This window comes from Gadus chalcogrammus, chromosome 4 (genome assembly GCF_026213295.1).
Source record: "Gadus chalcogrammus isolate NIFS_2021 chromosome 4, NIFS_Gcha_1.0, whole genome shotgun sequence".
Taxonomy (NCBI): Eukaryota; Metazoa; Chordata; class Actinopteri; order Gadiformes; family Gadidae; genus Gadus; species Gadus chalcogrammus.
The window spans coordinates 34,036,530-34,094,029 of record NC_079415.1 but is presented as its reverse complement, the minus strand read 5'-3'; the positions used below and the strand labels follow the sequence as shown (position 1 = coordinate 34,094,029).

The window sequence follows — 57,500 nt, the reverse complement described above, 5'->3', positions numbered from 1 at the left end:
GTCTGATGCTAACGGGGGCCACAGTCCTTCAACGTAAGAGCGCAGGCTCGGCTCCTTCAAGGTAAGAGCGTGGCCTAACAAATAAACAGGGTGAGTGATCAGGGCCCCGCTACGCTCCAGCGAGCTGATTGGCTCCGTCGATTGCAGCTTGTAATTGTGCTGGCCTCAGCCCCCCTCTGGGCAGATATTAGATGTTAGTGTTTTAACCTCCGCTGTGCAGGCCGGGTTACCCCCCCCCCCCCCCCCCCCCCCCCCCAGATGTTGGACCAGCAGCTTGCACCGCGTTCCTGTGATCAGGGGGGCAGGACCGGAGAGGTGGAGACTTCCGGACATCTGACATTGACTCTGGTGAGGACTGTCTCCGATTCAGACCGGCCTGTTAGTGGTGGTGTCAGACTGGTGAAGACTCTCCTCCACTTCCACCGTCTCTGCCTCCTCCTCTCCCCCTCCACAACCTCCTCCGCCTCCACCTCCCCTTTCTCCAACTCTTCTGCACCCTCACCTTCCCCTCCTCCTCCTCCTCCTCCTCCTACTCCTCCTCTCCCCTCCAACATGTCCTCCTCTTTCCACCTCCATCTCTTTTCCACCTTCTCCACCATCTCGAGCTCCCTGCCACATCCTACCTTCTTCCTCTTTTCACTTCTTCCTCCTTCCTTCCTCCACCTCCACCTCCTCCTCCTCCTCCTTCCAGTCTTTCATACCTCCTCCTCCTCCTCTTCCTCTTCCTCCTCCTCCTTCCAGTCCTTCATACCTCCTCCTCCTCTCCTCCTCCTCCTCCTCCTCCTCTCCTCCTCCTCCTCCACCTCCACCTCCTCCTCCTCCTCCTCCACCTCCACCTCCTCCACCTCCTCCACCTCCTCCCCCTCCTCCTCCTCCTCCACCTCCTCCTCCTCACCTCCTCCTCCTCCTCCTCCTCCTCCTCCACCTCCTCCTCCTCCTCCTCCCCTCCTCCTCCTCCTCCACCTCCTCCTCCTCCTCCCCCTCCTCCTCCTCCCACTCCTGTAGAAGCGGCCGTATAATGATTGTTATCCTCCTCTGATTTCCAGATACAAGCGGGGCGTATCAGAATCAGCTAGGTCACAGTCTTTCTGCTGGGAGGAATGTGTGTGTGTGTGTGTGTGTGTGTGTGTGTGTGTGTGTGTGTGTGTGTGTGTGTGTGTGTGTGTGTGTGTGTGTGTGTGTGTGTGTGTGTGTGTGTGTGTGTGTGTGTGTGTACGTGCGTGCGTGCGTGCGTGCGTGCGTGTGTGTGTACCATCAATCAGACAATCAATGGGTATTATTAGCCCAGCAATCAGTCAATCATTTCTGCTATTAGAAATTGAAGAGGGCCCTGCTCACATCTGACTTGAAAGATTCAACATTTACTATAACTATTTGTCGGTTTGCGCAAACAAAGACGTGAACATGAGCACAAAACACGGCAAAAGCATTCATTTAGGTGTTATGCATCTAATTTTCATCATTTAATGTTGTGGTTGGTGGTTCTCTGTACCCACAGCAAAGATTTAAGAAAAAAAACAAAAAGTTGCATAACATTTCCACGAAAGAATAACGTTGAAGCAAATTCTAATTTCCACGCAGCAATGCCTCAGCTATCGACATCAAGTCATCTAACGCTAAAATCACTTCATAAATTGTGTTTGAACTGTTCCTCAGTGAAGCTCGGTGAGTCGATCCTGTCTGTCACCAGTGCTCCTCTCAATGCCTTGATATATGTTCCAACCGCCGTCCGGCACGATTCAGACGGGCTACGACATCGTCACGTGATGCGTGGGGGCGTGGCGGACGTAGTCATCGCACATGGGACGTTTGTCCAATCACGGGCAGCGATCCATCGTGCCACGAGTTGGACCCCTTTGACTTTGATTCCAGCCTGCAGACAATCAAAGCTTGGTGTGTTGCTCCGATTGAGTCGGGAACCTGCCATTTTGTCAGTGCGCCACGCAGCAATTCTGGGTTTGTTTGACATACATCGGGCCTTTACATGCCAAGACCCCCCTACATGCCAAGTACCGTCACATGCGATTCGCCCTAGCCGCCCTGTTTGGAGTTCAACCCCGCGACCCTGCGGGGCTGTGACTCAGCAGCAGTCGCGCTCGACACCGCGTTTGTGAACACGCCAACGCTCAGGTGATCAGAAGCCAGGTGACGTTACCTCAAACGGGCGGTCGGAGAACAAAAACAACAGAAAAGCCCTCTTCAGATCCTCAGCTGTGAGCAGAAAAAGGCCGTAGCGCGCTGCCAACAAAACCCAATCCCTGCTCGGGGGATGAAAAGATGCCGGCGCTGCCAAATCCCGCTCCGCAACAAAGCGCGATTAATCTTCAGCAACGCGCCGAGAGAGATTCCGTCCAGCGGCCAAATGGAAACAATGTGAAACCGTTTTTCTTCAGATCGGGAGATTAACGCGGCGGGGATGGGAATTTCCCCCTCACATTTTTCCAAGAATTCCGTTGTGTCCCGCTTTTCGAAAATATGCTCATGGTTGCGTGAAATGTGTGTTTCATTTCTGACCGCGGAGCCTACAGTGGGGAGGGGGGGGGGGGGGGGGGGGTGCAGGGTTCGATCGGTTTTGGGAGTCCTTGAGGTGATGGAGATTCTCCATCAACGGTACATGAGTAGACAAAGATGGCCGCCGCTCAACTGACCATGAAAGCCCCCGACGTTCAGACTGGGCCAGAACACTCACAGGCCTGTCAACTCCTGGCCCGGGTTCACACCAGACGTACTTGCCCTTGTGTGTCTGTGCATTGTTGAATGTGTGTGCGTTTGTTGTTTTTGTGTGTGTGTGTGTGTGTGTGTGGTGTGTGTTTGCACATTCCTGTGTGTGTGTGTGTATTGCTGAGTTTTTTTGTGTGTGTGCGTGTGTGTGTCTGTGTGTGTGTGTGTTCATAACTGTTTGTGTGCTTGTCTGTGCATTGCAGTGTGTGCGTATAGCTATGTGTGTGTGTGTGTGTGTGTGTGTGTGTGTGTGTGTGTGTGTGTTTGCATTGCAGTGTGTGATTATTACTCAAAGAGTGTGAGTGTGAGTGTGAGTGAGTGAGTGTGTGTGTGTGTGCGTGCGTGCGTGCGTGCGTGCGTGCGTGCGTGCGTGCGTGCGTGCGTGCGCACGCAGACAGCAGAGCACCCGGAGGAAGGTGGGGGTTCCCAGGGGATTCGTCTCTCTTTGCTGAGACTATTATGGGATGCGGGGTCGACCGGGGCGGCGAGGGGATGGGGGGGTGGTGGGGTTGAGGGGATGGGGGGGGGGGGGGGGGTTGACCAGACCAGACCAGGAAGTTTTTCTAGGGTTGGTTCTCAGACATTTCCAGGAGTCTCAGGTTTCTCTGGTCTGGGGGTCCCGGGGGGTAACCCATCCTCTTCCTCCCCCTAGATGCCTACTGGCAGCCCCCCCCCCCCACCCTAATGGGTTCCTTCCTTCTCCCAGCACACACACACATACACACATACACACACACGCACACACACACAGATGTATGCATGTACACACACACACACACACATGTATGTACACACACACACACGCGCGCGTGTATACGTATGCACACACACACACACACACATACACAAGATGTACGCACACACACACAAATAACACACATACAGAGATATACACACACACACACACACACACGGACACAGGTGCGGACACAAGCACCTACACACATACACTTATTCACACACACACGCACACACACACAGACACACACACTCACCTGGAAGAGGCCGGTGTGCGGGGTCTGTGGCCCCCCATAGGAAGTGGGGCGGGGTGAGGGGGGTGAGGGGGGTGACGGGGGGGGGGGGGGGGGGTGTGAGGGGAGTCCCCTTCCTACCAGAGATGGAGAGGAGCGACCCGTGGACGAAACTCAATCTGGGAGCGGGGGGGGCGGGGGGGGGGAGAGGGGGGGGGGGCCTAAGTGTTTCCACCTGAGGGGGGGAAACGGGGGGGGGGGGGGGAACAGGGGGCTGGAGGGGGGTCATGAGAGAAGCTCAAGAAACTCACCCACCTGACACACACACCCTTCACCCCTTCACCCGTGAGCAGCAACGTCAACACGCTCACACACACGGCCGTTATCATCTGGGATAGGGGAACACTTCACCACGTCCACGTGACTCTTATTGTCCGTATCGTCTTACTCTCTGATGGATAGGTTTCGTGTATAGCATTTCGTTAGCCTCATAGCATAATTGCCTGCGTCATATTTTAGACAAATTGTGATGTCCAACTTAACTCTACTCTCCTTTCGCTGCTGATTCGCTGCGCATCATTGGCTACATCCTAAGCCAATCAGAGTGCTTTTAACCTTCCATGCTCCCTATCTGCATAAGTTATCTATTTGTCTTCTGCATTTTTGACGCCAGATATGAGCTTTAAAATATGACTTTGGCAATTATGCAATGAGGCTAACGATTTGTAGTTTTGATTATCAGTAAATCATGTTTTATCACGTCGTGTTTTATGTTTGAATCCCAAGTTCTATACTTTCTACGGTGGCATGACAGTGATGACACTCTCATTTCCCTTGCGGCGTGAATCGAGTACATCTCCAATCCTCTGAATCGTATCTCATCCTATGTGAGAATAGAGTTCTCTGTCTGGGTCTGCATGCACAGGGAAACATGGAACATATACACGACCCTGGACAGCTTGAACACCGAAGAGAGGGTCAAGACAGAGATCAACTCCCACTGTGCAAACCGGCCTCGTTCTGTCCTATCAGCGTTTCGCCCTCCAGGTTTTCTCTGGACGTTGTCTGAGAACGACGCCCTTCGTTCTGCAGAGCTTGCGTCTCACCGTGTCGCCTCTCGATGCCTCCGACGCCTCTCCCCTGCCGTCCTTGTCTTGTTCTTAATTCCCAAAGTCACAGAACTGGCGAGAGAGCAGATGGTTGAGCTCGCTGTCTCAACGAGAAGCCGCTCTGTGTCCCCAAGTCACTCTTAATCTCTTGTCCTTGTTTTTGGTTATTTACACACACACACACACACACACATACGTGCAGACACATGCACGCGCGCATGCACGCAATCTCACACGCACGCTCATGCACTCACTAACACACACACTCACACCAACCAACACTCGCACATACACGCACAAACCAACGCACACACACACACAGAGACAAACACACACACACACACACGACTCTCCGTTACACGCACAAACACACATGAATGCATGCAGGCATACATACACACACAAACGCTCGTGCAAGCACACACACACACAAACACACACACACACACACACACACACACACACACACACACACACACACACACACACACACACACACACACACACACACACACACACACACAGGACACCCTTCCCACTCTGACGGGCGTTAAATCCACAGGCCAGCGAGTGGTTCTGGTCGGTCCCTTCATTTCACGCGCTGCCAGAAGAGCTTTGTAATTAGCCTGATATTGATGGAACCTGATTCCAGGCAGGTAAGGCTCTGGCTCATTGTCAGGTTTTTTTTTTAAACCCTCTTCTCAGCGAAATGTCTCTATCCATTACGGCCGATAAATTAATTTCCACTCAGGGCCTGTAATCTGTGAGTCGGATCAGAGCCGAGGGAGCTATCGCTGTCGGCGGAGATAGCACCGCGCGGCTAAACGATTCCCCCCGCCGAGCTCTGGCGCACCCCGCTGATACGGCGTCTTCAGTCAATGTGCTAATCTTTAGAACCGTATGAAAGGTTCCACATGCTAATCTCGAGCATAGTTTAAACTATATACGATGCTAGAGATAAGCATGCAGAACCCTATATAGGGTTCTGCATGCTAATCTAGAGAACAGTACATTGGGTTCTTCTTGCAAATCTTTAGCATAGTATATGGGGTTCCACATGCTAATCTTTAGTATAGTACAGGTTTCCACTCTTAGTTCTAGGTATAGGATTAAAGGTTCTCCAGGCTAATCTTTAGAATAGTAGCTGGGGTTCCCCTCTTAATTCTGGGCATAGTATATGGGGTTCCACATGCGTATCTTGAGAACAGTAGGCTATAGGTTCCACTTCCTAATCTATATCATAGTATATGGGGTTCCACATGCAAAAATAGGGCTCCAGGATTATTCTTGTGCCTAGAACATGCACCTTTGTCTCGAATACATAGTGGTATAATGATGGCTGGATCAGCGACCACTCCTGGCTGGGAGAAGTTTGACTCTCTTTCTCTGTAAACTGTGTGTGTGTGTGTGTGTGTGTGTGTGTGTGTGTGTGTGTGTGTGTGTGTGTGTGTGTGTGTGTGTGTGTGTGTGTGTGTGTGTGTGTGTGTGTGTGTGGGCCTGTTTTGTGTTCAAATTATACATTTTCTAACCAGTCAGAATGCTTTATATTCAGATCGAACATATTCTGACTGTAGCCTGCATATTCTGACTGTCTGACAGCCTGGTTTATATTCAGACTGTACACATTCAGACTGTATTGGTTTCAGATTGAACACATGCTTTGCATCAGAAGCCCTTCGCTCTGTCCTACTCTCTCCCTCTGAAAGCAGACGACGCCTCTTCCAGCCGAAGCTCCGAGCTCCGAGACCGAACCCAGCTGACGGGAGAGCCGGCTGTGTGCTGTTGATCCCGTTCAGCTGTTTGTCTCCCTCGGAACAACACAGAACCATCGCAGCGCACAACACACTGGAATACCGGAGCAGCGCTAAACAGATCCAGAAGCACCTCGAACCGCGTCGATCGGGGCAGACAGGCATACCGGTACGTTCCGGATTGTCTTTTGTCCCCCCTTCTCTTGCGGTGAGCTGCGAGCCGGTCGGCATAGAGCCGCGTCAAAACAGGGACGTGCGGAGAGGAGAGGCCGTCTGTGTTGTGTGCGATTCCGTTCCCCAGCTGAGGTGACGCTAAACGGTCCCGATGGCCCGTCTCCGGGGAAAACCGTTCAAAGCCAGGAACCGGGAAGCTAGCGTGCGGCTAACACGCCACAACACACAAACCCTGAGTTTGTAGCGTAATGTGTAACACAAACATCCGCTTATTCCGACATCTGTAGCACAACAACACTAAGTTTAAATCATTATGTGTCACACAAACATCTGTTTGTGTGGAAGTCTGTCGCACAACAACCCGAAGATTATAGCGTAATATGTGCGTAATAAATATAACACAAACATCCGTTTATTTCGACATCTGTTGCAACAACATTAAGTTATATGTTATGCTATGTTATTATAATGTATAACACAACCCTCAGTTTAATTCAATATTGAAACCATAAAGACATCATTTTAAATCAAAAATGTTAGTAGCCTACATTAACTGGTTTACATCTAAATGTAAAATAATTTATTCATTTAAAAAGACCAGGGTTAAAACGTCAGTTTACACTCTCTCTCTCTCTCTCTCTCTCTCTCTCTCTCTCTCTCTCTCTCTCTCTCTCTCTCTCTCTCTCTCTCTCTCTCTCTCTCTCTCTAAGAATTAAGAATATATTTGTTGGTGTAAAGATACAACAACTTGAAAACAACCTATTAGCTCCACAAACACAGTGCTACTGCTATCGCTAATGCTATCCCTTCGAAAAGAGCGGGCTTCCCCCCGCCATCAGCACGTGTCCAGCAGGGGGCGGTGTACGCCGGAGCGGTAAGGGGGGGGGGTGCTCCCCAACATATCACTGAAGGCTCAGCCCGTTAGCTTACACACGCGCCGCGAAGCCGCGGTGGAAGAGAAGGGCCTCTGAGTGCGGGCGTTAGCGGTCGGGGGGGGGGGGGCGGGGGGTCGGTCGGGGGGACATAATGGATTCCTCAGCGCGTCGAGTGCTTGGTGGGCATGACTGCCATGTTTGGGGCGCGGCAGGCTTATCCTTAGTCGCCGCCGCAGTTAAGGATATTAGGGAATCCTGGCGTAAGGCGGCGTGGAAATGATGAGTGTGGCAAAGCCGGGCGCTCTGAAACGTTATAAGCCCTCCCCCCCCCCCCCCACCCCCCCGGACACACACACACACACACACACACACACACACACACACACACACACACCACACACACACACACACACACACACACACACACACACACACACACACACACACACACACACACACACAAATCCCTCCCCCATGCTTGGTCGTGCCGCCCCTCACCCTGGGATTCAGAACCCGGGGGGGGGGGGGAGAGGGGGAGGGGGAGAGGGGGGAGGCAGGGGGGAGGAGTTGGCTGAGTGCCAAGGTGTGATGCTCCTCCGCAGGTTTTTAGCTAGACAATTAAAAGAGTGTCACTCAAGATGGAGGCACACACACATGCACGCACACACACACACACGCACGCACGCACGCACACACACACTCGCGTACGTACACACGGGGAGCTGTCGGTGGGTCTGGGTGGGAGCCAGCTGGCCGGCTTAGCGTGAAGCGTCGATGGCACACGCCACGCATGACAACAAACACACCTGTAACTGCTCTCCACACACACACACACACACACACACACACACACACACACACACACACACACACACACACACACACACACACACACACACACACACACACACAACCAGCGAGACTCCCCGGGGCCCATTGCACAGTAAGAGGCGAGAGGCGCGTTTCACATTAAGAGCGGGTCAAATTTGTTTTGTCTAAAAACCAACACAGTCAAAATGACGATTTCACAATAATAGTTGAGATTTATTTCACAATAGGAGCCTTTGGGGTCACGTTATTGTTCTCTAAAGCAAACCTGTCCACATCCAGTCAAATGGAATGTATCACAATAATAGTAAGAGACGTATTTCACATTAAGAGCCTTTGGGGTCCCCCTCTTGTAGTCTTAAGTAAACCTGTCCACTTCCAGTCAAAAGGACTATTTTCACAATAATAGTCAACAGCTGCATTTCCCTTATGGGGTCCAGTTTTACTGTTGTCTAAACACAGCCATCCTACTCTCAGCCAAACGGCCCCATACCACAACCAGACAACAGGATGCGCAGAGAGCAGCCATCTCACCCATCATTAATACCAAACTAAAATAACAGGGAAGCAGGACAAGGTTTGTCTCCTGGCTGAAGTATTCTGGGATGTATTCCCGGCGTCCGCAGTCTAACCTGTGTGATTGAATGACGTGGGGAATGATTAACGAGGCCTTGCAGAGCTCGGGCAGGAGAAATGTTTCGTTCTTCGCTGTGTGATTGTGGTGTGTGTGTGTGTGTGTTGGTGTGTACGCACATGTGTGTGTGTGTGTGTGTGTGTGTGTGTGTGTGTGTGTTTGTGCGTGTGCGTTTGTCTGTCTATGTATGTGTGTGTGTGTGTGTGACTGTTTTTTTGGGGGGGGGTGGGGGGGGGCTATGATGGCTCACCAGGGGGGAACAGTAGCCGTGCCCGCACATTGCCTGACGTGCTCCCCTCCCCTCTCCCCCTCCCCCCCCCCCCCCCCCCCCCCCTCCACCCCCCCCCCCTCCCCCCCCCCCTCATCAATCACCCTTCGCTCCATCCTGCTCCGACCCCTCAAAGTAGTCCAAGCCCTTTTCTTGCGATGGTCCTGGCCAAAAGTCCTGCTAGCAAAGTAAACAAACAAAGATGTTAATATCATCCAATACCGTGTTTTTTTCAAATGTAGAGGAGGATAGGAGGATTTAAGGATCTCAGGGGGAACTTGTGTTGAACAAGTGTAAAACAATGCAACTGTAATAAAATGGGTCGATCGTAAGACCATCTTAATAACGTGAAATGAAATCGGAAAGCTACAAGTTTGGTGAATCTCTCCCTGCCCATTTGACACACCTGCATTATTCATATTCATTCAAATTCATTTTTTTTCCTTGTTTCGACTCTGTTTCGTTGTTATGTTGCTCCTGTTCCATGTGTGTCCTCAGCCATCACCTCCAGGCCTCCCAGTATCCCTCCTGGGGTCCTCCGTAGATCCTAGAGGGTTGGGATCCAACCCAACTGAGCACGAGAGAACGTCGGCGCAGCTATTATGTTCTCTAAAAAGTTGAACATTTGGAAGCGTGGACCTCCTGTGAGTGTTGCGATCTAATCCCTTGAAGGGTGGACCTCCCGCGTACCTTCTCTACGTTTGCACCGAGGGTCGAGAGCTAAAGCCTGCTTAATCCTTAGCGACTGCACAAACTAATGCACTTCAATGCAACTTTCACAGAAACCTTTATTCAAATCGGAAGAGGCAAACGCAAGCTCAAAACGGCGTCACAGTGAAATGTCGAAGGCACAAAAAATACACGCCTTAAAAATATTTCCATTTCATGTGGAAGATCAGCTTCGGTTTGGCCCTAGGAAAGCCGTCTGAGACCCTAAGACCTAAGGCCGGTGCCATGCCGGTGTAGCATTTGACCCAGCGGTAGAAGCTACGTCGACACATCTAGCCACATTACACATCTAGTGTACACACAGTACACTAGATGCGTCCACACAGTACACTAGATGTGTCCACACAGTACACTAGATGTGTCCAGACAGTACACTAGATGCGTCCACACAGTACACTAGATGTGTCCACACAGTACACTAGACGCCGATGCCGAGGATGAAGCTTCGGTCCTCCGCCGGAAGAAAGCATCTGAGAGGCCCCCCGCTCGATCGGACCCTGCACCCACAACGCCACACAGCACCTCACACACAACACGGCCCACAACAAAGACACACATAATTTAAGGCAATACAACCCCACGCAACGCAACACACAGAACACAACAAGCCTGCCCATGCACACCACAACACACACAGCAAAGCAACAAACACGCAACACAACACGCACGCAACGCATAAAACCCATAGCAAATACAAACATCATATAAGACAGTACAACACCGCTCAACGCAACACGCAGACCACAACGGCATACGAAAACAACACAACACGCAAAAAAACATACGCAACATTACAACACAACACATCGTGTTACCGTCTTGCCAACACAACAGTGGCTGGTTAACAATCGGCAGAGGAGGGGGGAGGAGGAGAGGAGGGGAGGAGGGGGAGAGGGGAGGAGGGGAGGAGAGGAGATGAGAGGAGCAGGTGGGGAAGGAGGACAGGGGAGAGTGAATGAGGAGAGGAGAGGAATGCAGTGAATAGGAGAGGAAGGGAGAGAGTACAACAGACAGGCAGCTAAGCGAGTGAAGGGAGAGTGAATTATTTTTTTACAAACGCATACATATCAGGCAGCGGAGACGAGGCCCGAGAGAATAACGTCGGAGAAAAGTGAAGGAGGAGAAAGGAACAGAGAGGAAGGGACCAGAGAGCAGAGAGGGGAGGTTAGGCTAACTCAGAGCGATTAAAACTAAAAATGCATGTGGAGCATGAGACAGGCAACCTGCACTCTGAGATACATAAAGAGAGGGCTAGGGTCAGGAGCTGTTAGATATTGATTTCCACCATGCTGATTCTACTTAACTCCTCACCCCTCTGTTTCAAAGCTAACGCAGGCGGGCCAAGTCTCAACCACAAAGGCTGTTTGATAACTGCTGTTGCAACATCTTTTGTAGAAGAGGGGATGTAGCTCACAATGACAGCCGCTGTTAAAACATCTCTTTCTAGAAGAGCTGCTGTTAAAACATCTCTTTCTGGAAGAAGAGCTTATGTTAAAACATCTCTTTCTAGAAAAGGAGGAAGGTAGCTCAACATGTTTTAGCTACTGCTAAAACATCTTTTTCTATAAGAGCTGCTGTTAAAACATCTCTCTCTAGAAGAGCTGCTTTTAAAACATCTCTCTCTAGAAGAGGGAATGCTAGCTCACCATGATCGCTGCTGTTCAAACATCTGTTAAAACATCTGCCAGGACATGATGGACGCTTGCCATGGCCAATAATTAGGTTCAGATCCTACGATGGCTGGGTCGGATCTTTCCTCCCTCATCCTACAATAGACTAGCCATTGAAGATGATATGATGACAAACCATTATTATCATAGCAAAAATATTTACAATAATGCGTTCCTTTGAGTTACAATGAAACGTTAGCTACGATTATTTGTGACTGATTAATCGTTAATGATGCTGGCTAGGAAACCTTTCCTATGCTTTTTGTTCATAGTTAGCTTTGATTTATTTTCCTAGTTTCTTTCCAGTCCCCAGAAAAATGTGAGTTATGGATAATGAAAAGAATGGCCAAAGTGAAACAAAACATTGAAACAGTTTGGGACTTTTACTTGTAAGACACAACTCATGCTAAACCAAACCAGCTAATCATTGTTGTCTTTTTAAGCTCATGTTCACCTAGATCAGGTACATAGTACAAAACGCAGTGAGCTGAGCACAAACGGCACCATTTGGCAGGACATGGTGTCTTTTCGGTTTGAGCTTTAACTATCAGCCAACGAGTTAACGTTACGTGAAGTTACGTCACACAAAGTAACGTCACACGAAGTGAAGTTAGACAAAGTACACTACATTTTTGGGCGGCATTCCTGAATCCTCTGACGCCATCCTTCCAAGTCAGAAGTCGGGAAATCCCCCAGCTTTCTTGTGGCATTTCTCGGAGGCACGCCCCCCTTTTGTCTTCCTCTCTCGGAATTCTGAGAGTAGACCGAGAGCAGTGATGACGCTCTCAACAAAAATGGCTGCAAGTGAAGAGATTTATTTTCTTTGTATTCGTACCACGTTGGTCATTTTAATGTCGATTTTAAATGCTCTTTCACACTTGATTATGTTGCCACTTTATTCCAGTCACCAGTTTATGCATTGCACGGTCTTGCTGTGCGTGCAATTCAATGTAAAGTTGTGATGTTTGGTTTTGGGCTTGTTTGCTAAAGAGGCTAATGTAGCTAACAATTAACAACGACTAGACAATTTCATGACAGAATCACAAAGACGACGGAAGGCTGGCGTCCGAGGATTCAGGAACACACCATCAGCTGAAACTTACTGATGAAATATTATTGTGAGATTTTAGTTTTTTTGTAAGTATGTTTGATGCACTCTTTGATGCAAGTATTTATTTTTACTTGTATACTTTTCGTCAAATAAAATAATACTATAGGCAAACTAATAAAGCAATAATAATAATTAATTTAATACGCGTAAGGAAACTCAACTCTGTGACAGCTGCTTACCACTTCCGGGGTATTTGACCCAGCGCTGATCTGCCAAGATGGCGGCGTCCTGTGCGCGCACCGTGGGATCTCTCCTCGGGAAATGTGGGACTTGCGCCTCTAATATCAACACGATCACGTCCCAATTGAGCCGACAGGTAAACCCAGACTTTGCAGTCAGTTCGAACCAGTGTTAGTGTAATGTCAGCCTGTAAGACAGTGTTACGACGTGTAGAAGCTCGTCGGAGTGTGTGTTGATGCCCTTGAGCCGAGCACCGTCTCCCCCCCAACCGAGGGGCTGTTATGTGTTCTAGGTTTTAATTCTACATTGATCCACTGCACTGCATCAACAGTGTATGGCTGGCATGCTATGTTGCAGTGCTTTGCCTTGAATCGTGCGAAAAGCCTCTTATCGTTGATGATATTTTGGTAGGACTTGCTAATGCACATTAGCGGACTGATAATAGTACGTTAAGCAAAACGAACGGGACAGTCGTGAATTCTTCATGAAAAATGCCCAATTGGCATTGTGTATGTACAAGTTATTCATCAGTAATCAATGCAATATTAATCGAGTATGCATCATTGAGGTTGGCAATAGATCAATTATTACGCATTGGTTCTATCCAGTAAAGACATTGTTCTCCACAGATATGTTCCAGCTCGGCTCTGCACCGGAAGAACCTGGCTGCGGCCGGACCGGAGAAGTTCACGGTGGAGTTCATTCAGAAGCAGGTGGAGGAGTTCAACATCGGCAAACGGCACCTGGCCAACATGATGGGGGAGGACTCCGAAAACTTCACACAAGAGGACATAGATGTAAGTGTGTGTGTGTGTGTGTGTTTATAAACATGAACACATGCAAGTCTATAGTTTGCCTACATATAATAAGGGATGTTATGATGCTGTATGGAGTATAGAGAAACCAAACCTGCTTTGTAAACAGCTCGGCATGATACGTTGTCTGCTCCTGAAGTCTCTTTGGATCAAAGCGTCTGATAAATGATTAAATGGTATACAGCATAAGGATTTAGTCAGAATGTATAATCTGCCCAACCAATTTTTCGGCTTTTCCATTGGTCCGCTGCTGATCTCTATTATGGCTGGAAGAGTGGAAGTTACTCTTGGTTGGAGCGTTTATCCGACGTCTGTGTGTGTGTGTGTGACGTGTGTGTGTGTGGGCGGGCTCAGGCCGGTCCTAGCTAACACGCTGCCTCCGGGAAGATATCCGTCGCGGTGTCGCCCAAACGGACACAGACGCGCCTCGAATGACCCCTCGCACGCATCGAATCCACGCCACAGTTTGTTGGCGCCGCCGTAGCTGGGGCGGTCTGCGTTTGATTTCCCAGCCTCCCCCGGGTGCGTTCCCCAGAGCTCCCCCGGCCTAATGAAGAGAGCTGTCCAGCCGCGGACTGTGAAAGCTAATGTGGCGGCGCGCATCCCGTTCCACAGATGCATGGAAATGCAGGCTGACTGCGGTGGGACGTAGCGTAGCCCCCTCACGATCGTCACGCCCCCCCAATCCCCGTCCCCGTCCCCGTCCCAGCTGTGGCCGTCGAGAACAACACCAGCCAACCGAAACGGCTGGCTGAACGCCAAATGTTTACATCATCAGCATCATCAATCTATGATTAAGAGACACGTTTTATACCAAGTGTACGACGCAAACGGGCTTCAGACAACCGGATTTAGAACCCCCCTCAGTGGTCGGGCTGTGGTCACTAGTTATAAAGTAGCAGGTTGTTTATTGACTCAGTTGTATCGGTGGCTTGGAGGGTAAAGATGCAAGTATTAGGTTTGTAAGCGTCTCCCCGCCGTCTCTCTTTCCTTTTTATGCCCAGATTGCCCCCTCACTCTGTCATTCTTCTCTCTTTGTCATTGTCCCTCCTTCATCTCTCACTCTGTCTGTCTCTCTCTCTCCTATCCCACCTGCTTTCCTTTCTTCTCTTCGCTCTGTCCCTCTTGTCTCTCTCTCTCAGGCTCTCCTGTATCTCTTTGTACCTTATTTCTCTCCACCTGTCTTCCTCTTCACATCCTGACGCGTCCGCACGGCGACACGGCAGCCCTCCTTCTGTCGCCGTGACAACCTTAAAGGCAACAGCCCGCGGCTGTCGCTCGGTGTGCGTGGGTGTGCGTGGGTGTGCGTGTGTGCGTGTGTGTGTGTGTGTGCGTGTGTGTGTGCGTGTACACACACCATCTGTAGTGCCGCTAATGATCCTGAGACGAGTGTAGTCCGAGGGTGAACTCTGGGTGAACTGGTGGCTGTCAGCTCCAAGTCTTCCCCTGTCTCCGAATCTTCTGTTCACTGTACCCCCCCCCCCCCCGCCGTTCCTCCGCCCCCCCCCCCGCCTCCACCCCTCTCCTCTCACCTTGCTCCTACCCGGCCATCCCCCCCCCTCCCTCCCCTTCAGCTGAACTCTGGAGAGCAGCTGGGGGCCAGAAGCACCGGCCTGGCTCCTGTCAGCTTCACTACGCTGTGGTCTGGACGCCCACCGCGACCGCCACCCCGCCACTCACTCTCTCCTCCTCCTCTCCTCCTCCTTCTCTCTCTCCTCCTTCTCTCTCTCCTCCTTCTCTCTCCTCCTCCTCTCTCCTCCTTCTCTCTCTCCACTTCCTCTCTCCTCCTCTCTCCTTCTCTCTGTCCATCTCCTCTCTCCTCCTTCTCTCTCTCCTTCTCCTTTCTCATCCTTCTCTCCTCCTCCTCTTCTCCTCATTCTCTCTCCATCTCCTCTCTCTCCTTCTCTCTCTCTCTCCTTCTCTCTCTCTCTCTCCTTCTCTCTCTCTCTCTCTCTCTCTCTCTCTCTCTGCTCTGCTCTCTCTCCTCTCTCTCTCTCTCTCTCTCTCTCTCTCCTTCTCTCTCTCTCTCTCTCTCTTCTCCTCTCTCTCTCTCTCTTATTTAACCACAGTATCTAACATTTCCATTCCCCCACAGAGGAGTATCGCCTACCTCTTCCCCTCGGGCCTGTTTGAGAAGAGGGCACGACCCCTGATGAAGGTGAGTCAAGATGGCTGCCACACTCACCTTAAACCCCCTTATTGTCGTAATTATTATTATTATGTTGCTGTTATTATTGTATCGGCCCAGTGTCACATCGTAGATTTCCTTGATAGTTTTAAAATTAAATAGTATACCTATATTTTCTTTAAACATAAAATGACTGCTCCGTTTCCATGGTTTTGATACGGAGATATATAAATACAGTACGTTTTGAAGCTTTAACCAGCGCCATGTGAGGATATAACTTCAAATACTTGATTTACTATAATACCATAGAGGTTGGTAGCTGAAACTAGAGAAGGAGATGCTTACCAGACATCCACCAGATAAAAAAATATATACTTCAGTTAATTTATTATATTTACTCAAATCCTGGTCTCTCTTTGGTTTCTCCATGTGTATTAATTCTGGTGTTTAATATCCTGTTTCCCTCCAGCATCCAGAAGAGATCTTCCCCAGACAAAGAGGTATGCGATACATTTTTTCACATGCACCCCTATCACACATCCCTAAATCACATTGCTGCATTAATTATCCGGTAAACATAGCCGTTTCTGATAGCATTTTGTTGAACCAAGGTTTATGTTTCACTCACGCCTGTCTCAAAGGGGCTCTAGATTCACTTCGGACACTGTCACTGCTTGGTTCTTTATCTCCCTCTTCCCGCCCCCTCCACCCACAGCCGTCCAATGGGGAGAGGACGGACGCCCCTTCCACTTCCTGTTCTACACAGGCAAACAGTCGTACTATTCGCTGATGCACGTGAGTAGCCCGTGTACGCAATTATACCGCCGTGACTGCAGTACATAAGAAAGGCCAGCAGAGGGCAGTGTGGGGCAGGTCTTCCCAATGTCAATCACTCTTTCTTTCCATTTCTTTCATTTCAAAGGTCAAACCTAATGGATATGGAAAATAAACAATTAAATAATCAAAAAAATATGTGAATAATCAAAATGTAGCACAGATCAACCACTTAATACCTAGCTTCTGTCCTCCACCAGCTACCCTCCACCCTCTAACTGCTTACATGCTAACCGTTACCAAGTTAACTTCTAGTGTGTGTGTGTGTGTGTGTGTGTGTGTGTGTGTGTGTGTGTGTGTGTGTGTGTGTGTGTGTGTGTGTGTGGTGTGTGTGTGTGTGTGTGTGTGTGTGTGTGTGTGTGTGTGTGTGTGTGTGTGCGCGCGCGTGTGTGCGTTGTAGGAGATCTACGCTAAGATCCAGAGCCTGGAGAGGCAGCAGGACCGGCTGAGAGCCAAAGGACTGCTCTCCTCCGACACCAAGCCCCTGTGAGACCCCCACACACGCCTCCTGTCACACACACACACCTCTCCCCCAACTCAGTGGTTCATGTTAATGTGTGTGTGTGTGTGTGTCAGCTCCCTGGGCAGTAGCAGGTGGATCATCAAGGAGGAGCTGGAGGGGATCGTGATGGAGACCGTGACGGATCACGACGTAAGACCCTCTGCTCGTGATGTGTGTGTGTGTGTGTGTGTGTGCGTCTTATTGACGTGTGTCTGTCTATATGTGTGTGTGTGTCTAACTGCTGTGTGTGTGTGTGTCTCTTACTGGTGTGTATGTGTGTGTGTGTCTAACTGCTGTGTGTGTGTGTCTATATGTGTGTGTGTCTCTTACTGGTGTGTGTGTGTATGTGTGTGTGTGTGTGTTTCCAGTACCAGCGGTTCCTCCAGCTCATGGAGCGTCTTGCGGGGCTGCCCCAGGCGGGGGCGAGGGGGGGGAGGGGGTCTGGGTGCTGCGCTTCCGGCAGCAGCTGGAGGCCCAGGCCAGCAGGCAGGCGGTGGCCGCGCTGCAGGCCGACGCCCAGGGGCGGGCCTTCAGCACGGCAGAGGGTACGCCCACACGGCTAGACACGCACGCAGGCATCAACACGCACACGCAGGCATCAACACACACACGCAGGCATCAACACACACACACAGGCAGGCATCAACACGCACACGCAGTCACCCTAAAATGCACACGCCACGATGAACGTTACAATCACCCCACAGTGCCATGCATTGACACATTGTGTGTGTGTGTGTGTGTTGTGTGTGTGTTGTGTGTGTGTGTGTGCAGGCCGGAGGAAGACCTCCAACAGTTCGGTGGTCCTGAGAGACGGGGGGTCGGGCCGTGCGACCGTCAACGGGTCGGAGCTGCTGTCCTACTTCCCAGTGTTCCAGGACAGGTGGAGACCACACACACACACACACACACACACACACACACACACACACACACACACACACACACACACACACACACACACACACACACACACACACACACACACACACACACACACACACACACACACACACAGTTCAGTGAGGCCGACCGTACAACTCAACATCAAAAATGGCTGCGCCCGTAAAGGGATTTATTTTTCTCTGTATTTGTAACACGCCGGTCGTTTTACACTACTACTCTACTCCGTTCACCAATTTATACATTCCGCGGTCTTGCTATGCTACAAAACATTGTAAAACTCTGTTGTTTGTTTTTTGAGCTGATTTGCTTAAGAGGCTAATGTAGCTAACAACAAACAACGACGAGCCAACGACATGACCCGTTCACAAAGACAAACCGGAACGCCATAAGTGCTACGAGGCAGGAAATGACGTCACAACGTCGTGACGTCCCGATGTACGAGGCATCTGGAATGCGCCGTCCGTCGAATCCACGCGGAAAGGGTCGTGACCTCTCGTGCGATGGGGTGTTCCTTCTGTCCCCGGGGGGGTCTCCTAGGGAACAGGTGATGTTCCCGCTGCAGTTCGCGGGGGTCCTGGGACGCCTGGACGTGGAGGCGGAGGTGAGCGGCGGGGGCCGGGCCAGCCAGGCCGGGGCGGTGCGCCTCGCCATCTCCCGGGCGCTGCTGGGCTTCCTGTCCGAGAGGGAGGTGGAGAACATGAGACAAGGTGTGTGTGTGTGTGTGTGTGTGTGTGTGTGTGTGTGTGTGTGTGTGTGTGTGTGTGTGTGTGTGTGTGTGTGTGTGTGTGTGTGTGTGTGTGTGTGTGTGTGTGGTGTTTCATAAGGACCCCTGTGCTGTCTGTCTCCCTCTCATCACGTGTCTGTCTGTCTGGGTCAGGGTGAATGAGTGAAATAACTTCTAAAAATCTAAATTCTCTCTCTCTCTCTCTCAGCTGGGCTGTTGACCCCTGACCCCAGGGTGAGGGAGAGGGACAAGCCCGGCCAAGAAGGCGCCCGTAGGAAGTTCACCTGGAAGAAACGCTAATTTACATAATTGGCGGGAAAACGGAGGACAACAATGGCGGACGGGACGTGTGAGCAGAACTCGGGGAAGACGTGTGAAAAATAAATTAGCCGTGGCGTCCCTCGGCCACTAGAGGGCGGGCGAGGCCACGGCGCGAACGAACCCGGTGGTTTACTGTGGATTTATCAATAAATTAAGTTGTTTTTCATACTAGAGGTGCTACGTGTTTTTTATTTGGATGGAAATGAAACGGGTGGGAGATCTACATGTGTTGCCTGTAGAATACAAGCTACAAGTCTTCATTATTGAGAGCTAGTACACAGTATTGTTAATACAATTAAAGTATCCTGACTACTTTATTTGTATCTAAGTGAAACTAAGGGTTTACAGAGGTCAGCGTGATATTTTGAAATTGTTTTATAATTGAAACTATAAAACTATGCAAATTATGAATTAGCATGTGTACACATTTTTTAATGGATCAAGAGTTTATAATTCGAGACAGGACAGGTGTGTGTGGCTTATTAACCTGCAGTTGTCATTGGTGTGTGTGGAGGGGGGGGGGGGGGGGGGGGGGGGCGTGGTCATGATCCTCCTCTCTCATTGGTCGAAGGTCCTTCTAGGTTTTGAAACGGTGTTGTGCCGAAAAGTGATCAGCTGCCAGAAAGCACGTATCTCCTCGAAACGTGTGTGCGGCAGCAAAGTCAGATCAATCATAATAGTCAATAGCACTACAGGACTATTGTCCGCTGTATTAACACAGATATGTATTTTAAGGTGACAAGTCATCGACCTTGTCCGGGGATCGACGTCTGATCAGTCATAGGCTACTATAATCAATAGCACTACAGTCCGTGAGTCACTTATCCTTCTTTATGTTTCTAAACCACTGCAATCGTAATTATTTCTGTGTGTCTATTTTATACAATAAAACATGTATTTTCTTACTATGCATTGTTTTCCCAGATTATAGATTTCTGAAGAAGAATTCTTTTTCTTCTCAAAATGAATTGAAAACATTCATGAGTAGGTCCTGTCACATTAAATAGATTAGGGTTCAAACTAACACTATAACATTCATGTGGGCTATGTGGGGTAGATAAGAACAAATCCAGTCTCTTTTGTCAGCTGTACGTTATAAAGCGAAAATATGACACATTGGAGACCTTTTCCTCCTGCCAGAAAATGATCTCAAGCCCTCTCTTTACTGAAATGTTTTATATGCCTTAAAATGAGTTGATAACATTCATGAGTATCACATTACATAGATTATATTTTATCCAGTGTCTATTACCAGCTGAAACACCTTCACATGGGCAAATATAAGAAATTTCAGTCATTTACCTCCTGCCAGAAAATGATCTGAAACCGAACCTTGGTACTGAAATGTTTTATATGCCTTAAAATGAGTTGAGAACATTCATGAATATCAAATTACATAGATTATATCCCATCCAGTATTTTTTGATTGAAGCTATAAACAAACTATGCAAATGATGAATTAGCATGTGTACACATTTTTTAATGGATCAAGAGTTTATAATTCGAGACATCACAGGTGTGTGTGGCTTAACCTGCAGTTGTCATTGGTGTGTGTGGAGGGGGGGGCGTGGTCATGATCATCCTCTCTCATTGGTCGGAGGTCCTTCTAGGTTTTGAGCCGGCAGCTCGGATCACACCCGAGTAGAGAGAGAGAGAGAGACGCGCAGACACAGCCAACTCTTGTCTAGTACAGTACACCAGTCTACAAGTCAAGCGCTCACTGTCTCCTGATCCAACACCACGCACTTCGCTCTCACCGCCCGATGGAGGCCGAGGTCGGCCTGATGAACCGCCAGATCATGGATGTGGTCGACCACAACTGCAACAGCATGCCCGCCGAGCTGGAGGTGAAGAAGCTCCAGGCGCTGGTCCGGAGTCTGGAGCTTCAGAATCAGCAGCTGAGGAGCCGGCAGAACCGCACTCTGTCCCCGGTCCCCGCGTCCAGCAAACTCGAACACAGGGAGAACAACAACCATAACATCAACAACAAGAACACCCCCTCGGGTGTGCTGGCGTATTTCCAAGCGTATTTCTCCGAAAAGCAGGCCGGAGGTGGGGAGACCACCACGGTGATGGACGACGTGGAGGAGCTGGACCTGGAGGCCATGTTCTCCTCCAGAGATTCGGACGACGAGACCTGGTTGGTAGGATGGAAGCACGTGTTGCTGCTGATCCGCTAAGCGGCTATAGCGGAGCCTTTGGCGTGCGATGTGTGAGAGACTGAGATGTCTAATTTGTCCAGAGTAGACTCCAGACTTAATGACGTGAGGTTTGGATAGTCTCGCCTTGCTTGATGTAGACACCGCCGTTCAAGTTTGCCCCTACGTTGAAGAGCATAGTCTACTTCTGTAACTTATCTAACTTCGACTCCATGGTTTATATTTGACGAATCAAAGTTTACTGTCGGACGTTGAAACATGTTCCCCAGCGGTCGAACTTCTCGCCTTGGGATGCTGTTGTTGCCTTGGTAACGCAGCCCCTGCCTCCCGCGTCGCTCGTCGCGATTTAAACAACATGACACACAATTTACAACAAATATTAGAACACATTTTATTAATAATATCCGGCTGTCGGAGGTGAGATAGGCCCACCCTTCGGCACTCCCAAGCATGCTTAAACAGGCACACACGCACGTCAACACAAACACACACTCTGAACAAGTCTGTGTTTTGGGGGACAGTTGGGGTCTTTGTTTCTCGGGGGACAGCCTTGTTCACTAGTGGGCACGGACCTCCCCATAATAAGCCCTGTTCACTGGTCATTTCGATCATTAGGTCACTGTGTGTGTGTGTGTGTGTGTGTGTGTGTGTGTGTGTGTGTGTGTGTGTGTGTGTGTGTGTGTGTGTGTGTGTGTGTGTGTGTGTGTGTGTGTGTGTGTGTGTGAGCAGGCTGTACGTGTCATCCCGGGCAGCCATGTGTGCGGACAGCCCCCCCCTCTCTCCGCTGACGTGGTGCAGGAAGGTTCTGGACAGTCCCCGGTCTGAGGGGCCCACGAGGACCCCGTCCCTGAACCTGCAACGAGGTGTGTGTGTGTGTGTGTGTGTGTGTGTGTGTGTGTGTGTGTGTGGTGTGTGGTGTGTGTGTGTGTGTGTGTGTGTGTGTGTGTGTGTGTGTGTGTGTGTGTGTGTGTGTGTGTGTGTGTGTGTGTGTGTGTGAAATGATGATGCAAGGAATTGTTTGTGTGTGGATAAGAGAAGGTTTTATTGACACACACACAGACACACTATGGTACTGGCCATGACGTCACCATGCTGGCAGCTAGTACGGCTAGCCAGCTTAGGGCCCGGTCCATCTCACCGTGGTACCGGGCTGCACTCGCTCGCTCGCTTGCACGCGTGCGCAAGCGGCCGAAACCATCATCTCATCCACTCTTGCTGAGGGTTATGGCGGTTGGTTGTCACGACGATAGGTAGCGAATGGAAAACACTTGCTATATGCAGTCAGGCTGGGAGTTTGGTCAGGGTAGAGAGGTCTCAGGTCGAAGGTTTGGTGTGGAGCACGGAGAGAGGAAGAGTAGCTAGTGGGGGAGCAGAAAGAGAGGAAGAGTAGCTAGTGGTGGAGCAGGAGGAGAGGAAGAGTAGCTAGTGGTGGAGAGTAGAGCAACATGCAGTCGGTCGAGGAGAGGGGACAAGCTGTTGGTGGTGGGGCAGGGGAAGGGAGAAGTTAATGATGGAGCAGAGGAGAGGAGCGTCTATAAAGACACCCTTCAGAGATGCTTCATGGGCATGTAGGACACACCGATTGTATCTCTGGTTCCAAAGCTGCTTCTCTGTCCTCGTATCCGAACAGTGGGCACAAATGAGATGGGGGGGGGGGGGGGGGGGGGGGGGGGTGTTGACGTCCCTTCGCTGCGGTACTATCTCCAGATCTGGGCCAGCCGGCCGTCTGTCTAGCTAAGGCCTCCGTCGGTCGGTGTTACTGTAGATGTAGAAGTGGATGTCTGGCTCTCGTTTGCGTCGGCGGTACTTTAAGACAAGCCGTCGCCATAGCAACCGCACCTAGTGTGTGTGTGTGTGTGTGTGTGTGTGTGTGTGTGTGTGTGTGTGTGTGTGTGTGTGTGTGTGTGTGTGTGTGTGTGTGTGTGTGTGTGTGTGTGTGTGTGTGTGTGTGTGTGTGTGTGTGTGTGTGTGTGTGTGTCACTCTGAGACAACGGCGCCCACTGTAGTGCGGTGCCAGTCGCCGATGAGTTGGCCTGTCCTGTGATATCACGCCGCGTGTGTGTGTGTCCCAACAACTCTGTTTGGCTTTTTTTAAGCAGAGATGCAAACGCAAACACACAGTCCTCAAGCTTTAAATGGGACACATCATACCACCAGGTGTGAGTGTGATTAGCCGTTACAAGCCGTTTTCAAAATGTGCAGCATTGTGACATCACAGGTGGGCGTGTCCACCTAGATGTGTGACAGACAGATGAACAACGTTTGCTACAGTCCACTGGGTAGGCTCGTAGACTGATCTATCCAGCACACATCTAGGTGGACACGCCCACCTGGGACGTCACAATGCTGCACATTTTCAAACCTGCTTGCAATGGCTAATCTCTCTCTCACCTGGTGGTACGATGTGTCCCCTTTAAACACTGAAAGGTGTTTAACTGTGGAGGAAGAGAGGAGACTGATTATTTCAGGGTCTCTCTCTTTCCTCACCCCCACCCTATCTCCCCTCATCACATTCTCCTCGACCCCACCACTCTCAATACTCACCCCCATTTCTCCCCTCATTCTTCCCATAATCTGACCCACACAATTCTCCTCCCCCTCTCCCCTCACCCCCTCCCCTTACTCCCCCATCTCCCCTTGTTCCTCCACTCCCCTCACTCCATTTTCCTCCCCCTCCTCCCCCATTCCTCCCCCCCCCCTCCATACTCCTCCCCCATCTCCCCTTACGCCCTCCCATCCTCCTCCCCATCTCACCTCATTACTCCCCCCTCCTCCCCCATCTCCCCTCCTCACCCTCTCTTCCACTCCCCCCTCCCCCCCTCGCTCTCTCCAGTCTCCAGGTGGCGCCCCTCCCCCTCCCCCTGCAGCCTCTCCCCCTCCTCCCCCCTCCTCATGGCGGTGGGCTCCTCGTTCGGCGCCTCCCCCCCGCTTGCCGGCAAGTCCTGCTCCACCCCGCTCTTCTCCCGACGTCCCGGTAAGCCCCGCCCCCCCCCCCCAAAACACACGCAGGTTCGATGCCCCACTCAACCTCGTTCCTCAGACCGCTCCTCTCTCTGTCCTCCTCCCCCCCCCCCTCCCCCTCCCCTAGCCTCCCCCCTGGCCTCCCCCCTGCTCCTGTCCCCGCGGGGGTCCCTGAGCCCTCTGTTGAAGGAGCCCCTCCCCCCCGCCGAGAGGAGCCCCACCTTCCTCTCTCACCTGGCCCGCCGCGGTAAGACTCCGCCTCCAAGCTTCCCCCTACCTCACCCCCCCCCCCCCCCCCCCGCCCCCTCTCTCAAACCCTCCTCCCTCTCCCCTGCCTTGACGTGATTGGTAGGTCAAAGGACTGACCTCAGTCAGTGTTCTAACGTAGTCCGGTCTTCTTCTTCTACGCTTTTTGTGTAACTACTTTTTCTGGAACAGTTGGAGGAAAACGTTGATTTTTTTTTTGAGGGGTCAGGATCTTTTAAGAACGCCCCCATGAATCACGCAATTTACCACTGCCTCATAACGACCGCTGTGTTTGTCTTCGGAAAGGCTGGAACTCGGCGAGTTTCGACGACGACGAGAGGGACATCGTCGCCACGAGTTACAAGCTCAATGACCTCACAGATGTACAGGTCATGGCCCGGCTGCAGGAGGAGAGTAAGTGACAACGCATAATTGAATGTTCCGAGTCTCAGCCTGATTGGTCGTTAAGGCTTCACCTGGATGGTCGTTAAGGCCGCACCTGGATGGTCGTTTAGGCCGCACCTGGATGGTCGTTAAGGCCTCACCTGGTTGCTCGTTAAGGTCTCACCTGGTGGGTCGTTAAGGCCTCACCTGGTGGGTCGTTAAGGCCTCACCTGGTGGGTCGTTAAGGCCTCACCTGGATGGTCGTTAAGGCCTCACCTGGATGGTCGTTAAGGCCTCACCTGGATGGTCGTTAAGGCCTCACCTGGATGCTCGTTAAGGCCTCACCTGGTTGCTCGTTAAGGCCTCACCTGGTTGCTCGTTAAGGCCTCACCTGGTGGGTCGTTAACGCCTCACCTGGCGGGTCGTTAAGGCCTCACCTTGTGGCTTGTTTTCGGTCACTCTCTGAATCTCTAACTCCAAACTCTCTCGCTCTCTCCCTCCGTGTTTAACTAACTAATCAGACCTACGAGCTCATCGCTACTTTAGCTTCATTAACCTCAGGAGGTGTGTGTATATGTGTTTGTCCTGTCCGATTTGTTTTGTGTGCGTGTGTCTTTTCCCTGCGTTGGTGTGTGTGTGTAAATATGTGTGTTTTTTTTGTGTCTATATATTTTGGTGTGTGTGTGCATTGCTACCACCTCACCCCCCCCCCCCCCCCCCCCCCCACAAACAGGTCTGCGTCAGGACTACGCCAGCACGGCCCCTCGTCGGGAGCGGGGGCCCAGCCTCTCGCGCCGGACCCCCCGTCCCACGGAGGAGGACTGCGGCCCCCCTACCCCTCCGCAGCTCGCTCCCTCCAGCCTCCCCCGGCCACACACGTTCTCCAGCGCACGGGACTGGCACCGCAGCAGCGTGTCGCTGTACACACCCCCGGCTACACCCCCAACCTCCCCCGTCCAAACGTACGCTTCCAGGGCCTTCTTCGCCTCCCCGCCTCCACGGGCGGGCACCGCCGGCCCCAGCGCTGCCCAGCCGCAGGCCCCCAGACCCGGATCAGGTGAGCAGGAAACACCCTGGCTTACGGCCGGGCCTTTATTACTTTATCGGGGCGAAATTGCTAATTGATGGCCGCTGTTTGGGTTTAAAGGACTTCTTGGCTGTAGTAAACGGATTATCCTGAAGTTGATGCTACTGCCACTTGGTGTTTTACTCGTGTGGTTAATGCTGTGTTTATGGTGTACGTATCCCTGTTTTGTTTTGTTGTTGGCCATTTTGTCCAGCGGAATCTCCCGTTGGAAATCAGTTGGCTCTCGGTTATGAGCGTAAGTCTATCCCTGATAATCAGGCTGTCTTTTTTTTTTAAAGTAATCATACTAAACGCAAAACAACGATTCCCCAATTAGCGTTCTGATAACTAACTCGCTAACGGAAAGCGCTGATACACTCGTTTTCTAATCTCTTCGGTTAATTCCAGAAGCATTTGTTCGATATTTAATCAGCTGTCTCAACGCTATTGCCGGCGCCCAAACACAGAAGCAGCGAGCTTTGAGGGATAAGGTCCCCTTAATCACCTGATGGTCACCCTGAATGACCCTCCCAGCCAGGTCGCCAACCGCTTGCCTCTAACTCCCTGTAAGTCCAGTCACAGGTTCCAACGGAAACACGAGAGACTGGGGGGTGGGGGGGGTGACACAGAAACCGAGCGGGAGAGGAGCTGTTTGTTGTGTGCTTGACGACCTGTTTCGACCTGTTTTCCTTCTGCTAGTTTTTAGTGGTTGGTTTTTGCACATAATGACTTGGGGGTGGGGGGTGCAATTTAATGTACCTATAAGCCAACATTTTCAGTTTGCAGGGGATAATTGAAAAAATCTCATATCTGACGTTGACTCCTAATTATTTATTGGTTAATTTCAGGGACATTTCACACTGATCAACAGTCAACTTGTAAGTGAGCCAGTTAGCCTAAGAGGCTAGTAAACATCTGTTGTCCCCAGTCCTCGATCCACTATGGTCCTTCGTAGCCTCTTTATTCTGGTTGTGATTGGTTGTTGTTTTCCCAGTAGACAAGCTGCGGCGGAGCATGCCCAACCTGGTGCGGGCTCCCAGCATGCCGAGCGTGCACATCTCGGCCAATCAGGCGGCGCCCCTCTCCCTGCTGCGTAACAGCCTGAGCTTTGATTCGTCGCCGGCTCAGTTTCACTCCTCCAGTAAGAAGCAGCAACCTTTCTCTCTTCAACCCTTCGAACTAGCTAACAAGCTAATTAGCTAATGGCTAAATGTAACTTATTATATATATATATATCATTTGTATAATTATTCCAGATTTATTCCTTTTGTGTGACCCTACTTGATGAAGATGATTCTGATTCTAAATAGCTAGCTATCAAAATCTCTAACGAGCTAATATGAAGGCAAAGAAATAGCTAACAAGATATCTAGCTCACAAGCTAGCTAGATGGAGAGCTAAATAAACAACATAACAAGATTACTAACTCGCCAAAAGGGTACCCATCAAACTAAAATGCTAGATAATGAACTAGCCAGCTTACTGACTAACTCACCAACGCCCTAACATGCGGGCTAACTAACACGCTTGTTAGCGCGATAGACGGCTAACACGCTAACCTCTCGGCCTGCAGTCCAGCTGCAGAGCCGCGTCCACAGCGTGGGAAGCTTCTCCACGCCGTCGCCGACGCAACCGACAAAGGCCACCGCCTACGTCAGCCCCATCATCAAGGGCTCGGTTTCTGTGCCGACAGGCATCCCGTCGCTCGGCAACAAGACCCCCACCCAGCCCCCCACGCCGCGTAGCAGCGGCCTGCCACGCCCGGCCTCAAGCTCCGCCCCCCGGATCTCCCAGTTGCCACGCAGGTGAGCTGACCCCAACATTTACCTTTTACATTCAGGGCATTAGGCAGACGTTTTTTATCCAAAGCGAACTTAGAATAAGTACATTTGAAATAGAAACAGCTTATCGCTGTCGGTACAGTAAGGATGTTCATAGAACCAAGTGCCAAGCATTTACAATTGCTAGGTTAACCCATTCCCCGTACGCAACAATGATAGCTAGGATAAGATGCTACATAACTAAGTACTGTAACTAAATACGACGAAATACAATAAGTGTGTACATTAAGTGCCAGGACGTACCACATACAACAAGTAGGAGGGGAGGGACGGGTTGACGATGCAGAGTCTATAGCTGGAGTCTGAACACCACCAAACCTGTATGGGGTCTCGTGGTCTGTGAAGGATGGACTAAATTTGAGGGGTTGTGTTCTTACTCACAGAGTTTGGTTGGAGCAAAGCATTTCAGATGGAGGGTGGAGACCTTGTGTGAATCAGCCCATCTAACGAGGGGGGTGGAGTCTACGGTTTCTGTGTCAGTTTATAATAAAAAGACTGATAATTGAATGCTAATGATCACCAGAAAAATGCAGTCATCATGACTAATAACTAACCTTAATATAACAATAAAACGTAAAATAAAACGTGCGTAGATTCTGTACTGATTCTTTCCTCTCTCGTCAGTTTGTTGACGCCCCCCAAGACTATGACCCAGCTGACCCCCCTGCGGCACGCCAGCTGGAACGACGGCTGCTACTGACCCAACAGGAAGCTTACCCCCCCCCCCCCCCCACTTCCTTCCCTTCTGGCCAATCAGCACTATCAGGTACCCTGCGTGTAGAAAGGAATTTCCGGGATTTGAAAAAGGACGGCCGAGATCCGCACAATATCGGGGTGGGAGTTTAAAAACGGCGATAAAAGTGTTTTATCTTTAAAAGTATTGCAGCGGGAAAACTGCCTGCTACTTCTGTGAGCTTTAGGACTTTCCTTCACAGACTCGGTGAAGTTCAGAGTGGCCAACGGTCGACGGTAGTTTTAAGAGTTTGATAATGCCTCCAATGAGGACGACCAAGTGCAATAACGCGGCTAACTGACTATGCTAATGATAGTTTTAACCGACGCGCCTCACGTTTTTATTAGGATATTGAATATGATTCAGGTGTGTGTGAGTGTGTGAGGTGTGTTAGCGGTGGTCGGAAATACCACTGCTAAAGGCTGCTATGCTGCTACAACGATAATGTCCTTGCTTTTCATGCAAAAGTGTGTGTTTGTGTGTGTGTGTGTGTGTGTGTGTGTGTGTGTGTGTGTGAGTATTTAAATGCAATATTATTTAAACTGCCTGAATGTGTTTGTAAAGTGATTCAACCGTCCTAAAAGTTTCCAATTTAATAATGTACACACAGATTTATCTATTTTTGCGCACTTTATAGTTGTATTCCTGCTATGACCACTGCACTGATTGTTACTCTATGATTTCTTTCTTTTTCCACCACTAAGTATGTTGATTGCACTAATTTACCCCCTGTCCTAACGATGCACTTTGTTTTATAATCCACCTTTCACACTACCTTGATAATTTTGTTACTACGTCAATGATTGAGGGCAAAGTTTTAATAAAGCATTGAAGTACTCTACTGTTATTGTCCAGAAGTTCCTACACGTGTTTGTGGCAACATAAATGCAAGAACACGTTCTCCCCCTTCATTCATTGCTATCAAGCACTTTATAAGTTGCATTCTGGTTAAAACCATCTGTTCAGTCTGTTCATTAATCTGTTTTACTGCTTACGACGTCTCATCCGGTGATTATTCATAATCCATGGGAGTTATGAGACGGATCAGGTGTCGCAGTTCCACCTTCACACCACACGGCGGCACTAATTGAACAATTCAAGTGTTAAATGTAAAATTAACTATAATGGACCTGATATGTTTCACACTAGTAATACATTGTTTTTAATTGTATTGATTACATCCATTTAATGAAAGAAAATATTTCTATGTATATTATGTAGCCTATACATAAATATTTTACAGTGGGCCTAAAGTCTATATATTTGCACGCTTTGCATACTTATGAAAGAGATATGAAAGGTAAGCCTGCGATTAAAACGGGAAAGGGAGGTCGTAATGATTATTCGTCTCCTGAAGCAAATGAAACCAAGTCACTTTACTTTACTGTAATTAAAGTAAAGTTGCTTAATGAAGATCTCGTCTGTTTTTTATTATAGTATTTTATTTTGTGAAATGCAAATTCTCAAAACAAGCACACCCTCTCACAAGGATTCCCGGGTTAAGCATCGACGCGTCTCCGTGTCTTTTAATCACCCATATCGCGCGTTCTATGACGTCACACATCTCCCGCCCCACGCGCCCAGCCTCAGCACCAGCAGCGCCTCGCCTCGCCTCGCCCCTCCAGGAAGGTCACGTGAAGACTGCAGGCCATCACAACAAAAGACCCCCCTCAAGCGAGCCGTATCCCACCTAGCCTACCTACCTACCTACCTGTGTCCCCCGTCCCCCCCTCCCGAGTACCGGTCCCGTTTACGCCGTTATGTCTCTGGGTGACGGTTCGCTCTCGCCATGCCTGCGGAACGCCACCAACCCCACCTGCTACTGTTGTTGTCGGTGGTCTGGAGCGGGATCCTCTGCCGCGACACGGATCCGGTGAGCGCGAGCCTCCCCTTACCCTCCGAGGACAATGCCAGTAGCAGCATCCCTCCTCCGAACACGACCTACCCGGGACACCGGAGCGCGGAGCCCGGGTCTCCACCCCAGCCAGGTAGGCGAGGCACCAAGCCCTTTGATCTCACGGTTTGGGGCCGAGGAACGGCAGAAGAAAAAAGGAAATGGCATCAAGCGGCTCATGAAGCAATCACATGTCGTTTTAGAAATCAGGGCTCGTATAAACACATAGGTGAAGATATATTGTGCATTTTTGTGCAATGAAACAATACGCTTCCACCAAACAAACATAGATAACTACAGGCCGTATGATAGCAATGATATCAACCTCTGTGCAGAAAGACGCACAGTGCAAATGCATGCTCGGGAGAAAACGCTGACTCTGATATAAAAAGAGAGGGTCATTTGCTCGTTATTCCTCAGCCTGATGAAACGGTTGGGATTTCATAACGTTGTGTGGATTCACCACCCGCGTTACGTGTAACGGTGTATCGTTTCGCAGTGTGTTGGGAGGATTAGGGGCTTTACTCTGCGGCCACGGGGGTTGTGATATGGTAATCACGGCGTTCCCCTAGCTGAGGAATAGCCCTTGTGTTGTGTAGCCTGATTTATACGACACCCGCCCGCTCCGCTGGTTCTTTGTTAGGGGCCCAGCTTCACGGCGGAGCGGCCCCACCACTTCCGCACACACACACACCCACGCGCATGGACGCACACTCGTGCACACGCGGGCACTCAGCCGCGCGCACACGCAAAGAGGGGAATCACAGACGGTGGCCCTTGGTCGTTAATAGCCCCCTGTCGCGTAAGGACTGGGCGGTTGGGCCAATCAAAACACAGCATTTTAAATGTTCTGCCCACACAGACCATAAAGTGTTAATCTATAACCGGCAACGCTTCGAGTACAGGTCGTGTTTTGATTTTGAATGGCAACGACTGTAACCATTAAAGCACATACATAGTTGTGTCTCCTTGACCAATATGCCCCCTAACTCCTACCTGCTCCTTAATGACATGTTTCCCGTCATATTATCACTATAATAGTCTCTGTTTACTAGGGATAAATACTAGTAATAACTGGAAAAGATAGTTCCTGAATAAAATGTGTAGGCTGTAGTCTGTATGTGTGTAATATTGTGGGCATGTATGCATGGTGTTTATGTAGGTCTGTCTGTCTGTCTGTGTACACACACAGTGTGTGTGTGTGTGTGTGTGTGTGTGTGTACCGCGTCGTACCGCGAACCAAACCCCCTTTTGCTCGACCTCACCGTCTTCCCCCCCCCCTCCAGAAGCCCGGTTCACCCTGAAGGCCCTGGTGCGGGACATGTCCACCCGCCGCCCGCTGCCCGGGGCCACGCTGGACGTCTACGCCGGCCGCGCCCTCCGGGCCAGCGCCAGGGCCGGCCCGGCGGGCGAGGCCCTCCTGTGGCTCCCCTACGGGCCCCGGCTCCACCTCACCCTGCTGGCCCGCGCGGAGGGCTACGTGCCCACCACGCTGCCCTGGGAGACCGCCAGGAGGCCGCGTGAGTGGGGCGGGTGACGTGCTTCACCACCAGACGCGAGCGTGATTGGCCGTTAGGAGCCGTTTTGAAAATCGGCCTCTTCTGACATCGCAAGTGGGCGTGTCCATCGAGATGGACACGCCCACTTGTGATGTCAGAAGAGGCCGATTAGCCGTGACAAGGCGTTTGAAAATCGGCCTCTTCTGACATCAAAAGTGGGCGTGTCCATCTGGATGGACACGCCCACTTGTGATGTCAGAAGAGGCCGATTAGCCGTGACAAGGCGTTTTGAAAATCGGCCTCTTCTGACATCACAAGTGGGCGTGTCCATCGATGGACACGCCCACTTGTGATGTCAGAAGAGGCCGATTTTCAAAACGACTCGTCACGGCTAATCACACTCGCACCTGGTGGTGTAATATGTCACCTTTTTAAGGTTTTCTTCATGTCGTGGTTAGGTTTTGATAATCATAATAATAATCATAGATTATTTTGTATTGTGTTTTTCAAAATCACAGTGCTTCTCTTGATGGGGTCTGGGTTCAAAGGGAAGGTCCACCTGATCAGGGGCCGGACAAACGTGTATGGGCCCCTCGGGGGCCAGACAAAGCTTCATGGGCGACCCTTGTAGTTTACCTCCAAATGAACCTGTTCAGTAGATGCCATTAAAGGAATGACAACACGCGTCCACTACACACCTACAGAATATCTATCAGGAAAATGTCAAAACATTGTGTATTATCATACATCTGAAAGTTAGGTTATAAACTCAGTTTTAGAAAAGGCTGTGTTGTCTTTGTCCAACCACAACACTAAGAGGTTGAACGCCAGGCTGCCATCTACTGGTAGCTTCCCATGCTTTCACCAAGGCATGGGGTGTGTTGGTAAAGCATCTGTCCAACGCTCGGCTGACCTGTAGGATGTATATTCCCTCCTGCACGTCCTGATATATACTTTTTATAAATCGGTCGTATGCGTGTTCTGTGTTGCAGTGTTCTCCGCTGTCACTCTGGGACTCCTCCCGCAGAACCACGGAAACATCTGGCTGTTCGATGACTCCCTGATCATCACGGCAAAGCTGCCAGGTAACCTCTCCTCACCTTCTTCAGTCAAAGAACAAGCTCCCCTCCCCTTGACCAAACCTAAACGATTTATATGTTCCTTTTGTTTTTTTCCCGACCAACCGAAACACACGCTTGCCTCAACCAACCGAAAGTTGTGGCTTCGTCTGTCTCTCAAAGGGATGCTTTTTGTATATTGTCATTCAATACAGTATTTTCCATTTAAGTCTTTAAATATACCAATGAAAACATCTGACCTGTTAGCATGCATATATAGTGTGAAAAAAATATTTAGTTTTTTTTTTTTATGGTTACCAGTTACCACTACACCCAGTTTGAAAACCACGACTAAAAGAGGACGAGATTTCAGCCTAAGAGGTCCTGTTGCTCAGATACCCGTGTGTGTCTCTGCAGACAGTTCTTCTCAGCCCAGCGTGAAGTTCCCGAAGGACCTGCTGACGCTCGCCGGGAACGCCAGCATCTCCTCGTTGAGCGCCTACCTGACGGTGCCAATGCACCACCTAGCGAGGGACTGCGCCAACTGCACCCCCGCCATCGTCGGCAACCAATCAGGTGGCCTTTCCCGTCCGCTACGGCTCAAACCTGACGGATTCATGCCTTTCCCAACTGCGGCATGGGAATTGCATTCTAAACAACTTTTCCATTGGGATACAGCCCATAAACAATATTCATACAGTGAAAGGAAAACCAAAACCGTAAGACAACATATTATAGCTAAACGTGATGTAGTGGGGTTACTGAGGAGGGCTATAGATGATCCTGGGCCAAAACTCGACGGAAATGCACAATGTTTTACAAAGCGACCCGTTATTGGACAATTTTGGTTACCAGGAGAAGCCAATCAAACACTCCGGCTGCACCCCCCCAAAATCTGATTGGAGGGAGTGGGGGTGGCTTGTGCAACAGAACGAATGCCTGAACCACACAGCCAGTAGTCGAGCAGAATACCTTTTTAAAACGCAGCTAGTAGGTGGGATCTAGCTTAAACGCAGTGTTTGTGTTGAGATTTGTGTCGTTTCTATCCTAGTATTTAGGTATTTGATGTCCCGTACTGTCCTGTGGTGTCGGTTTTGCACACTGAGCCCATGAAGACGCAGTGTACCGAAGGCAGGTTCCCACCAGGGTCATTGAACCCATGTCTCTGCGGTGTGCAGCCTACAGGAACACGGAGCTGAGGCCGACGGCGGCCCTCAGCGTCCGGCTGTGCTCCGGGGCCGACGAGCTTCAGGTCAGGGGCCCGATCCACCTGAGTCTACCTCTCGGACACAACACCGGCCTCAGGCCCGCGGACACCCTGCCCGCGTGGGCCTTCAGCAGCCAGACAGGTACCCCAAAACAGGCTTTTAGTTTTCTGCTCCAAAACTCACATGTGTGTCTCCCATTTGCAAATGTACGGATTAGGACCATATGGGATGTATTTCTTTATCAGTTCTTAGTTTAAAATCTGAATTCTGAGATTAAAGTCAGAAATCTGTAGAGGAGTACTGCGAGACGAGTACAGCTCAATACGGCTCAGTCCGGATCGCGCACACTTTTTGCGGTGGAAACGCGAACCGTGTCGCACCTTTGCATCCCGAACTGACCCGCACCCTCCGGTGGAAATGCGCCATTAGCAAGAAAACAAAAAGTCTAGGTTTTCTTTGATTTTACGTTATTTATGAATTGCAGAATGTCATATTTTCAACAATTATACTAAATACATAATTTGAAATCATTGATTGTGTTCTCTGTTGTGGTCCCCCCCATGAACAAACATTTCATTTCAAACTCACTACAGTCTGTTAGTCTGGCGTGGCATGAATAACGCATCGGTACTGCTGTGGTTTTCAGGAGCCTGGGAGCAGCAGGGTCTGGGGATAGTGCAGAGGGTCGACGGCCACTTGGTCTGGACCTACACCGCCTCCCACCTGGGCTACTGGATCGCCGCGCCCTTGCCCACTGGTACGCACCGTCTGGAACTTTGGTTGTTTTTACTTTTTATTTGAAATGCAAGTTTGATTACCTCTCCGAGATGGCCACGGATTCCCTTCCCTTTTAAGGTTGGACGATCCACCCAGTACTAACACTCATGGTACCAGTCCTCGTTCTCACTGAACACTGCCCCGTTGCTCAGGGCATATCGTCCACCATATTTAAGTCAGGATTTTGTGTATGATCAGTTTGTTCTGGTTGTGTGTCGGGCTTCACATCATAGATCCTCATTCAACATGGTGACTCAATCCTGATCCTCTTGTGTGAGCTATGAAGTCGTCTACAGCCCTGTGCTGCAGCGACCTGTACTGAAGCCCGCTTCCCCTTCTCCTCCAGATTACAGGGGACTCGCAGGTTCTATCGACTTCCTGTCCGACCACAACTTCCTGCTGGTCGGCCTCTTCGGGGCGACCGTCGCAGTCATCATGGGCTTCCTCACGGTCCTGGTCTGTCACTGCGGGTAAGAAACCAGAAGCGGGTATATCAGCCAGACATAGGGGGCACCCCGGTGGTTCGCCGGGTAGAGCGGGTCCCGTTAAGGCTCAGTCCTCATCACAGCGAACCGGGTTTGATTCCTATCTGTGGTCCTTTGCTGCATGTCCTCCCCTCTACCCCCCATACCTTCATGTCTCACTCACTCAAGGATAAAATCTCAGAAAATAAATCGTCAAGAAGAGATGTAAGGGAGACACACGCAACAGATTTGAATGGAATCGTTTCTACGTTTGTAAAAACGGAAAAACACAACTCTTTGGCTCACTGTGGGGCCATCGGTCAGGTTCTAACCCGATATTTCTCCCGCGTCGTCAGGAGTTCTCAGCGGGCGCCGAGGCGGCGGCGACGGCGAGCTCGCTTCTCCAAGCTGACGGTCCTGAAGAAGGACCAGACCACGTCGACTCACATGGAAGAGGGGCTGTCGTTCCAGTCCGGCGAGCACGGAGGACGCCCCCCCCACCACAGCGTCCCCTGTGACCCCTCCTCCACGCCCAGGCACATGGCCAACTACAACATCTACGTGGAGGACCCCGGGGTCCGGTCGGCCGCCCATCACTACCAGAACCTGGCCTCCTCGGACCGGAGTAAGGGCCCCCACGCTCAGTCCCACTACATCAACAGTGACCAAGTGGCTCGGCTCCAGGAGACGTCGGACCACCAGAAGCCCGATCTGTTCTTCCAGGACAAGCTGGTCCACCTCTACAACCAGCCCGTGGCCATCATCCAAGCCGCCGAGCTCTTCGGCTGTCCGGAGCCGAAAGGCTCTGCCACCTTCCCCCGTAACGGAGGAGAGCACGACCCTAACCTAGATCCGGCGAGGAAAGGGGGCTTCCCCCAGACTCTCCCCAAAGGCCACCAGCCCCAGTCGGCAGACGACCCCCGGCAGCCTGACCAAGACGACCCCCAGCCCCTGCAGACGCCTCCCCAGGGCCAGGGCCCCAACGCCAACGTCTGGGGTCTCTACAACAACAAGAACAACCTCCTGGAGTCCTCGGTGTCGGTGCCCGGGACGCTCAGCGAGGCGGCGGCGGGCATGGGGGCTCCGGGCGAGCTGCAGGGCGTCTCCGAGCGCACCCTGCTGGAGCTGGGCAGCGGCAAGGCCTCGGCCGTGCCCCCCCGGGCGTGGTTCGTCTCCCTGGAGGGCAGGCCGGCCGCCAGGGTGCGGCACTCCATCATCGAGCTGAGCGGCCACCGGCGGCCGAACAGCAGCAACGACACCAGCCTGGACTCGGGCGTGGACATGACGGAGCCCCTGCCGCGGCGGAGCGTCAGGGCCTCGTCGCTGCCCCACCGCACCCGGGCCGCTCGCTACGGCGAGGAGCCCGACCTGAGCAGCAGCGAGAGCGGCACCACGGCCACCTGCACGCCCGAGGACCCGTCCCTGAGGAACATCCTGGACGGCAGCGTCGGCGCCATACCCGACATCCCCGAGGAGAGGGACGGCCCCGGCGCCTCCAGCGCCCGGGAGGACAGCGAGTCCCGGGAAACGCCGCCGCCGCCGCGCCGCCTCCGGAAGGTCCGGGAGAAGGGCAGGACGGAGAAGAGGAGCGCCAAGCAAGGGCACCGGCCGATGAGCAAGCCCAGCTAGGAACACTCCCCCCCCTGCGTGGTCCGACGGCTGTCTCCGACCCAAACCCCCGTCGCGTTTCACACAGGTATCTTTGTTGGGGTTTTCGGGATTGTGCAACCTTGCCAAAGAGTCCCTGAGTTAGGATGTAGCTTTTCCGTCGATTTCTCCTTTTTTGTTTACGGACCACGGCTGTCTTCCCGTGCTTCTGCTAACACCCCGTCGCTCACCAGCCCCTTGCTGCACACCAGAGCCCCCCCCCAGTATGTCCGCGACACCCCACCTTGCGTTTTTTACTTCAGACCACGAACAGCAACAATTAAGGCCAAAGGATTGACTGCCATTTCACGGACTAGGTCGTTGGTCCTCGTGCACTTAGTCCTCACCAGAATTGCCTGCTGATGGTCAGTGGATTATATCGGAGCCCATCTGATTCTGTGGGCTGTACTGCCTCTCTTTCTAGACCACTGAGAATCAAATGTCCAAATATTAGCACCAGTGCTGCCAGTAATCCGAGACTCCGGGATGTCCAGTTCAGGAAGACAACTGCTGAGTGGCACTGATGTTTGGAATTGTATTTTCACGAGCTGAACATAACGTTAAATAAGTCCCCTCTCACAGTGATCGTTAGCAGGTTTGTAAAAGTTAAAACGACGGGCCCTCAAGATTGTCTGACGACCTCATTGAAATATTCAACTGAAAGTAGCGTCATATAGAATAATATATATTATCCCATAATATGAGACTCTTAAATATCAACTTCAAATCAGGATCTTTTTTTGCCGGATTCCGGTCCTGGAAGGTTTCTCCGCTCCAAAGTCCTCTCACGACAGAGCATGACTTTGTTCCCAAATGCATGGAAACAAAACTGGTGTATTGTTGGGGACTGCCGTTCAGAAACGCTGGGTATCTGCTGTTGTGCTACTGGTTTCACGTCGAGATGATGTCACTTCACCGATTTCATCCTGTAGCTAGGACTAGGGAGCACTGCTAATTGTTCTCTCAACCAATCGGGTGTCGGCCTTGATGGTGGTCGTTAATCCAGTCCAATCACGGTCTAGAAGGTCTCCACTTGAAACACTCGAGTAAACACTGCACCCATAGCTTCAATCAATACATAATCAAGATTTTGATCAACGACACGAGGACAGCAGTGGCATGCATCGTTTTATAGGGCGCTTAAGCAAAATGTACTAAAGTTTACGATACATTTTAACGACGATATAATTGTGACGTTTTTACAAGGACACAGAGACACAACAGGTCTCCAGTAGATTTTGATAATTAACTTTCTACCTGAGAGCGTCTCTGAGTCAAACTTCTAGATCCGTCCTGCCCCTTGAACAATGTGCTCAGGCAAACAGTGCACAGTACACTTTAAAACGCCTTGCTCATACACCTGCACCGTGCATTAGAATACCTTATGTCCATCTCCATTGTGTCGCCTTTGATTCACCAACAAGTTTACCACATTCTAGATATGAAATTGACATTCCAGTAAGAAACTCAGTTAACTGCATCAACAAAATGTATTATTCTAGCAATATTACCCCAGTAATACAATTCTAAATAAAACCCAAAACCTGCCATATTTAGTCTTCCTAAACTGTATTATTCCCTTAATTAGTTTAAATATAACTTATTTGGCTGGGTTGTAGCCATTTTATGTATATACATGCCTTATTTTATATGTACAGACTTGAATAATGTAGATTGTGACTGTGGTTAATAGTTTTGTGCCTACTGTTTTTGTTTTTAAAGACTGTTGTGTTCAGTTGTGTACGACGATATTGTTACCTGACTGCTGAGTCCAGTGAATGGACGCTGGTTAATGCATTTGGGGATTCGCTTGAGAAGGAAGTCCTCTCTGACAACGTGTGCGGCATTCTTCATACTTTAAAGGTGACATAGTATATACCACCAGATGTGAGTGAGATTAGCCATTACAAGTCGTTTTGAAATTCTGCCTCTTCTGACATCAGAAGTGGGCGTGTCCACCTAGATGTGTGCTTGATAGATCAGTCTACCAGCCTACCCTGTGGACCGTAGCAATCGTTGCTCATCCATCCGTCGTACATCTAGGTGGACAGGACACACCTACTTTTCATGTCAGAAGAGGATGATTTTCATAACGGCTATTCACACCCACAGCTCGTGGCATGATATGGGACCTTTAATGTAGCAACAGGTCCAGTTTGGACCCATTCACCACTTTGAATGTATAGAAAACACACACCTGTTGCTACTGTACCAGCTCAGCCTAAACTAAAAAGACACTGTACCCACTAACCTAGCACTATGAGGACACTGCACATGCTACGCTAGCAGTATGAGGAAACTGCTAAGCTAGTGCTATGGGGAAACTGTAAATGCTAAACTAACGCTACAAAATATCCTGTTTTTGCTAGCCTCAATGTGGCCACCACATCTGCTAAACTAGAGTATGTTTTTTTTCTGTTCCGGCTTAGCTAGCACTACAAGGACACTAGGCTAGCACTATGTACCTGCTAATCTAGTAGAGTAAAACAAAGTCTGATGCTGCTTATATCTGTCTTGGTTTCATTGTGCTCCCTACTCTTCTCTTTTGATGTTTACCGATCCGTCCGCAGTGGGAAAGTATTTGTGTTTATGTCTGTTATGACGGTTGTAATCAGGGCTGCCAAGTTTTCATTTGTTTGGGGCAAGCTGAAGATGTGACTACTGACACCCATTCCCCAAGTGTCCTAACTTCAAATCCTTACACAAACCATAAACCAATCACAAGTGGTCAATGATCACTTCTAAACACTGGGTATTGGACTTTTTGACCCACACCAGACCCACAGAAACCCCTCCATTGCTGCTTTATCTGCTTTTTAGGAGGCAAAACCTGATCAACTTACTTTTTAAATCACTGCATGAAAACTCGAAAGTCATGTGGATGATTTATGTTCAAAACATGCCCATAGGTCTCGAGTTTGTATCCCCCAACCCCTAACAGATATCATACAAAGCCACATGCCTTTGACCAAAAAAAACATGTATGGATTCATTAAATTAGGTATGTTTATGTTATTATATGGTTATTATCTGTTGAATGTGTGTTGAATTAAGTTTACAGTAACCCACGCTCCATAAAAAAATCGAATTAATTAGTTTTTTACAAACTTGTTGGTTTTTGTGCTGCGGTGCCACTAAACTGACTTAAGTGTTTTTACTGTAGCATTTTTTTTTATAATTCGATGTTAAAGTTATCACCAATACGCATGTGTTACTATGTAGGCAGAAATAAAATAAATCATTAAAAAATCATAAGAAATTGTTTTCTACGGACTCATGATGTCCCTTGGTACCTCTGTGCGGATTTTCACATTATTTGAGTGCATTCATTTGAAATAATTTGATGTTAAAAACATCCCCTGTGTGTGTGTGTGTGTGTGTGTGTGTGTGTGTGTGTGTGTGTGTGTGTGTGTGTGTGTGTGTGTGTGTGTGTGTGTGTGTGTGTGTGTGTGTGTGTGTGTGTGTGTGTGTGTGTGTGTGTGTGTGTGTGTGTGTGTGTGTGTGTGTGTGTCCCCAGTAGCAGTTTAGAAAAATATAGGAGATAGCGTATAGAAAAATGTCACACATTGACCTTCTGCCACCACTAGAGGGAGTCGTTTCTTAGCAGAAGGCAGACATGAATCTAGGGGTGTGACTTAATTCCACACCACTGGTGCATTTTTAACAACACTCGGCTAGTGTTGATTTTGAATATCACCTTTCCTCCTGGAGCAAACTTGAGGCATTTTAAAAGGAAAAATGAAAATAAACCAATGCGCCAACATTTCTGGTCACCAAAGATTTGACCAAAACCAACTTGTTCACAGCGATACCGTCTTTACCTTTTAAAGAGCGCTTTATCTATTTATATACTAGACCTGTAACGGACGTAATTAACGTGGAGAAAGGGCAGGCCAGTGTGACGCGTTGAACCCACAAGGCGTGCGTGTGACGTCAGCGCGGACTGCTCATCCTCCTCGCCTCTCCCATTCCACTGCTCCGTGCGGGACAGTCTGCGTTAGGGCAGTGTGCGTTGGGACAGAGCGGAGGGTGCACGCCCACAGCTGAAAACCCTCAAGGAAATTGCCGAGTTTTTTCGCAGGGGAGCTATCAATTGAAAGGTAAAGCCACGACAAAACAATATTTTGAAGACGTATTAGGATCTAAATGTATCAGAAGTTCAGAAATATAACGAAAGTGCTGGAGTTTCGTTTAGGCTAGTCCAGCATTAATTGATCAGGAAGTTGATTAATGGACCAAAACTTGATTGCCTAGTTAATAGCAATTATATAACTCGCTAAGACAATTCTCTCCTCATCTCTCTCGTCTCGCTATCTTTTATCTCCCTTTCCTCCTCTCCCTCCCCTTTTACTCTCATATCAGATGTTTTTCACGTCAGTAAATATATTTTCGTAGCACATTAAACCGAAATTAGCCTTTAAATAACGTATACCTAATGTTTTACAACAAATATTTGTAGAATATAAAAACCGTATTTGTATTTAAACAAAATTAACCAATTATCTTATTTGACAAGCAACTCCTAAACGACAGAGCTGATTTCCAGAAGGTAGCGTGGAGGTTTCCCATCTGTTGGAATGTAAAGATTTCCAAGAAGGAAATGCATCTTTAAGGGAATGCTGGGTTAGGCAACATAGTTGTTCACTTAAACAGCTGCTCAACATCCTGGCTTTAGTACTTTAGGTTTCCTGTTTTTAAATAAGTCCCGGAGAATTGAACAGGCTTCAGATTTTAGCAGAAGTGTGAGAATGTGTGAAGCATGGAAGGAGGGAGAAGAGAGAGACAAAGAGGGAGATAGATAGAGAGAGGGAGATAGAGAGAGAGATAGAGAGAGAGAGTGTGTGTGTGTGTGTGTGTGTGTGTGTGTGTGTGTGTGTGTGTGTGTGTGTGTGTGTGTGTGTGTGTGTGTGTGTGTGTGTGTGTGTGTGTGTGTGTGTGTCTGGTGTGTGTGTGTGTCTGTTGTGTGTGGGTGTGTGAGAGAGAAAAAATGTGTCTGTCAGTGTGTGTGAGTCTTGAACCCACAGTTGGATTGGGTTTTATTGTGCAATGCAAAACAACTTTAATGGCTTTGTTTTGGATGTTTGTAAACTGCGGAGCGATGATTAATTCCTCTGATTGAAGGTTCTGCGGGGGATCGGGGAGCCTAGGAACCGTTGGAGGAAGATTTAATGTAAAGAGACAGAACCTACTCCACCCCCTCTGCACTTAAAGACTGTGGATGTTGCCTATGATAGCCCATGCGTTAACATGGCTCTTGACATCTGTTCTCCTACCGGTTTTCACATCTGGAGATGATATGTTGTCATGTTTCATTTGTTGCCAAACACACTCTGACCTCGAAGATTGTGCAAGACAGATGCACAAAAAAACACACACTTTTGTGCGTGTCACTCCCACCCTACTGACATGCTGTGTACCGAGGTAGGGGCTCATATCGTGGGGCGTATATTGAAACGAGAAGGGATTAAGACGTTAAGATCTGGTTACGTTAGGGTAGGGGATGGTTGTGATAGGGTTAGTGTTAGGGTTAGGTATCTTTTGGTAAGGGGTAGTTGTTGTTAGTTAGCTGTTACAGATGGTTAAGATGAAGACCGACATGTTTTGGTTAGGGATAGAGATTGGTAAATTACGGATAGAGATGGTTTAGTAATGGCTAGGTTAAGGATAGAGATGATTAAGGTAGGGCAACGTTGGGATAGAGGTTAGGTAAGTGCTGAAGATGGCTAGGGCTTATTTTGGGATAGGGATTATTAAGATAGGACTAAGTTTGGGCTCAAGATGGTTAAGTTAGGGTTCCTGAAGGAATAAAGACGATTAAGTTAGGGCTGTAGATGGTTGAGTTAGGGTTCCTGAAGGAATAAAGACAATTAAGTTAGGGCTATCGATGGTGGAGTTAGGGTTCCTGAAGGAATACAAATGATTAAGTTTGGGTTGTCTGGTGGAATTAGGGTTCTTGAAGGTATAAAGACGATTAAGTTAGGGCTGTCGATGGTGGAGTTTGGGTTCCTGAAGGAATAAAGACGATTAAGTTTGGGCTTCAGATGGTTGAGTTATGGCTCCATAAGGAATAAAGAAGATTAAGGCCCAAATCACATTTCTACCCCTTACCCCTCCCCCTTCAAAACAAGGGTGAGGGGGAAGGGGTAGAAATGGGATTGGGCCTACATTTGCGCGAGAGATGGTTAAGTTATGGCTAAGTTAGGACTAGAGATGGTTAAGATAGGACTAGAGATGGTATAGTTAGTCCTGGAAATGGTTAAGTTAGGACTAGGGATGGTTAAGTTAGACGAGAGATTGTTCTCCTGCTGCATTCTGGGAGTGTGGCGGGCTGCTGGGCAGAGGAAGTGTTGACACTTTATCAGTTCCTCTTGTCCTGGTAAAAATACCCCCGTGTGTGTGTGTGTGTGTGTGTGTGTGTGTGTGTGTGTGTGTGTGTGTGTGTGTGTGTGTGTGTGTGTGTGTGTGTGTGTGTGTGTGTGTGTGTGCTCTAGTGTCACCAAACTACCAGCGACTGCCGGTCCGCCGATGACTGGAGATAGTTAGATATTAGGTTAGAGCTGGTTAGTTACTAGGTTAGAGATGGTTAGGTACTAGGTTAGAGATGGTTAGGTACTAGGTTAGAGATGGTTAGGTACTAGGTTACAGACGGTTAGGTAGAGATGGTTAGGTACTAGGTTAGAGATGGTTAGGTAGAGATGGTTAGGTACTAGGTTAGAGATGGTTAGGTACTAGGTTAGAGACGGTTAGGTACTAGGTTAGAGATGGTTAGGTACTAGGTTAGAGATGGTTAGGTACTAGGTTAGAGATGGTTAGGTACTAGGTTACAGACGGTTAGGTAGAGATGGTTAGGTACTAGGTTAGAGATGGTTAGGTAGAGATGGTTAGGTACTAGGTTAGAGATGGTTAGGTACTAGGTTAGAGACGGTTAGGTACTAGGTTAGAGATGGTTAGGTACTAGGTTACAGACGGTTAGGTAGAGATGGTTAGGTACTAGGTTAGAGATGGTTAGGTAGAGATGGTTAGGTACTAGGTTAGAGATGGTTAGGTACTAGGTTAGAGGTGGTTAGGTACTAGGTTAGAGGTGGTTACTAGGTTAGAGATGGTTAGGTACTAGGTTAGAGACGGTTAGGTACTAGGTTAGAGATGGTTAGGTACTAGGTTAGAGATGGTTAGGTACTAGGTTAGAGATGGTTAGGTACTAGGTTAGAGATGGTTAGGTACTAGGTTAGAGACGGTTAGGTACTAGGTTAGAGACGGTTAGGTACTAGGTTAGAGGTGGTTAGGTACTAGGTTAGAGGTGGTTAGGTACTAGGTTAGAGGTGGTTAGGTACTAGGTTAGAGATGGTTAGGTACTAGGTTAGAGATGGTTAGGTACTAGGTTAGAGGTGGTTAGGTACTAGGTTAGAGCTGGTTAGGTACTAGGTTAGAGATGGTTAGGTAGTAGGTTAGAGGTGGTTAGGTACTAGGTTAGAGCTGGTTAGGTACTAGGTTAGAGCTGGTTAGGTAATAGGTTAGAGATGGTTAGGTACTAGGTTAGAGTTGGTTACTAGGTTAGAGATGGTTAGGTACTAGGTTAGAGGTGCTTAGGTACTAGGTTAGAGGTGGTTAGGTACTAGGTTAGAGATGGTTAGGTACTAGGTTAGAGGTGGTTAGGTACTAGGTTAGAGCTGGTTAGGTACTAGGTTAGAGATGGTTAGGTACTAGGTTAGAGATGGTTAGGTACTAGTTTAGAGATGGTTAGGTACTAGGTTAGAGCTGGTTAGGTACTAGGTTAGAGACGGTTAGGTACTAGGTTAGAGATGGTTAGGTACTAGGTTAGAGTTGGTTACTAGGTTAGAGATGGTTAGGTACTAGGTTAGAGACGGTTAGGTACTAGGTTAGAGATGGTTAGGTACTAGGTTAGAGACGGTTAGGTACTAGGTTAGAGATGGTTAGGTACTAGGTTAGAGATGGTTAGGTACTAGGTTAGAGGTGGTTAGGTACTAGGTTAGAGACGGTTAGGTACTAGGTTAGAGGTGCTTAGGTACTAGGTTAGAGGTGGTTAGGTACTAGGTTAGAGATGGTTAGGTACTAGGTTAGAGGTGGTTAGGTACTAGGTTAGAGATGGTTACTAGGTTAGAGATGGTTAGGTACTAGGTTAGAGTTGGTTACTAGGTTAGAGATGGTTAGGTACTAGGTTAGAGGTGCTTAGGTACTAGGTTAGAGATGGTTAGGTACTAGGTTAGAGACGGTTAGGTACTAGGTTAGAGGTGGTTACTAGGTTAGAGGTGCTTAGGTACTAGGTTAGAGATGGTTAGGTACTAGGTTAGAGACGGTTAGGTACTAGGTTAGAGGTGGTTACTAGGTTAGAGATGGTTAGGTTCTAGGTTAGAGATGTTTAGGTACTAGGTTAGAGACGGTTAGGTACTAGGTTAGAGATGGTAAGGTACTAGGTTAGAGATGGTTAGTTATTAGGTTAGAGATGGTTAGGTATTAGGTATTATGTTAGAGCCGGTTAGGGTTAGAGATGATGCGGGTTTAGGTAATGATAACATGGTTAGGCTTGGTGTACGAGATGGTTTGGTATAAGTACATAGATGGTATTAGTTGAGTGATGGTTAGGTTTTAGGTGAGAGACGGTTAGGGTTAGGGTTAGTGATGGTCAGGTGTTTGTTTAGAGATGGTTAGGGTTAGGGTGAGTGATGGTTAGGTTGTAGGTAAGAGACGGTTCGCCCTGTTAACACGCCTTTCCGACTGTCCTCAGAGTTGCCATGACGACCAGGGCGGTGACGGTGTCTCTGCTGATGTGGCTCTACCTCAGTCAGGTAAACACGGCCGATGGAAAGACGGACGTGTGGAAAAGAACGAGGCCGCAAAAAAAATTAATGCAGAATTTGGTATCGCTGAAGTTAATTTTAGTGTGTGTGTGTGTGTGTGTGTGTTTGTGTGTGTGTGTGTGTGTGTATTTGTATGTGTATGCCTGTGCGTGTGTGTGTGTGTATGTTTCTGTTCCTGTGTGTTTTTGTGTCTGTTTATGTGTGTGTCCGTGTCTGTGTGTGTGCGTGTGTACGTGTATCCCCTTACGTATGCTTGTGTGTACGTGTGTGTGTGTGTGTATGTGTGTGTGTGTGTACGTGTGTGTGTGTGTGTGTACGTGACGCCTCCACTGCCAGCCTGCTGCGGTCGCTAGCTCGGAGGCTAACGCCGCGGAGTCCAAACAGACCAACCATCACCACGGCGGCAACCGGATCACCACGGCGCAGTACGAGTGCTTCCAGAGGATACTGAAGGAGTCCCACCCCCAGACAGGTCACTTTACGCCCACAACACAGCAATACACACACAGGCCGTCCAAGGCAGTAAACCACCCCCACTAGGCCATAGTACAGGGTACTTAGGTTACTAGCAGTGTTTGTAATAACTCTTTGTGTGTGTGTGTGTGTGTGTGTGTGTGTGTGTGTGTGTGTGTGTGTGTGTGTGTGTGTGTGTGTGTGTGTGTGTGTGTGTGTGTGTGTGTGTGTGTGTGTGTGTGTGTGTGTGTGTGTGTGTGTCAGGCCCGATGTGCAACAGAACCTGGGATGGGTGGCTCTGTTGGGACCAGACGGAGGCCGGCTTCACCACAGAGCAGTTTTGTCCGGACTACTTCGAAGACTTTGACCCTAAAGGTCAATTCCCTCCTCCTCCTCTCCCTTATCTCCTCCTCCTCTTTCTCCTCCTCCTCCTCCTCCTCCTCCTCCTCCTCCTCCTCCTCCTCCTCCTCCTCCTCTCCTCATCTCCTCCTCCTCCTTCTTCCTCTTATCCTCCTCCTCCTCCTCCTCCTCCTCTCCCTCATCTCCTCCTCCTCCTCCTCCTCCTCCTCTCCCTCATCTCCTCCTCCTCCTCCTCCTCCTCCTCCTCCTCCTCTTCCTCATCTCCTCCTCCTCCTCCTCCTCCTCCTCCTCTCCCTCTTCTCCTCCTCCTCCTCCTCTCCCTCTTCTCCTCCTCCTCCTCTATACCTCCCCCCCTCTCCTCCACCTTTCTCCCTCCACCTGCTTTTCACCCTCCTCCTCTCCTCCTCTTCCTCATTGTCCCCTTTTCCTCCTCTCATCTTCCTCCTCTCCTTTTACCTCATCCCCTCCTCCTTCTCCACCTCTCTCCCTCCTCTTCCTCCTCCTCACCTCTTCCTCCTTCTTCTCCTCCTCTCCCCCGCCTCCCCTTCCTTCCCCTCCCATCCTCCTCCTCCTCCTCCTCCTCTTCCTCTCCCTCTTCCTCCTCTCCTCCTCTCGTCCCCTTCCGTTACGCCAGATGGTGACCTTTGACCTTTTCGTTGACAGCGATGGCGTCCAAGGTGTGCACGGACGAGGGCCAGTGGGGGCGCCACCCCGAGAGCAGCCGGACCTGGACCAACTACACCACCTGCAAGACCCACACGGTGCAGGGTCACAAGGTAAGCCCCCCCCAAGCCCCTAACTCATCTAGCCCCCCAAACAAAGCTCCTACCCCACCCGCCCCCCCCCCCCCCCCCCCCAAGACTCTTCCCCATCTGGCCCCCCCAAGCCCCTAGCCCACCTGACCCCACCCCCCCCCCTAGCCTAACGTTGTATACACACAATACCATCAGTAGATCACCCGTCGACGCCATTTTGTTTTTAAGACTTGATAAGTAGATTGCCGAACACAGAGCTTGCGTGTTGCTGACGGATGTCACAAGCTCTGTGTTCGTCAATCTACTTATCGAGTCTTAAAAACAAAATGGTGTCGACGGGTGATCTACTGATGGTATTGTGTGTATAAAATGTCCTTTTTAATAAACAATCTGTACACTTACAAAGTTCTCAATGCCTTGTTTTATATGTTAAGACCCTTATTATACTACTAAAGAAGTGTCGGGCTACTTCTAGCCTTTTAAGTGGTTGAAAATAGCGATTTAGTTTTTACCATAACCAGTACCCCCATCGTTCCAAGTTTATAGCGTTTTGATAGAATCGGCTAAAAACAGCCGACTGAAGAAAGCGCCTATATGCGTTTTTTGTGCTCCAAAACGAACGTTTCAACTCGTTATCATACAAAACATATCCCAAATCCATTTTGCACCGGAATTACCCTTTAAATGAACTAAAAAAATCACGGACAAAATGGACGTCTTCTAATTTTCCCGCCTTTTCCTTCTCCCCTTGTCCTCCAGACTGCGATGAACCTCTTCTACCTGGCTCTGCTTGGTCACGGCCTGTCTCTGACCTCGCTCCTCATCTCCTTGGCGATATTCTTCCACTTCAAGTAAGTGCCAGCAACGACGTCTGAGGGCTTCCATCACACGCTAATAAATAATACACATTGCCATAAAAAGTCATATTTTAAAGTTGATCTTAAAAAAAATAAAAAAAAGTCTAATAGATGGCTTAGGCAGATAGTCGTTATGGAATGTGAGAGGCACTCTGATTGGCTTAGGATATAGTCAATGTGGCACAGTTAAGGAGAGTAGACTTTGGAGTTAGGAGAGAAGAGATAGGTTAGATATCACAATTTTGAGAAAAAAAAATACTTTTCTCAGGCAATTATGCGATGAGGCGATTATGCGAACGATCTTGAATTATGCACGTATTGCAAAACATGGAATTACGGCCGCAGAGGTCGTGTTCTGGAGGTCAGGATGTCAGGAGGTCAGGAGGTCAGGAGCTCTGGGCTGAGCTGTGGAAGAGTTTTGAAGGAATGTTTATGTCTGTCTCCCGGTGAGCGATAGCGGTCAGGGAAAGTGTGAGGCTGCCAAACTAAACAGTTTCAACATGCTAATGGCTCGGCTGGCAATTGTTCCCAACAATGGACAATGCCGGGACGAGGAAGAGCCAGGAACACACGCGCGGTCATAAGAAAGAGTCCCAGAGATACTTCCTCGCTTGTTTTAAACACTCACACACTCGGAGCGTGTTGAGTCAACGCCCGGTCGGGGAGAACACAGAATACGCCTGCCCTCGGAAACGCCAGTTTATTTGTACAGCACGTGTGTATTGTGAAGGGCGGGTTTATCGCTGCTCCACGTGAAAGGATGAAGTGAAGTAGAGTATAGATGGAAACGAATAGTGACGAAACAGTAAAACAATCATTTTATGATGCCCACTAAAAAAACCGATACTGGAGTATTAAGACATTCCCCGGTGAGTATAGTATTTATCGTTTACATCCCAGTCAGTCAGTCAGTCTCTCTCTCTTCCTCTCTTCCTCCCTCTCCCTCCCTCCCCCCTCTCCTTCTCTCCCACACTAACAGTGTCTCTCTCTCGCCCCTTCTCTCTCTGCAGAACGTTAAGCTGCCAGAGGATCACACTCCACAAGAACCTGTTCTTCTCCTTCGTGCTGAACTCGGGCATCACCATCATCTGGTATACCACGGTGAACAACCACAACGACCCCATGCAGAGTAACACCGTGGGTACCCGAGCACCACCCTGCATGTTCTGACACTACGTTACGTTAGATGGCTGCTTGGTTCACTCCTGAAAGGAGACAACGGCAGCGCACATCAGTAAAAAAAAAGAAGGGGAAATAGAAACATACATGAGTGGACTGCAGACAATGAAATATAGATCTGTCTAAAAAATGTATATACTGTTAGTCTCATAGCATCATTTGTTTCGTCCTATTTTAAGGTTTTCTGACACATTTTTTGCACAACACATTGGTTGATCCCAAAGACAGCAACTATCCGTTGAGCGTTGGTGAGACGGGAAGTTGAACCCTATATACACATATCCCCTATATACACATATCCCCTGTTATGATTGGTTATGTCCTGTGCCCAGGGGAGTTAAAGGGGTTGTAACTGGTTTTACCTGTGCCAAGGAGAGCTATAAGGTTTGTGATTGGTTGTGTCCTGTGCCCAGGTGAGCTATAATGGTTCTGATTGGTTGTGTCCTGTCCCCAGGTGAGCTGTAAGGTGATCATGTTCATCCACCTCTACCTGATGACGTGTAACTACTTCTGGATGCTGTGTGAGGGCATCTACCTGCACACGCTCATCGTGGTGGCCGTGTTCGCAGAGAAACAGCATCTGTTGTGGTACTACCTGCTAGGATGGGGTAAGAACCCAAAACCTCATATGATAATAACTCCTGGAAGAAACCCATGACTTGATGTGGGATTATCTACTGTAATGGGTCAGGAACCTATCATTTCACAGGATACCTCTGCTGCAATGGGATTAGAATATACAACGTGGGACTCACTACTGGAAACGGGTTTATGGGCCAGATAGGATTAAAGGTTGTGCGTTCAAGTCCCCAATGTCCACAGTCTCTTCTAGGCATACATCTCCTTCTCATGAATTACGTTTCTATTCAAAAACAATGCATAGAGAAAGCAGGTAAATAGTAAAGACCCGATGTACACATCCAATTTCAATGTGAAAGCAGCAAGGTCATTTTAAAGTGTCGCTCTATTGTAACGCAACTCGTTGGAACTTGCAGGTTTCCCGTTGGTCCCAGCCCTGATTCACGCGGTGGCCCGGTACTGCTATTACAACGACACGTAAGCCTCTGGGCCCAGTGCTCCTCCCCTATCGATCACTGGTAGAACACAACGGTAGCTCATGTCCATGTCCGGCCCAAGCATGTCTGCATGTACTGTAAGGAAAGTTTTAAAGTGGGAAGTTTGAACAGACACAGACAGACAGAGAGACAGAGAGACAGAGAGACAGACAGACAGACAGACAGACAGACAGACAGACAGACAGACAGACAGACAGACAGACAGACAGACAGACAGACAGACAGACAGACAGACAGACAGACAGACAGACAGACAGACACTATTTCACTTCCTGTTCAATAACAAAATGCCTGTAAAACAGATTCTGGCTCAGAATCTAGTCGTTCTGACCGGACTGGTTACATTCGGCCCCGTTCAATTTGTTCAGATTCTACTTTTTTCTGAGTGTTCTTTGTGTTCTGATTCGATGTTTTCTGCACCTGCCGCCTCAGCTGTTGGATCCGATCGGACACGTCACTGCTCTACATCATCCACAGTCCCATCTGTGCTGCATTACTGGTAAGGCGCGGCAGCTAACGGACTGCGATGGGCGGAGCCCAGCGCAGGCCCCAAGCAGCACAGAGTTCATATAAATTTGAGTTTCACACTGACCTTTCAGCGATGCTAGTCGCTAACCAATCACGTTCAAATAAGTTGTCGTGTCCTCGAACATATCATAACGAATACACCGTTTTATTGATTACTAATTAATAAATACCCCACTATAGTGCCGTACAGCTACAAGAAAACAAGGAAGGAAAACAAATAGTTTGCATTTCGGAAAATCAGTCCTAATTTGAGATTCCGCAACGCCTAGCCTAGCGCCTACACAGACTGACTCAAACCCCCGACCTAACCCAGCCTACACACACAGTCTCCCATGCCCAGCCTAGCCTAGCGCCTTCATAGTCTGTATCCAAAGCTAGCCTAGCACCTACACAGGATGTATTCAATGCTAGCCTAGCGCTGGAGCTGCCCACACTTGGTCCCGCTAGTTCTTCCTACAAAATGTGCAAGCGGGCAAACTTCCCATCGATAGACATAAATGCACCCATGGTCCCATTTACGAGCAAACGTTGACATGACCGGACTTGAACTCTCATTCCAGGTAAACTTATTCTTCCTGCTCAACATCGTGCGCGTGCTCATCACCAAGCTGAAGGTGACCCACAAGGCGGAGTTCAGCCTCTACATGAAGGCCGTGAGGGCCACCCTGATCCTCATCCCCCTCCTGGGCATTCATTTTGTCCTGTTACCCTACAAGGGCCCCTCTGAGGTGTACCAGTACGTCATGAACATCTTCATTCACACCCAGGTGAGGACAAATTACGCTAAACAGATAAAGAGAAAATAATACAGTTATGCTAAGTCAAAGAGCCAAAGTTCATTTAATAAGCTAAGCTACAATAAGCTAAGCTACTACAAGATGAGCTAATATAAGGATATATTTGCATAGGATAAACTTGTATAAGATAGTACAAGTTAAACTTCATAGATGGGAAAATAATAGTTCAGCCAACTCAAAGAGCCAAAGTTAATTTCAACAAGACTACCCAGTACTGTCGATTTGGTCTTATGCTCTTATGAACAATGGCCGATCAGTTAAAGAGATATAATGATCCTCATCCTGTTTTCGTCCTGCAGGGTCTTCTAGTGGCCACCATATTTTGCTTCTTCAACGGAGAGGTAGGTGGTTCTGTTTGGTTTAGTAGTTGAATTCACTCTGCTCGAAGTTACATGAAACATTAAGGTTGTGTTCGATTTAAGGTGTTGTGTGCTTCTGTTGCACTCTCCAACGTCCAGAGGATTACATAAAGGGCCTCGGAGGGACAGCCCGGGGGATAAATCAAACAAACCCTAATTCCCTGATCCCCGTCCAGCTCTTTAAGGAGAGTGTGCCTTCCTGGCATCAGTTGGGAAACACAGTGGAGTCAACCAGTAGCGCCATGCCAACAGGGTTCAAAACATGCTCCAAAAAACAATATTTCTAATAGGAAAAGGTAATTGTTCGCAGTTAAGTGGCAACTGCGACTGCGAATAGAGAGCCAAGATAACCCCTAACTCAAAACACGGTGAAGACACAGAGCAGTGCAGCATTTCCACTTGCATTGAGGGCATTAAGCAGACGCTTTTATCCAAAGTAACTTAAAATACTTACATTTGTCAGAAGAAAGAGAAACAACAACATATCACTGTCGGTACAGACTTAGAATATCTTTATTTGAATTAGAATTTGAATATCTTTATTGTCATTGTAACAAGTACAACAATTTCCCTTAATACATAAATTAATTAATTAATTAAAACTATTAAAATAGTCAACTTAAGTGCACTAAAAAAACACATAAGACACTCCCACACAAACATTCACATTCCACTGTTTTGTAGTCTGTTTGTTCTTGTTTTCGTGGACCTGTATCTCCTGCCTGATGGCAGCAGTTCAAACAGATTGTGACCGGGGTGTGATGAGTCCTGCAGGATGGATTTGGCCTTTTTTTTTTTTAGCTAGGATGTTCATCGAATCAAGTGCCAAGCAATAACAATTGCTAGGTTAACTCACTCTCCCTGCACAACAAAAGCTACACATGAATCCGTGCGCACGTTTGAAGAGATACGTTGTGTGTTGGATCGGCCTTTCACCGGCCCCTTCTGCCTCCTGGTCCCCAGGTCCAGACGGTCCTACGGAGACACTGGAACCAGCAGCGCATGCAGTTCGGCGGCACCTTCGCCAACGCCGACGTCTTCCGCTCCGCCTCCTACGTGGCCTCGTCCCTGACGGAGGTGCACCGCTGCTACAGCATCGAGAGCCACACAGAGTACCTGAACGGCAAGAACTACCAGGACATCCAGACGCCGGTGCACACCATCCACAGATCGGACATGCCCTTCGCCTGAGCCACCGGCCACCGCAGCCCCGACGACCACCCCTCCCAAAAAAACAAAACGTCCAATCAGAGACTCAGACTCCATGGTTAGATATCTAAACCAATCAATCACAGGGTGGAGTTACCGTTCCTGTGAAGATTGGGCGTCAAGTGTCATGGCGGCCAGCTCCCACCACCTGTGTACTTGAAGATGCGTGGGAAATTTGTGTCTTGAAAACAACAACGTCACACTTGGGTCAGAATCGACATCAGCGGGAGACATTGCGTGAATTATTTGACATATTCCTTTATATTTTCCATCCCGACGCTTCACCCAAGGCCTGCCTCAATGATCACAGAGCCTGGGAGGGCTTCTGAGGGAGATATTCAAGATAATTTGAGTCCAATGTCTCGGTTCCTATAGTCAGAATAAAAGTTTGTAAATATTCACATGCTCTAGAACAGACACACTGAAGTGAGAAGCTGCCAATCAGCTCATCGAATGGAGCTAGCCTGCTTCCCGTATTGGGGATCGAAACTCGACAGAAAGCATCTACTGTAAACCCAACACTGGATTTTAACTGGACAGATGTCTACCCTTGGATTACTGGATTCTTGGGGGTTACGCAGGGCGGAACCTTCAAACAGTGCACCGAAAAGAAAAAACAATGTCTCAATAACTACTTATATTGGATTATTTGAAAGGTCACATGGGTAACAAATTCAGGCAGGTCCCTGATCGGTATGCAGATAGATAAATACATTTAGGAAGTAAATATGAAACATGAAAATACAGAACATTTATTTTCGTTTTTTTTATTGACTTTCCCTTTATTTATTTCTATGTGACTTTACAAATGCTCTAATAATATCAGACACTCGTGATAACTATTTATGAGTTTGTTTAATGACTAATTTGTTTTTTGGAGGGGGTCAGCCCTACACAGTCTAACACTGACCCCCGTCGTACAGGAAGAGAAATTAAATCATTTATGTTCCTATATATCCTTCCAGGAACACTTAGCAGGGCGTGGGTAGTTTTCAACATATCATTGTCCATATCTGCCCGTTTTACTTCTGAGAACAATAATCATGGAATACTAAGTCAACTTCGACGGCTAACAGCCAGCTAAAAGATATTATTTTGTACTTGAAATATGCATATGTTTTATGTTAGTGAAAGCAATGAATACAATCATTACTGTATTAAAATCACTGAAATAATATAAAAGCATCAAATTTGTGAGAACTTTATATGCCAAATGACAATCCAATTCCCAACTGATTCCATATTAGTTTGAGTTATTCCAAGATGTATCCTTATACTTATAGCAGTTATACACAATGGGACAAGTGGACAATACAGTGAATATGGAAATAGAAAAGAGACATGCACAGATGCCCAATATTATTTATTTTTTTCCAAAATTCCAAAATTCTGGAACAGTGCCAGTGAAAACAACAGGACGTAATGCAGAGTTGGACTAAGCTTTGTGTCTAATGCAATTCCTTAGGGATAGCCGTATTGGAAGCTAACAAAAAAAAAGTCCTCATGTAGCGATAGCACATTCTGGGAACTAACAAAATAAAAGTCCTCATGTAGCGATAGCACATTCTGGGAACTAACAAAATAAAAGTCCTAATGTAGAGATAGCACATTCTGGGAACAGAATGAACAGTGGCCGGCTAATCTTTCAAATATCTTTTAAATTCCGCTTATTGTTATAATCACAGCAAAATAGAAACTACGAACACGGATTGAATAAGTGCATATCAAATCATGTGTCGATGCGTCAACAAACACTTTTATAATAACTAAATTCCCATTAACGAAGTCCACCATGTTGGATGTTGTTCCTGACGTCAAGTCGGACAAAAACCAGAGCACTGAAATGATACCAAATTTCCGACCTATATTTTAACGTATATATGTTATTTTTTTAACAAGTCGGAACTCGAGTTGTCTTGAACGCAGCATTAACCCCCTCAGCGAGAGCCATCTGGTCAATCAGATGCCCCCAGCCTTGTCCTCGACCTCCCACCACAGCGGTGGCGGCCATTTTGTGAGTTCCACTCGCCTGTGGTCCCAGCTGGGGACGCAGACTCCGCAAACACTCTTCCTGTTTCTAAGAATACATCGCCATTGACCTGAATGTGTTCCCCCCCCCCAGTGTACACGGATAAACTGGCGTACTCTCACTGTATGCCTCCTATCCAAATTTTGTGGACTGAGATATTATACTGTGGTGTCTTTACATATTCCAGAGTATTGCATTTAGTCGCGTCATAGGACATGTTGTGAATAGAAGAGTGTGAAAACAAAAAAACTGTAGCAAATACCAGTATACACATATATTATGGCCAACACCAGTAACAAGCTCACTAGGGGATTCTCTTGGCTCTGTTTATCTTGTAGTTCTAGTGACGTTTAATTACAGTCAACATTTGGGAAATGGTTAAAACACTTATAGCTGAGGGACTGAGGGAACATAGTCAGCTTAACTGTAAGGTTTTGAATAAAGGCATTGAAGGCCAGTCCCGGTAAACCAAAGCACAGAGAGATTGTATCACATAGACACCAACCAAAAACACATTATTCACGCACACACACGCACGCACGCACGCACGCACGCACGCACGCACGCACGCACGCACGCACAAGTCAAGCAGGGCTGGTTTAGTGATGATGCCTCAAGGATGGGAGGGCTCCGCCTCCAGGGACCGATGAGACAAAGGAAAACGTGTTGGGTGGAGGAGGAGGTGGAGAGGGAGGTGGTAGTGTTGGTGGAGGAGGAGGTGGAGAGGGAGGTGGTAGTGTTGGTGGAGGAGGTGGAGGAGGTGGTAGTGTTGGTGGAGGAGGTGGTAGTGTTGGTGAAGGAGGTGGAGGAGGTGGAGGAGGTGGTGATGGTGGAGGAGGAGGAGGTGGTGGAAGAGGAGGAGGAGGTGATGGTGGAGGAGGAGGTAGTGGTGGTGAAGGGGAGGTGGCGGAGGAGGAGGTGGATGTAGTGGTGGAGAAGGAGGAGCTGGAGGTATTGGTGGTGAAGGAGGAGGAGGAGCAGGTACTAGTTCTAAAGGAGGTGATGGAGGTGGAGGTGGAGGTAGTGGTGGTGAAGGAGGAGGAGGTGGAGGTCTTGGTGGTGAAGGAGGAGGAGGAGCAGGTACTAGTTCTAAAGGAGGAGGTGGTGGTGGTGGTGGTGGTGGTGAAGGGGAGGTGAAGGAGGAGGAGTAGTAGGAAGTGATGGTGATGGTGGAGGTTGAGGGTGTGGCGTTCTAAGCCACGTGACCTCTGACCTGATTACGCCACTAGGAAGCCTGGAGGGGGACGCGCCAAAGCAGGGTCACGGAATCGCCGAGGAAACAGTCGCGGGGTGAAGTCATCCGTCGTCTCCACGGCAACGTGTCTTCTCGGACTAGCCCTCATTGCATTAGAGGCCTACGTGCGAGCGAACACACAGATGCACACGGGTGTGTGTTGATTAGTGTACCCTGATTGTTACGTTTTTTAATTAACTTATGGACAAGCAATCTTTTACTAATACTGTTGATGTTTACTAGGCTCATTTTGTGAACTGAACTAAAGGTAACTAAGGAATACTGTAAGTTTATACAATACTCAATAGGATAAGGGTTAACCCTAACCCTAATCCTAACCAACTAACCCCTAACCTTAACCCTAAACTCCTATGCTCATGCATAGGAGTTTAGAATACATTTAGATGCATTTAGAATAATGATTATTCCTGCATTAACTAATGTTAATTAATGCTTATTGATTAATAGTTATTTATTTGACCCAATTTCCATTTGTATATATCATTTCACACCAGCTATTTCCGATCTTATTGATCGGCAACTATCAGCATATATTAGATATGTAATGAATATGTAAGTAATGAATGTCTTTTTTGCTCAAATCTAACTAGATTTATTTACGTTATTCCTGGGGAGCGTGCCCGGGCCGTCCCCCCGTTG

General features: G+C 48.8%; 4 protein-coding genes across 4 annotated transcripts; all 4 read left to right on the top strand.

The window, feature by feature from the left end:
* The first annotated feature begins 13,017 nt into the window (after window positions 1-13,017).
* On the top strand, window positions 13,018-19,699 carry mrps9 (mitochondrial ribosomal protein S9). The gene is given in 12 exon segments (XM_056589051.1): window positions 13,018-13,157; window positions 13,651-13,818; window positions 15,932-15,994; window positions 16,434-16,464; window positions 16,680-16,759; window positions 17,199-17,284; window positions 17,375-17,450; window positions 17,669-17,728; window positions 17,731-17,845; window positions 18,075-18,183; window positions 18,744-18,913; window positions 19,139-19,699. Coding segments are annotated over 12 exon segments (1,149 nt in total). The 5' UTR covers window positions 13,018-13,058; the 3' UTR covers window positions 19,231-19,699.
* Window positions 19,700-20,907: 1,208 nt separating this feature from the next.
* On the top strand, window positions 20,908-28,617 carry LOC130381030 (SLAIN motif-containing protein 1-like). The gene is made up of 9 exons (XM_056588452.1): window positions 20,908-21,391; window positions 22,140-22,273; window positions 24,244-24,278; window positions 24,507-24,618; window positions 24,924-25,031; window positions 25,735-26,058; window positions 27,062-27,208; window positions 27,641-27,872; window positions 28,533-28,617. Exons 1-9 carry the CDS (start codon window positions 21,015-21,017, stop codon window positions 28,606-28,608), a joined length of 1,545 nt encoding a protein of 514 aa, XP_056444427.1. The 5' UTR covers window positions 20,908-21,014; the 3' UTR covers window positions 28,609-28,617.
* Window positions 28,618-28,897: 280 nt separating this feature from the next.
* fam171b (family with sequence similarity 171 member B) lies at window positions 28,898-37,170 on the top strand. The gene is made up of 9 exons (XM_056588451.1): window positions 28,898-28,922; window positions 29,027-29,062; window positions 31,822-32,055; window positions 33,027-33,119; window positions 33,510-33,668; window positions 34,271-34,441; window positions 34,947-35,057; window positions 35,424-35,547; window positions 35,901-37,170. Exons 1-9 carry the CDS (start codon window positions 28,898-28,900, stop codon window positions 37,168-37,170), a joined length of 2,223 nt encoding a protein of 740 aa, XP_056444426.1.
* A 3,920-nt stretch (window positions 37,171-41,090) lies between these two features.
* LOC130381406 (calcitonin gene-related peptide type 1 receptor-like) lies at window positions 41,091-55,704 on the top strand. The gene is made up of 13 exons (XM_056589026.1): window positions 41,091-41,288; window positions 45,932-45,992; window positions 46,341-46,476; window positions 46,722-46,832; window positions 47,481-47,593; window positions 48,332-48,423; window positions 49,440-49,566; window positions 50,063-50,216; window positions 50,604-50,664; window positions 51,117-51,183; window positions 51,773-51,979; window positions 52,309-52,350; window positions 53,332-55,704. The coding sequence occupies exons 2-13, from the start codon at window positions 45,939-45,941 to the stop codon at window positions 53,557-53,559; spliced, it is 1,392 nt and encodes a 463-aa protein (XP_056445001.1). The 5' UTR covers window positions 41,091-41,288; window positions 45,932-45,938; the 3' UTR covers window positions 53,560-55,704.
* The last annotated feature ends 1,796 nt before the right edge of the window (window positions 55,705-57,500 follow it).

Bases quoted from the DNA above. Each gene is read 5' to 3' on its own strand.
- LOC130381030 (XM_056588452.1), top strand. From the start codon at position 21,015: ATGGAGGCCGAGGTCGGCCTGATGAACCGCCAGATCATGGATGTGGTC. The intron at 21,392-22,139 runs GTTGGTAGGATG...GTGTGTGAGCAG, and splicing joins GATTCGGACGACGAGACCTG to GCTGTACGTGTCATCCCGGG. The intron at 24,279-24,506 runs CTCTCCCCCTCC...CTAGCCTCCCCC, and splicing joins CCTCCCCCTCCCCCTGCAGC to CTGGCCTCCCCCCTGCTCCT.
- fam171b (XM_056588451.1), top strand. From the start codon at position 28,898: ATGCCTCCAATGAGGACGACCAAGT. The intron at 33,120-33,509 runs GTAACCTCTCCT...GTGTCTCTGCAG, and splicing joins CATCACGGCAAAGCTGCCAG to ACAGTTCTTCTCAGCCCAGC. The intron at 33,669-34,270 runs GTGGCCTTTCCC...TGCGGTGTGCAG, and splicing joins CATCGTCGGCAACCAATCAG to CCTACAGGAACACGGAGCTG.
- LOC130381406 (XM_056589026.1), top strand. From the start codon at position 45,939: ATGACGACCAGGGCGGTGACGGTGTCTCTGCTGATGTGGCTCTACCTC. The intron at 48,424-49,439 runs GTAAGTGCCAGC...CTCTCTCTGCAG, and splicing joins GCGATATTCTTCCACTTCAA to AACGTTAAGCTGCCAGAGGA. The intron at 52,351-53,331 runs GTAGGTGGTTCT...CCTGGTCCCCAG, and splicing joins TTTGCTTCTTCAACGGAGAG to GTCCAGACGGTCCTACGGAG.